The sequence below is a fragment of the Zalophus californianus genome, chromosome 2 (assembly GCF_009762305.2).
Source record: "Zalophus californianus isolate mZalCal1 chromosome 2, mZalCal1.pri.v2, whole genome shotgun sequence".
In the NCBI taxonomy this organism is placed as follows: Eukaryota; Metazoa; Chordata; class Mammalia; order Carnivora; family Otariidae; genus Zalophus; species Zalophus californianus.
This window is the reverse complement of record NC_045596.1, coordinates 71,292,089-71,355,972: the sequence shown is the minus strand read 5'-3', so window position 1 is coordinate 71,355,972 and position 63,884 is coordinate 71,292,089. Positions and strand designations below refer to the sequence as shown.

Here is a 63,884-nt window from a genome sequence, read left to right as displayed (position 1 = left end):
TCAGATCGCTGGTGCTCTGAGCTCGAGCTCATCCCCTCCCGTCCCCGCTGCCGCGGGCTCAGGCTCTGGCTTCCGAGTAACAGTCCCACGTCGGCCCCGGGGCCAGAACTTTATTCCCACTCTACGGTGAGCTCATCCAACTGGAGGATCTGCAATTGTCTCAGACTTAACCGATCCCAAATTAAATATCCATTCCCCTCCTCTTTTAAGCCTGCGTCACCTCCTGTTCCCCCAGTTGAAATTTGAGGCATGGCTGTCCTCCCTACTTCTCAAGCTATGCTTCTCCGTGATACCCTCTTCTGTCTGCTGTTCTCCTCCTACACCTCATCTCCCAAAATCTTGTTACTTTTGCCCCATAAATCTCTCTGATAGGACCTCTGTTTCTCATCCCTGTTGTCAGTGATTTCGCCCAGGGCCCTTGGTCTATGTTTTGTTTTATCCCTCATTGGAACAACTAACCTGTCAATTCCATCTCCATCCGCCACTCCAGGGTCCCCGCGTTCCCAAATTGTATTCAGAACCAAAACTGCTCCTGTCACATTGATGCTTAGATACTTCTGGGGGCTTCCTACAACTTAAAACATAAAATTTAATTTCCTTAGGTTAGGTTAGTAAATTTTCTTCATCTGCCCTTGTATTTATTTGTTTGCTAGGGCTGCCATAATGAAGTACCACAGACTGCGTGGCTTAAACAACAGAAATTTATTTTTTCACAATTCTAGAGGTTGAAAGTCAGATCAAGATGTTGGCAGGATTGGCTTCTCCTGAGGCTCCTTCCTTGGCTTGTAGATGGTGGTTTTCCGCTAGTGTCTTCACGTGGTGGGCTCTTTGGGGGTGTCTGTGTCCTAATCTCATTGGGACACCCGTCACATTGGATTAGGGCCTATTCTAGTGACCTCTCTTTAATTTAATTACCTTAAAAAACAAAACAAAACAACAACCCTGTCTCCAAATACAGTCACATTCTGTGTTGTTGGAGATTAGAACTTCAACAGATGAATTTTTGAGGGGGACACAACGTGCGCATAATATCCTGATTTTATTCAGGTAATCATGGCCACCTATCATCAATTCTACAGTTTACCTTGTTACTTACCTGTATCCTTTTCCTAACTTTGAGCTTCTTAAAGACAGGGTGTGTTTTTCTTATCTACTACCTCAGCCCAAATTCCACTTGGAATTCTTATTAATTAACGCTCTCAAACATCTGTTTTCTTTATGCCGGTCAATTCCTCACAAATTTATTGTCTCTTTGTCTAAAAAATATGAAAACTGCCTGCCTTGGTCATTTGTTTAGGCCTCAGTTTCATTATTAGGCCTCTGTGTGCACAAGAGAAAACTTTGGGGGTTTTTTCCCCTTTTTAATCTGTCTTGTGTAAATTTAATTCTAAGTTCAGCTAGAAGATCTCGAAGGGTAGAGGAACAACTTCACTTCCCTACAATACTGAATTATATTCTCCCATCTGCTGTTATTTAGCCTTAAGGCATATTATCTCACCAATGAGATAACTCCCTGCAGTTATGTCCCAAGAGTATTTTGTTTTATCTTGTACGTTTTATTAAAATAATAATGTTACTTACTATGCATAGTGAAAGTGCAGAACTTGAACCCAATAAATAAATAGTAATCGAATTAATTCTATTATTCTATTATTCCTTGGTATTATTGTTTTTCCATTCAGTATTCTCTTCCTTATATCTCTGGACTATAGACTCGCTAGCAAAAAAAAAAAAGTAAGAACAAAGAAGAAATGGATAAACTAAGGAGTAATCTGCTATGTTCTAAACCTTGAGCTGTGGAAAATCAAAACATCCTTGGGAAACAAGTATCACAAAACTGAAAATAGCATTTTGAATAGTGACTAAATAATGGCTTCATGTGGGGAAACTTGGGGGGCTCAGTCGGTCAAACATCTGCCTTCAGCTCAGGTCATGATCTCCAGGTCCTAAGATCGAGCCCCGAGTTACTGGGCAGGGAGTCTACTTCTCCCTCTCCCTCTGCACCACCCTCCTGCTCATGTTCTCTCTCTCAGATAAATAAATAAAATCTTAAAAAAAAAATTGTTTTCTGTGTGCATAAGCTATTCCAAGGCCCTTGCACCTCAGAGGAGAAATGGTAGCATGTGAAGTTTAAAAAGGGCTCTACGTGAAGAATTAGGAGACTCCAGTCTTAACCAAAGATCTAACAGTATGATTATGACGCCTGACTAGGCTCATGCAGTCCCTCAACAATTCCACAGGGAATGAAAACTCCTTAAGGGCTGGGCTTTTTGCCTGTTGCAGTGATTGTGTTCTTTCATAGTGTTGTGCCCAGCACATAGCAGGTGCTCAACAAGTATTTGTTGTAGAATCCTCTGTGCTAGGTGGGGAGTGTCTGACCTTAAGAAGCTCATAATCCAAAAATTAAAAAAAAAAAAAGAAGTAGAAGCTCATAATCCAGTTGTGACACTAAACAAAAACCACATAAGTTATTGTAATAGATGGAAATATTTAACATAATTAAGATAGAAGAGCATGGGGCACCTGGGTGGCTCAGTCAGTTAAGCATCCGACTCTTGATTTAAGCTCAGGTTATGATCTCAGGGTTTTTTTCTACAGCTTTTCTCAGCTTTAAAGTTCCTATCTCTGGTGATAAGGATATCTTTGTACTTCTTAGTATAGGAAGGGTACCTTTCATATGGGAAATTGATTTCTTGCTGGAGGGGGACGGAGGTGGTTCTGAGTATCCTTATACCAACTGTTTCTTAAGTAACTTTTATTTAAAATAATCAGTATGCTGAAGTGCACTTTTTGGGGTGGCTTGCCCTTGGCCTCTATGGCATCAAGTCAGTATGAAGTCTTTCAACACAAGAAGGGGTTGAGGAGAGAAACTACTCAGGCTGGCACGGGAGGAGAAGGTAGGGCTAGATCCTGGAAGCCCTGAGATGCACGTTAAAAAGTATAGCCTTTATTTAATAATAATAATAATAATAATGTACCTTCTTTGTCAATGATTTAAAACAAAATCTGAAGCATTCTTTTTAAGACTATACCATTGTCTCCAAAAGAATTTGGACTGACCAAAAATGTGTCCACACATACATAATTCAGAATTAAATGTGTGCTTACCCAAAGTTTTAATTACAAATCTTCACAGGTAATGTGATTTTTAAAAAATTCCGAGAAATATTTTTGTAACATTATGTGGATAGTATTTAATGCACCACATCCTAAATCTTACATTCCAAGAATTTCACTACCAGTTTCAATCTTAGTTTTCATAAACCCATCACCAGCCACGCAATATATTTCCTGTTCAAATACCTAGTCATTCTTTCTGGCTTCCTAATGTTCTCTCTTGTGCTTTTACCTTGGCATGTTTTCGCCTTGGGAGTGCCTCACTTTTCCTCAAGTAGGACTTGAAGCTGTAAATTTCTCTCCCTTCCCACAGAATTCCTTCCTTTAATATTCATCTTACAAACCTATTTCTCATAAGAAGTGTTCTCTTATTAAATAAATGAGATGCAAAATTCATATTCTTCTTCACCTGGTTGCCATAATCCTATGGCCATATTGCAAGTTTTGATAATCTACAGGGCCTGAAATACTGTGTGGGATAGATAACATAGCTGGATACTATTTGGTTTTATTTCATCTGTGTGGTTAGTTCTTCTGGAACATGCTACACAAACCCCACCTCTTTGTCTCAGTGCCATGGTGGATCCTCAGACAAGCCCTTCAAAAGGCAGCTTAAAAACAGTCCAGTCTGATTTAATACTTAGTATTCTCCACACTTCTGGCTTCTGTATTATTAGACTCGCCTGTTTGTTTCCTGTTTTGCTTTTATTTTCCCATGTGAACAGATGAAGCAGACACAAGCAGAAGGACCCATTGGTCCTGCAGATTCCACCTTCCGAAGGAATTCCAAAAGGGCTCTCTGGCTTGTGTGGTATTGCTTAGCAACCCACCCAAACAAACATGTTTCCCTCTCAATTTTTTCCCAGTCCTTATTTATTCAAGAACATTGTAAAATAAATTTTTACCACTTGACATCTGAAATCATTAGAAAAAGATTTGGTGTTTTGGGCTTTATAAGAACTGCTAACCATACTAAAATTTTTACTTGTTTTTATTTCTCAATTTACTGCACTAATAATGCAAGGCTAGGATTTGTGATATTCTACCTTATGTCTAGAATTTGGTTTGGATGTGTCCCTGCCTCTGTGGGAATTACCTTGGCACCATTGTTGGCTGGCATGTGATTTTGATGACCTAACCTCTGGATCTCAGTTTCCTTCTGTGAATAATGTGGTTAAATATCTACCTTATAAATTCCCACATAATTTTTGCTGAATATATGATGAAGGAATATTAACAAATTCATCAAACACTTACAGAGTGTCCACTAGACACCAGACTCCATGTTGGATTCCAGCGGGGCAAGAATAAGACACAATTCCTACCTGCAAGGGGATCAAATCTTGTAAGTCATCTCCAAGCCCTCTTCTACACCTCCTAAAGACTTAGAATCTTTCTAGACTCAGGCGTCATCTCCTTCTGGAAACTTACTTAGCTGCAATCCTGGCCCCTACCTTGAATTTACTTGCCTCTCTACCCTGTCAAATTTTATCACAACATTTATCTTTTTGTTCAAAAGGAAGGACATGTATTTATTTGAGAGAGAGTTTGTGAGTGAGTGGGAGGAGGGGCAGAGGGAGAGAATCTTAATCTTCAAGCAGACTCCCCACTGAGTGTAGAGCCCTATGAGGAGCTCGATCTCATGATCCATGAGATCGTGACCTGAGCCAAAAGCAAGAGTTGGGCGCTTAACCAACTGAGCCACCCAGGCGCCCCAACATTTATCATTTCATATTAAAAATATCTGTTAACAGAGTTGTCCTCCTGAGTAGAATGTAAGGCAGAGACCCTGGCTTATTTGGTTTGTTGTTTAGCAGTTCTGTAACCATTTCCCTTTCTTATCAAAACAATAATCAGATTTTCTTGGGGAACCCCCACCCCCACCGTTCTGAGTCCCTGTGTGCCTCAGATGTGGCTAACACCACCACTAGTTCCCAAGTGGTGAGAGTGGAACTCAGGCGTGGCCAACCAGAGCATCATGAACCCTTGGCTCCTGTGAGTGGTATTTACGAACAGGCATGGGATCTGGTTCTGTTCAATGGAAATGAGGACAGAACTTTTTTTAAGTTGTGGAAAAGAAAAACTTTTCTTCCTGCTAGATTTGGAGTCAAAGGATGTAAGTCTAGACAAGCTGGCAGCCAAAACGTTGATGCTCAGGGGGAAAAGGGAGCCAACAATATATATATAATGTGAGGACTGGAAGAATACCAAAATTGATCTGGTGGTAATGTTTGAGTGGCCATGCTATTCAAGAACATTGTGAAATACATTTTTATCATTTGACGTCTCCTGGTTTGGTCAATTGCAAATATGGTATTTATCATCTATATCTTTATTCAAGTTCAAAAGAATTTTGAACAATGCAGGGCCAAGAACAGAGGGCTTTGGAATACTGCTCTTTACTAACTCAAATTTATTCACTAATTCCATTTGGATGTAGTTGTTCAAAAACTCGAATCCAACTATATTTTCACTAGCTCAGATTTTCCAAAAGAATATCAGATTTTTTTTTCAAATGCCTTCTGATGCTTATAGCATTAAACTTACAGCATCCCTAGATCTACCAGACTTTCCAGAATACCTGTTTAATATCTATCGAGCACAATTTTAGATATGATTAGGGTGCAGAAGAAATTGTCCTTGCATGCAAGAAGCTTGTAATTAGCTTGCAAAGATAAGCTATACACAGATAAAGCAATTAACTGATGCTTTATGGCACTCATCTGGAAAGGGTTTTCTGTTGTTGGTTTTAAGATTCTGGAGTCTAACTCCTGGGGATTCTGACTTACTATACCTTAGGTGGGTCTTAGGAGATGAAGAAAGACTAGCTTCCGATGATATCATTTGAGCTCCCGAGCCAGCACTAATTGAAGGCAGATCTACCACTGTACTTCATTAGCCCTAACATTTCCTTTCTGGTTAATTTATTTTAGGTTAGGGTTTCTGTCCCTTGCAATTAAAATAGTACTAACAAATTTGAATAGAAGTGAATCCACAGACTGGTAAAAGTTGTGCTAGTTATGTGCATAAAATGCAATATGATCACAAGATCAGGTCCCCTTGTCTGGGCACATAGAGTGGCTGGTTTGGCCTCCCACTCTGCAAGAGTTAGGCGATTAGAGACTTTAGAGGACGCTGAACCTTACTTTTCTTTTCTCTTTTTTAAAGATTTTATTTATTTATTTATTTGTCGGAGACAGAGAGAGCATAAGCAGGGGAAGTGGGAGAGGGAGAAGCCAGCTTCCCGCTGAGCAGGAAGCCAGATGCAGGACTCCATCCCAGGACCCTGGGATCATGACCTGAACCAAGGTAGACGCTTAACCGACTGAGCCACACAGGCATCCCTGAATCTTACTTTTCTTTTTTTTACATAATTAAATTACAGCTTTGAAATCTTTGCTGTAATAATCCAGAAATCCTTTTGAAAATGGACTCTCAGTAATTTTTAATAGCAGTTCTGAATTTTGATAAAGTTCAATTTATGAATTGTACATTTGGTGTCATATTTGTAAAAATCTTTGCTTCACCCAAGGCCCTGAACATTTTCTCCTATATTTTCTTCTAGAAGCTTTATAATTTCAGGTTTTATGTTTAGGCATATAATCCATTTTGAGATAATTTTAACATATGGTGGGAGGTATGAATCAAGTTTTTTTTTCTTACATATGAGTATTCAAGTGTTCTAGTATCATTAGTCGAAAAGACAATCCTTTCTCTCTTGAATCATCTTTGCACTATTTTTGAAAATCAATTGACCATATGTGTGTGAGTTTATTTCTGCATGTTGTATTCTTTTTTTTCTTTTATTTTTTAACCTTTTACTAATACCGTCCTACTTCGGTTACAGTAGCTTCCTTCATACTCTTGCTCACTGAATACATATTTTAAATTCGTAAATTTTAATGGTTTAATTTTATTTAATGACTCTGTCTGGTTATAGTCCTTACTTTGGCCTGACCTCTAAAGGGTTTCTCATCAATTTATTAGAGAGGATTAGTGAGCTATGTTGGGTTTCTGTTTGAATGTTATTTAGAAATTATTTACAAATGTAATTTTTAATATCAACATCAATTTTTTAAATTAAGCAAGCAATTGTTTTTTTAATCTGTCAATTTTTTCAGTAGGCTTTGACTCTTCTGAAAAATAAGGTATTAACAAATATGTACTCTCTACCAACACTTTTAAAAATTAATAACTTTGACATTGTCAAAGTCTATAAACTTTTATTTTCTTCTAAAATAATAAATATAATATTTCATTTTGTATTTAGATATATTCAGTACTCATTACCAACACTTTTAAAACATAGGTTCCCCTTCTCTGAGTTCTCTTAATTCAATCCTTTTGGGATAGATTTTTTATTAAATTTTCTTTTTTTCTTTTTTTAAAAGAAGGACTCATTAATGCCTCATTACTCCCAGAGTGTGTACAAAATTGAGAGTGCCTTTCTGTTGCCATAAACATAAAACAAATGGGCATAATATTCTTGGCTCAATCTTGTCTTCCTTCTTTTCAAGATTCTGGACACATTCTTCCACCTTCCTCTGTCATTAAATGTTGCCATGGAGAAGGAGAGTTCAGATTAAACCCACTTTTTTCTCTCAGCTGTGGCAGATAAATTGATTTTTCTGCCCCAAAGTTCCCTGCTTAGTGAATTTTTTATTATCCTGCTCTAGAATACATCATTGTGTTGATTATTATGCATAATTATTTCTCTGGGAGAAATTTATGGGTTTAATCAGCAAATTCAATTTTTCATTTATTTTAGGAAAGTTTTCTTCTTTTGTAATTTTGGAATACTTTAAATTTTGCTTTCTTAATTCAGGAATACCAATTATGCATATGTTGGAGCTACTGTATTTCATTTCTATATTATCTTCTTTTTAATTATTTCTCTTTTTATCATTTTCTATTTTTTAACAGAATTTTTACAAATCCTGCCCTCCATGTTACTGTATCTTTCATTTTTTTTTAAAATGTACTTGGTGAGAAATAATGGAAATTAGCAACAGACTAAGTTGATGTTAATTATCCCTGGAAACAGAACATAGTGTTTCACAAGATCAGTGTAAAAAATCCATGCACATATTAATTTTTTAAATTATACATGCAAATATGGCCTTTAGAATCAGACTTTTTATTCTACAGGATGCTGCCTATATAAGGAAATGAGATTGGATGGGTGATAGAAATTAAATATATATAATTTTTAAATGCCTTAACTTAGGCACTCAAATGAATGTTATCTATGAAGCAAGGGTATACACTTACCTAAATGTTGTTATTGATTTGGAATATAGATATGGAATTCTTTTGGAATAAAAGTTATCTCTCCCACCCCTGAAAAAAAAAAAAGATTTTATTGCTTTATTTCAGAGGAGGGAGGGTAGAGCACAAGAACAGGGTGAGGAGGCGGAGGGGCAGAGGCAGAGGGAGAAGCAGGTAGCCCAATGCAGGGCTCATCCCAGGACCCCAAGAACATGACCTGAGCCACCTAAGGCAGAGGCTTAAACAACTGAGCCACCCAGGCACCCCTGTATCTTTTATTTTTATAGTTTTGAATGTGGCTTTTATTTCTCTAATTATTCATTTTAAATCCTTAATTCCTCCTGTGAATTTTGTCAGCTAACTTTTTATTTCTCTGTGGTCATATATTTTATTTGGTCTTTTTCATTATTTTTTTTTAAGATAACATTATTTTTAAAGGATTTCTGTTCCCAGCCCTGATGGAGCAACAGGGACAGATATACCCACTTACCCTCAATTAAAAAAAAAAAATACAGTCGAATTTTATAAAGAATGGTTTTCAAACATCAGACAACCAGCAGTGATGAACAGTAATCCTTGAAAGAAGATAAACAAATGATGAGATAAACAAAGGATGACAGTTCTATGGTTTCCCAATAATTCCCTAGAGAGGGCTCCCAGGCTATAGTGCAGTCCCTCAGGGTTGAGAAGACTAAGTTGAGAATTTGGGGAGGCCAGGGTGGTCAAGGAGACCAAGATGCAAGGGAGGCCAATGTGCAGACAGAGTACCAGAGAGGAGAGAACTGCAGAAAGAACTCCAGAGATCTCCAGAGTTGCCCTTAAGACTTCAGAGTGTGCCTGTGAGGAATCTGCCTGAGGACAGAACTCCCTGCTGGGAAATCTGCAGGGAAAGAACTACCTGAAAGGAGCAAGTGGGGAAATTTCTGATGCTCTCACAGAGCAGGAAAAGGTTCTAGTTCTCAACATTCCAAGTGGGGAAACTTTGTAATATATGGGGTGTTGAGTAGAAGACTCAGGAAGATAATGCTTCAGTTGTGGGGCCAAATTAGCCTAGAATAAAACCTGGTCTGTTCTATATAACTCCTAGGCAGATTGGCCAGTTGAATATGCCATCTCTTTCCTAATTGAATACAGGTGACCCTAAGTGGTATGCTACAATTTTTCACTACTGTTGTGGTTTTCTCCCCCCATATTTAAAGACTTTATTTTTTAAGAGCAGTTTTAGGTTCACACAAAATTGAGGGAAAGGTACAGAGGTTTTCCATGTGCCTTCTGCCCCCTTGCATGCATAGCTTTTCCCATTATCAACATTTCCCACCAGCGTGGGGGTGGGGGTACATTTGTTATATTTGATGAACCCACATGGACACAACATAATCACTCAAAGTCTACAGTTTACATTAGAGTTCACTCTTGGGGTTGCACCTCTGTGGGTTTGGACAAATGTGGACTGACATATACCCATTATTATAGTAACACTGGCCTTGTAAAATGAGTTTGGAAGTGTTCCCTTCTCTTCAATATTTTGGAAGAGTTTGAGAAAGATTGGCATTAATTTTTCTTTAAGTGTTTGGTAGAACTTGCCCATAGAGCCATCTGTGCCTGCTTTTTTTGTTTGTTTGTTTTTGTTTTTTTTGGGGGGTGGATTTTTGATTACTGATTCAATGTCCTTACTTGTCATCGAACTGTTCACATTTTCTATTTCTTCACAAGTCAGCCTTGGTAGGTTGCATGTTTCTAAGAATTTATCCATTTCTTCTAGTTTATCCAATTCATTGGCATATAATTGTTGGTAATAGTCTCTTATGATCTTTTACATTTATGTAGTTGTGATGTCCCCCTTCATTTATAATTTTATTTATTTGAGTCTTCTCTCTCTCTATCTCTCTCTCTCTGTCAGTCTAATGAAAGGTTTGTTGATTTTATCTTTTCAAAGAACCAATACAGTTTTGTTATCTTTTCTAGTGTCCACCTACTCATTATTTCATTTATTTCTGCTTTAATCTTTGTTGTTTCTTTTATTCAGCTAACTTTGGCTTAGTTTTTTCTAGTTCCTTGAGGTGTAAAGTTAGGTTGTTTATCTGAGAGCTTTCTTTTTTCTTAATCCAAGCATTTATTGTTATAAACTTCCTACTTAGAATTGCTTTCGTTGGATCCTATAAGTTTTGGCATGTTGTTATTCCTTTTCAAGATTCTTTCTGATTTCTCATTTAATTTCCTCTTTGACTCCTAAGTTGTGAGGAGTGTGATTTCCATATATTTGTAAATATTCCAACTTTCCTTCTGCTACTGATTTCTAGTTTTATACCGTTATGATCAGAAAAGTTTGATATAATTTCAGTCTTCCTAAATTTGTTAAGACTTGTATTGTGGCCCAACATACAAACCATCTAGAGAATGTGCTTGAAAAGAAGGTACATTCTGCTGCTGTTGAAAGTAATGTTCTATAATTGTCTGTTAGGTTCATTTCTATGGTGTTAGACAAGCCCACCGTTTTCCTTATTGATTTTCCGTCTGATGATGTATCCATTGTTGAACATGGAGTGTGAAGTCCTCTACTATTGTTTTATGCTGTTTATTTGTCCTTTCATTTCTGTTCATATTTGTTTTATATGTTTAGGTGCTCCAGTGATGAGCGAATATTTACAATTGTTATATCTTTCTGATGAATCGATAGTGATTTTGGATAAATCACTTCCTTATCCCAACTTCCTTTGAATAAATACTTAGAAGTGGAATTGCTGGGTCATATGGTAGCTCTGTTTTTAATTTTTTGAGGAGCCTCCATACTGTTTTCCCTAGTCACTGCACCAATTTACATTTTTACTAATAGTGCACAAGAGTTCCCTTTTCTCCATATTCTTGCCAGCACTTGGTATCTCTTGTCTTTTTAATAACAGCCATTCTAACAGGTATGAGGTAATATCTCTTTGTAGTTTTGATTAGAATCCCATTGATAATTAGTCATGTTGAGCACCTTTTCATGTACCAGTTGGCCATCTCTATGTCTTCTTTGGAAGAATGTCTATTTATTCTCCTGTCCATTTTTTAATTGGATGGTTTGGGGGTTCTTGTTATTGCATGGTGTGAATCCCCAAGTATTTGGGTCTTTTTTTGTGTGTTTTTTTATCAGCATTTTGTAACTTTTATCATACAGATCTTACACATATTTTCTTAGATTTATACCTAAACATTTCATTTTTTAGCAAGTATAAATGACATCATTTTAATTTTGGTTTTAACTTGTTCTTTTTCAGTGTATAAGAATTCAAGTGATTTTTGTATGTTGATCTTGAATCCTACGATGTTATTGGACTCATTGTTTAGTTCTAGGAATGTTTTGTAGGTTTCTTGGAATTCTCTACATAGAAAATCATGATGTCTGAAAATAGTTTTATTTTTTCTTTTCAAATTTGTGTGCTCTTTTTAAATTTAATTTAATTTATTATTTCCTTATTGTAATGACTAGAACTTCCAGTGCTATGTTGGATAAAAGTGGTGAAAAGGGACATGGGGTTTGTTTTGCTCTTGTACGTCTAGTTTCTTGAGGTAGATTAGATCATTGATTTGACACCTCCAAAGGGGCTCTGGAGGCACTGCCAAGTAGAGTCTGCCTGTGTTTTGGTCCATCTCCAAATGCTTTGAGGCTGGAGGGTAGGTGCTATAGACCAACAGTTTGTGTGTCCCCCATCCTGCCCAAATTCATATGTTGAAATCCTAACCCCAACGTGATGGTATTAAGAAGCGGGGCTTTGGGGACATGGTTAGATCAATAGGGCACAGCCCAGAATGACTTTATAAAAGAGGCTCCAGAGGGATCACCAGTCCCTTTCACCACATGAGGACACAGCAAACAGATGGCTGTCTATGAACCAGAAAGTGAGATCTTACCAGACACCAAATCTTCTGGAGCCATGATCTTGGATTTCCCAGCCTTCAGAACTGTGAGAAATAAATTTCTGTTGTTTATAAACCATCCCATTTGTGGTATTTTTGTTATAGCAGCCCGAACAGACTAAGACAATGGGGGCCTTCTTTAGAAGAACATGTCAGGTCAGCACTTAATCCCCTTCCTCTCCACTGTTAGTATCTGGAATGAGGAAGAAGGTGATGTGGGGAGGGGGGAAGTCAGGTATTTGAGCTTTACTAGGGGTAGGTCTCCTCTCACCCTTTCACACATTCAAGAAATTGGATGTATTATTTTCATGCAAAACTTCTGTTCTTTTACTGAATAATTTCTTTTTTTTTTTTAAAGATTTTATTTATTTTTTAACAGAGACAGAGACAGTGAGAGAGGGAACACAAGCAGGGAGAGTGGGAGAGGGAGAAGCAGGCTTCCCGCGGAGCAGGGAGCCCGATGCGGGGCTCGATCCCAGGACCCTGGGATCATGACCTGAGCTGCAGGCAGACGCTTAATGACTGAGCCACCCAGGCGCCCTACTGAATAATTTCTAAATAATAACTTCGAAGTATCACCTTGATGTTATAAACGATGTTGGTAATAGTTAGGGTAACTTTAGGACCCTTCTTTTGGATTTTTCCCTTAAGTCTGCCCCACATTCTTTTGGTGGTTCCTCAGAGGGAATTGATCTTTTGTCTTTTCAGTTGCCAATCTATGCTTTCAATTTGACTAGATGAGTATGTTCAGCCACATAGGTCTCCCGGATTTATTTGTTTGCGTCTTGGGGGTGGGGACATCTATTATTGGAGATTGGGACTTATATGCAATATGTAGCTGCACTTTGGATTAAAATAGCCACATTAGATTAGTCAGACATGAGTCTTTATGGTATTTGGAATAAAAGAGGTTAAGTCAAAGAGATTGCATAGGAACAATACTGCAGTTGGGCACGTAACATGCTAGCGTGAGCTTTGGGTCTGGGTGTTGTAAGTGGAGAACATAGTTCATAATGCTTCAATATGGGAATTCACTAAATTGAGGAAGCATAAAAAACTGCCTCATGAAACTGCAGTAGAAGATAGTTTTTTCTTCAATCTCCACAAATAGGGTTTTTAAGTCCTTTTCTGAATGCTCAGTACGGATCAAGAACAGAATTGCTTATTTTAGTTACTTGCCTCTGCCCTGCTGCACAGGCATCACTGACTCACGGGGAAGTTTTGTTGTTACCATTATAATTGCAATCAAACAGTCTTTGGAGCCACTGTTACTGGAAGCCTGAAATATCGCGTGTGGGAGAGAGGAAGAGGCAGTGCCAAGGACCAGTAAAAAAGGACTCCAAATCATGGTTAGGTCATACTAGTGACGTGGAAAAAGGATGAAAAGATTGTCAGATTGCAACTGAAGTGAGCGTCTAAGGGTCGTTAGGGATACATAGGAGATGGAACATAGTTTAAACACAGTTTTTTTTAGTTGTAAAATGTATTAATTCCTTTTCCTTGATTTTGTATAAGAAGTAAACCATGAAAGAATTGCTCTGAGACTTTTATATCAATGGATGAGACATTATTTTAAGACATATTTTAATTCATCATACATTTTTGTATTCTGCAGGTTCTTTCCTCCTACCCCCAATTTTGGGAACATTTCCGCACCTTGAGAAAAGTTGAAAGAATAATACATTTTTCCACATTGGTTTCTTTCTCCTCGTGTACCCGTGTGTGTTTTCTGAATCATCAGAAAGCAAATTATAAAAACCATGGCACATCACTCCTAAATATTTCATTATACATTTCTGAAGAATAAGGGCATTCATTTCATAAATATGATGCCATGTTCACACCTAAGAGAATTAACAGTAATTCTGCAATATCATCTAACATATGTGTATGTTCCAATTACCATAATTGTCCCTAAAATGTGTTTTATAGTCTTCTTTTTCAATCCAGGTGCCAATCAAAGTTCATGTTTTGCCCTTGGTTACACCTCTTTAGGCTTTTAATCTAGAATAGTATAACGCCCTTTTTTTTCTAGGGTTTAAAGATTTAGAAAATAAAAATATAGGATGCTCAGTTAATTTGAATGTCAGATAAACAATGACTCATCCTTTAGTATAATATATACTATGCTTACACTAAAAGATGATTTTGTTGTTCATCTGACATTCAAATATAACAGTGTCCTGTATTTCATCTGGAATCTTTACTTTTTGGAAAGTTCAGGTCAGTCGTATCATCAAGTAACTCAATGTCTGGGTTTGCTTGTTTTCCTATGATTTGATTCTGTTAAACATCTTTTCACAAAAACGTTTCATAGGGGATGTTGTGTGCTTCTTATTGTGTGACATTAGGAAGCAAACGTCTGGTTGTCCCACTTGTGAAACTAAGTTTCACTCCTGGATGAAGATGGTGACCACCAAAACTCTCTAGTTAGAAGCATCTTCTTCTTTTGGAATTAGTAATTTGTGGGGTGATCTTCTAGGACGAGGTGAATATCCTGTTGCTAATAACCTTTTGTACAATTATTTTAACACTCATTAGTGATCATTTCCTGAGTCAATATTACACTGTGGTTGCAAACTGATTTTCTAGTTTTATCATTCCTTCTACATTTACTATTAGCTGGCGTTCATCTGTAAAGAAGACCTTTCCTTCTTTTATGCTTTCTCTTATAGTATCGCTATGTACCAATGAAACAAAAAAAATTTCAATTTGTTATAATTCATTATATATATTATATAAATATATATATATATATTTGTTATAATTCATTATTGCCATTATTCTTTTTATTCTCAAATCACTCCAGTTTTGGCGAATGGCAATTCCCTTCAATTTTGGTCTTCGGTCCCTTGGTTATGATCCCATTTTGTCTTTGAGGGCTTCCTTGCATTCTATCTTTAAAGAGATTTCCCAGGCTAATTTTTTACTGGTTTTGCCCCAGGAGCGGGAATCAGCTTTTTTTCCCCAAAGAGCCTGGGACAGCTCTCAGTTTACCGCTGTCCGGCTTTGCGGTACTGGAATTGGACCCTGTACCTACGGCCGACTGGCACGATGGCAAGCTTTGTCAGTAGGGGGCACTGGAGGGACGCCGCAGGAAACGGGCTCTCTTGCTGGCTTGTGTGCTAGCTTTCTGCTCCTCCGACAGAGCCGCGGCCAGCGCCGCGCAGGAACACCCAGGGTGCCTCGCTCTCCGGTGAGCTTTCCTGGCGCCTTGGCCTGCAGGGTTTTGCTCTGCAGTCGTGGTCCATGGTTTCCTGCTTGCCAGCCTCAGCTTCCTGGTACTCCAGCGGGAAGTGTCCTGTTTGCCGGCTTCAGCCCTCGCCAGGTCCGGATCGGCTGTGGCCCACGATAACGCAGCAAACTTCTCCGCCATCCCCTGGGCTACAACTCCATTCTCTCTCATGAAGCCTGAACCTTAGTTTTGGGAATTAACTGGATTAATTTGCTATGTTCTTGGATTTGAGCCCACTGTGGAGCTGCTTGCCAGGAGGAAATGGGATGCTTGTACTCTTATGGCGGGCAGGGACAGCACTATTAATAAAGCTATCACCTGCGGTTGATGGTGATGATGTGGCAAATGAAGCAAGTACAGAAATACCAAAAAGACCCCGGGCCTTGTAAACAACAGACATTTACTTCTCACTTCTGGAGGCTGGGAAATTCAAGATCGAGGCATCTGTAGAGTTGGTGAGGGCCTGCTTCCTGCTTCGTAGACAGCCATTTTCTCACTGGGTCCTCCCCTGGTGAAAGGGGCCAGCGAGCTCTCGGGGTCTCTTTTCCAAGGACACTGGTCCCATTCATGAGCACTCCACTCTCATGACCTAGTCACCTCCCAGAGGCCCCGACTCTAATACCCTTGTGTTGAGGAAGACATTATTCAATGTGTTGAGGAACCTTGTGTTGAGGAAGACATTATTCAAAATTCAACGTGTGAATTTTGGAGGGACACGAACATTTAGTTTATAGCAAGTGATACGAGATTGCGTCTTCTCACAGTTAGGAAAGGTTTCCCCACACCCAAGTTATAAAGTAACTCCCTCACGTGTTTGTCTCATGTTTTTATAGTTTCCTTTTAAATTGACTTCTCTGGTCTATTTGGAGATTATTCTGATGTATAGTGTGAGATATGGATACAGTTTTATCTTTCTCCAAATGAATAGCCAGTCACTCAACACCACTTATTTAAAAGTCCATCTTTTCCCAGGTGATCTTAGATGCCCTCTAGTAATATCCGTCTGTACTTGGGCCTATTTTTGGATTTTCTATTCCCTTCCCACTCTGTTTGCCCATACCACAGTGTTTTTATTAGAGAGGCTTTATAATCTTATTTAGTACTTGTTAGGGCTAGCCCTCTCTTATTTTTATTTTTCAGGATTTTCCTTCCATTACTGTATGTTTATTTTTCCGTATGAACTTTAGAATTAGCTTGCATAACTCTAGGAAAAAGTTTACCTTTATTTTAATTGGAATCACATTTATACATAACTGGGGGGAGGATTGTCATCTTTATGGTGTTGAATTGTCCTCTATGAGAACAAATGATGTGTTTTGATCTCTTCAAGCCTTTTTTAGCTTGCAGAAGTGTTTTCCACCTCCTGAAGTTTTTCTAATATAGTTTTGGCACATTTCCTTAAGTATTTTATCCTTTTTTGGTTTCTATATTAAATGACATTGTATCTTTTAAATGGTTACTGCTTGCAGTTTTGTATATATGTTTCAGGTGAATTTTATATTATGGTACTTTACAGAAATTATTATCTTTAGTACTGATTCTTTGTTTTGTAGGTGTAATATTACATGATCTACATAGAGATATAATTTAATTCTTTCTCAAGGCTTAGGCACCTAAATGCTTATGATTATTAGCTTTTATCTCCAATACTTTGCTATATAGCAGCAGGGCAGAGGACATAACTGCTTTATCCTAATGAGAGTTGTTTCTCCATTAAGTGGGATGCTGGTTTTTGAGTTGAGGTATAAAATATTTCATCATATTAAGAAAATATATCTTAATTTTTATTTTATTTTTCTGAAATTAAGAATGAGTGTTGAAATTTGTCAAAGGCTATGCTACATTTTACTATGTATTCTCAATTATTTCTTTTTTCCCTTCTATCATGATTTATTGTTGGGAGAGAATACTTTACCTGTATACTGATTATGGTTTTTAGCTTGTGACTTGCTTTAAACAATGGAATTTGATCAACAGTAGTAGCGTGACAAGTTCAGAGTCTGAAGCATCATATGTTTCTGCTCACCCCACTTGTGTTTCTGCCTCTACCATCAGAAAGACATGCCCTGGGTAGTTGCTGATCCCAAATGGAGAAGCATATGGAGTAGACCTGAATCCATCCTGCAGCCTGACGCATAAGCATCCCTGCCAACCCACAGACTGGTGAGTGGGAAGAAGGAAAATATTTGACATTGTAAGCCACTGAGATAGCGGGAGTGTTTGTTACTCACTATTTTCACCCTAATAATAGCTTACTAACACAAAGTCCTTTTTGTCATCTATACATCTAATCATATAACATCTTTCTTCTTAGATCTAACTACATGATGAACCATAGGAATGAATTTACTAATATTGAAGCATCATTGTCCAGGAATAAACCCCTCTTGATTATGATGCACTCTTTAGACATGTTTTTAGATTCTGTTTGCTGACATTTTATTTAGGATTGTTCCATTGCTAGTCATGAGTGAGACTAATTTATAGTTTCCGTGTGTGTGTGTGTGTGTGTGTGTGTGTGTGTGTGTGTGTGTGTGTGTGTGTGTTTGTAATCTTACCAGGTTTGGGTGTCAGAATTATAGTTGTTTCACAGAAATCATTTGAGAGTTTTCCTTCTGTGCTACAACTTAAATGGGATTTGGCTTATCTGGTCTTTGAAGATTTGATAGAATTCCCCTGTAAAATCATTTGGATCTAGTTTTTATAGTTCGTTCCTTGATAACTTTTTCTCTTTCCTCTATGGAAATCTGTTTATGCTTTCCATGTATAGCAAGGCCAGTTTTGATAAGTTGTATTTTCTTAGAAAATAATTCAATTTATCTAGGTTTTTCATTTTATTTGTATTGGATTGTGTAAAGTAGTCTCTTTCAATATTTAAAAATTTACCAGTGTCATTGGCTATCTCCTTGCTTGTATTTCTTATTTGTTTTTTTCTGCCTTTCTTCCCTTATTGGGTGAGTTAATGGTTTATCTATTTTGTTGTTGTTGTTGTTGTTTTTACAAGAAGCCAGCATTTTGATTTATTAGTTTCTACTATTTTTCTGTTCTCTATCTCATTACTTTTGCTTTTAAATTTATTATTTCCTTCCTTCTGCTTTCTTTTGTTTTACTTTGCTGTTCTTTTCTAATTTTTAAGATGGGAGCTCAATTTATTTTCATTTTTTGATTTTTTTTTGCTGCAAGAATTTAAGGCTATGGCTTTTCTGTGATCACTGATTTAACTATATTCCATTGATTTTGTGTTTTCATTATAGTTCTTTTTTAGAAAAACTGCCCCTTTTGTCCTAAAAGTTACTTAATAGATAATTTTAAAATTTCCAAATGGCATTTCTAGTTTTAGAAAGAGCAGAACGAGCAAGACATGGAAGTAAAGATGCTTGCTCCACTTAAGGCTTCCAGAACTTTTAGTTTTGAATGAAATTGAAAATCTCAATTATTACCCGAAACTGCATTTAAAAATTTCCCAATACAGGGGGACTATTTATTATCTACAGGTGATCAAAATAGCTAGGGAAAAAAACTGCTATGGAACCTATCAGGTTTTCATCCGAGGGCAACAAAGCAATAAATTCACTGAACAAATTAATGGTGAGTGATGAGAAATAATAAAATTGATTTGTGATTACAGCTGGGCTTTCGTTAGCTTTTATATAAGCTTTGTGAAAATTAGAAAAAGGTGTCCCACTGGGTGTAAGAGTCCTGCATGGTTGGAGGATTTCTGGCTGAATAGCAACCCCAGCTTGAATTCTGTTTCTTTAACTAGGAACCTTAGCTCAACCAGAAGCTGTATGGTTGATCCAGAAGACCCTGGTTTGCTCTCTCCTAAGTGTAGCAGTTTCGTTAAAATAGCAACTGATTGCTAAGACAGTACATCTTGAATGCTCTCACCACAAAAAAGAAATGATGATTGTGTGATAGGATAGAGAAGGTGACAAGCTAGAGGTGTTAACTAATGCTATGGTGGTGATCATTTTGTAGTACAAGAGCAGATCAAATCATCATGTGGTACAACTCAACTTACACAATAGTATATGTCATATATAATTCAATAAAGCTGCGGGAAAAAAAAGAGAAGACAAAAAAGAAAAAGCTACCACCAAACTCATTATATTTGAGACATAAGATTTATTCACACACACAAAACAATCACAACCAAATATACACTAATTTAAAAAACAAAAGATTATAGTGACATAAAATTTTATATTCTCTTTTGTAAGTGTGTAAAAGTATTTGTTTGCTTCTACATAATTTCTATTCATAAAAGAATAGCAAACATTACAATGCAGTGATAGCTTGCATTTCTTATATGAAAAGAACATAGACCAAACCCTGAAGCTTTTAGTTTACAAGGGTGTTACCATGAAGCCACACACTAAACTAATGATCAAAACCAGTATCTATTTCCAGATCCATATACATATACATTCACCAACTAAGCTGAGAAATAAGCATTTCATATTCTCTCCCATCCTGCTACAATGTATTTTTTCTTTTTACTAAAAGCAGAGTAAGAAATTGCCTTTTCTCCTTTTAATTGACCTCAGAAGATGCACTATCTAATTCATGAGAAATGCGAAATTTCAGGTGTTTATCTTCTTCCACACTCTTGGAGTCTAGGACTCGTTCCTTTTCATGGCTTTGAACTATTTGGCTGACGAGTTCACTGCTGACCTCAGAATTTTCCTGACTACCGATCTCATGGGAATGCTTATTGCTCTCATCACTTGCTCTCAGCTTATACTCTCTGGTGTGCTTGTGGCTCTTTGTTTCTATACTGTGGTCATCCAGCTGACTTGTTTCCTGACTGTCTTTCGCGTGGCTGTCCCCGTCAGAAGTCCCCCGCACAGTCTGGGAAAGAAGGACGGCATTGAAATCATCTTCCGTACTCTCACTTTTCACAAGTGATGTCAAGTCCTCCTCTGTAGAATCAGGATACTGAATCACAGAACAAACGGAAGAAGAATTAAATGAAGAGCCAGGGATGGGAACATTGTAATTCTGCTTTCTAAATTTTAGGCCAATTTATACTGAAAATTGTCTAAATTTGGCTGAAGCAAAAAACAGGACTAGCTTGTTACTTTGTTTTTTTACCGAACCTTTTCACATATTCATCTCCTTTTGTTTAATAGATACATCAATTATGCAAATGATAAAGACGATGATGTAGATCTCATGATCTCTGTTTTACATAAAGGGAAAGTGAATTGAAAGTTAAAAAGTAAAATGATTAGTAAGTGGCAAGGCTATGTGTCAAATTCAGATCCTTTGACTACAGATTAAGCATAATTTGCAACTCTACAATTCATCTTGGGTATTTAACTTTAAAACATGACCATTATATTGTGAAAATCATTGCTGTTTTCCAAAGTTTTTTTCTTTAATCTAAAAAAGTAAATAGAATAAATGCTTTATAGCCAGGATTTGGAAAAAGATCATTGTGATTGAGAGACAAAAGTAGGGAGAAATTGCATGGACTTAAACATATAATCACCAAGTGAAAAAAGGTTTTGTGTTCAATAGTCATAAGTTAGGGGCACCTGGGTGGCTCAGTTGGTTGAGCGCCAGACTCTTGATTTTGGCTCAGGCCATGAGCTCAGGGTCGTGAGCTCAGCATGGAGTCTGCTTGTCCTTCCCCCTCTACCATTCCCCCTGTTCTTTCTCTCTCTAAAATAAATTTAAAAAATCTTAAAAAGTCATAAATTAATAATGTTTACTGAATGAATGAATGAATGAATGAATGAAGAAGTGAATGTGAATAGACACACTCTGGTTTCCTAGAATTGGGCTCTAATCATAAATGTCTCATGTGTCTGTTTAAGGATTTACCTGGACTTCGTATCCGTGGGACTTCTTAGATCTGGACCTCAGTCCATGAGCCACACTGTCACCTCGGCCATCATTTGAGTCTCTTGTGGGGACAGCTGGAGTGAAAAACTGGGTTGCTGGAATGTCAGTGGGAAAATCAGTGACCAGTTCATCAGATTCATCAGACTGGTTAGAGTCGTCATCTACGTCATTGGAATCAATGGAATCCTGGCTATCCACATCGTCTCCGTCATCTTCATCCACATCCTCATGGCTTTCATTGGACTTGCTTGAGAGGGTCTAAAAAACAAGATGGCCAGAAAAATTTGGATAAGGGTTTTTATTTTCCCTTAGTCTTTACAGTGCATTAGTCTTTCAGACTAATTTGGTTTCAGAATCTTTGCATTCACAACAATGTATTCAGTGGCTTCTAGGAGTAAAAGTGAGTATCTTCCAATCTCTTTTTTAACACCAGGATAAATGGAATCATAATCTGAGGTATTTTTCTTCCTTCTCCATAAGTAATTACTTTCATAGACATTTTCAAGCCATATATGTGAGTATAACATTTCTATGGATAACATTGCTTTTCCTTGTTCATATTAGACATTATTTCATTTACCAAATTCAATGATGAAATAAATACAGATACATAATTGTGAGATTGCTTTTTATTTGAAATGAGAATTCTCAGGAGATTGGAACATCCATATATTAATGCAGGCACCAAAACGTAAGCCCCCGCCCATCGGCATGCATAAGCCAAAGGTGACTCCATTATGCTTGTGTATAAACTGCAGCTCACATCTGTCAACCAGATTAACCACTGAATGTCTGATTAAACTTCTGATTAGCAAATATACTCGATTATTTATCTAACTTTCCCAGTTAGAGTTTCTTAACGCATTCAAACAGATCTTAAGGAGAACAAATTTATCTCTTTGTTTAGCAAATATAACAATGCTCCTAATAAAATAAATCATTATGTTAGGAATAGAACTGTTACCCTGAGACAAAGTCTTGGCTTTTGTAGGCATTATTAGATGCTTATCAGATATTAGATAAGACATCTACAAAATACCTTAAATAAAATGTTAAGAGGCTCAGTATTTCAAATAACAGACATTAGTAAACATTTCCTGCCACACTAAACTTATCTGAAGAAACCTGGTATTTCTGACATTTAGTAAATACATGTTTTCTTCCTGAGCAAGTTTTAAATTGGCAATTTACTATAAAATTTGCTGATAGAATATTGTCAGAATCGAAGCCAGGCCATGTCATTAGGAGAAAGAGTGGCTTCTTTCATCTCTCCAAGGCATGGTCAGCTTCTGATTCATGGTGAGAACTCACCTTCTGTTGGAAGTCATCATTTTCTTGAGAGAGCACGGTATTCTGAAGAAGGAGGGACACATATCAGTTTACATCAAATATGTCTCATATTTTATTTCAAAAGTTAGCCTTTTCTATCCAAAGCAGCTCTTATTTTTCAGCCTCATAAGTGGGTGGCTTAAAGTGGGGAAAAGCCAACATAACCAGATCAATTGCTATCCTAAGCTCAAGTTTACCAACAGGCAGGAAGGATCCATTTAATTGGCCTGACTGGCCTCCGTGATGGCTACTTTTTGTTGTTGTTCTCTAAATGTGAGAAATTTAATTCTTAAAATTAGTTAACATTAAAAATACCTGTAGTGCTAGGAAAGTCTGCTTCTGGGATGGGTCAGGCTTTAGCCATGTAGCTACAGCACCTGGGTATTTGTTGTAAAGCTACAAAAAATGTTGCATATTTATCATTATTAAAAAAAGAAACATAAGGATCTCTAAGTGATAAACTGAAAAAACAACTATACTTCACTGATCTTGATGGATAAGCATACTATGCCTCTGCATGGTCAGCCAGAGCCTTACATACCTCTTTTATCATTTCCTTTTTGTTGCAGATTCATTTAATATACTCTTACATAGCACTTACTTAGGTCAGGCATCCTTTCAAAGTGATTTACAAATATTTATTCATTTAATCCTCTCAACCCCCTGTGAGATAGGTATCATTATTATTCCCATTTTACAGACCAAGAGAAGCTGAGCCACAAAGAAGTTAAGTGGTAGTAAGTGGCAGAGCCAGGGTTCAAATTCAGGCAGACAGTGATGCATTCTGTGCATGCTGAATACTGTGCATTCCTGTCCTATGCGTACAAGCTGAAATTTCCCCTCAGATAAAGCACGTCTAAAGCAGAGGTGCCCTTAGTTAGTGGTGATCTTCATTGTTTCCTCTATGGAAAGAGGAAGAACTCTCTAAGGCTGCATTGTCTGATACAATATCCTCTGGCCATATAACATGTGGTTACTTAATTTAATTAAAATGAAATATAATAAAAAATTGAGTTCTTCAATCGTACTAGCTACACTGTGAGCTCAGTAGCCACATGTGCCTAGTTGCTTTCTGGGTGGACCATGCAGAAATATAATATTATTATAATATTAACATCATCACACAAATGTTCTGTTGCTCCAAGGTGCCAGAGATGTGAATAGAACAGTCTTTCCTTTAGCCAAGTCATTTATCTGGAAAATGATTATCCTAGTGCAGAGGAGTGGAAATTGCTCTGAATAAGTGTCATCTGATGGGCTGTATCACCCAGAGCCAATCGCTTCCCTTCCCTGTCATTGAGAATGAGAACCCTGGCCGTTCCACGGGTCCCTTTCACAGCCAGCCACCGGGTGGGGGAAGGGCAGGGAGGCAACAAGTCAGTAGCACGTGGGGTTTCCCCCCAGAGCTGACTCAACCAGAGCAACTTCATATAGGGCTACTCTGAAAGCTTTTGCTGAAGGAAAGGGTTCCTTGCCTGAAAAAGATGTGAAACTACTGTTCTAGAGGAGTTCCAAGTTTCCCTACTTTTTTTAATTTAAAAATATATAAAGATATGTAAATATGTTATAATTTATATATATTTAATATATATATTTCCTGCTGCTACATGTAATATGGGCTCAGAGAGAAGGCATTTATAAGTTAAATTTATGATTTAAAATAAGGTAACGTGAAGACAATATAGATGAACAAAACAAACGGATTAAAACCTCCCTAATAGTCATAACACTCACAGATAACGAATGTTCATCTGCAGAGGGAAAGCCTTATGACTTTCACATATTTCCGACTAGCTCTAAATTTCTAGGATTCTGGAAGGTTGAGCTCTTCACTTATCTCCTAAATATAACTGAATATACTGTCATAGCTTTATGTGCCATATTTATTCATGAAAAAGTCACCAATTCTTGCCCAAATAGTGTGACCTCCATCTTTTCTGGAAGTGTTAATTTTTCTGGCCTATTATTGTGCTTCAATACTTGTTTTCTCAAATCAGTTGGAAAACAGATATGCCTATACCCACCTACTTGCGCACCCAAACACATGCAGCAAATACTTCTCCTAATGTCTTCATTAAGCAATCTATTTTCAGCGACCCCAGGCAGCTCTATACAGGCCTTTATTCTGTTCATCTGGGATTGAACTCTGTGTGCCTTCTAGTCTGAGCTCTCAGGACAATGCCCATTTGTTGTTTGGCTGGCACAGTTTCACGTATTTTGGAGGGGCATGTACATCTATGGTGCTGGTTAAAGAGTTATAATAAAGGGTTTGATTTGGTCTTATGTTTGGTTAGAAAGTTGTTATCTAAAGTCAGCTGACAAGCGTGATAGATCCAAACAGCTTAAGAACCTTTCTTTTTATAATGGGTTTCTTAGCAAGTATCTTAGGAGATATTATGAATATTACGGTCATGCAAACTGTCCAGTGTGTGAGACAAATTTTAAACTTAGTAAAGCAAAGGATGGGATTTTCTAGGTCTAGTACAGTATGTTGACTCATGGAAAGAAAAAGTCACATGACTTCATAGAATTTCTTTTACATAAATGATCATGGCCCAGAGCATTATTTTATTATATAAAAGAACTAGTTTGGTGTTAAGAGAATATATTTACTGAAGACTATACAACTCTTCTTCAACTTGCAATGGGTTACGTCCCAATAAACCCATTGAACGTTAAAAATACGGTAGGTCAAAGGTGCATTTAATACACCTGACCTACTGAGCATCATAGTATAGCTTAGCCTACCTTAAACATGCTCAGAATGCTTACATTAGCCTGCAGTTGGGCAAAAGCATCTAACACAAAGCCCATTTTATAATAAAGTGATGAATATCTCACTTAAAGTATTGAATACTATACTGAAAATGAAAAACAGAATGGTTGTATGGGTCTAGAATGGTTGAAAGCATATCGGTGTTGACCGTCGGGATGGCGTGGCTGAGTGGGTCTGTGACTCACTACCGCTGCCCAGCAGAGAGTATTGTGCCATGCGTCGCTAGCCCAGGAAAAGATCAAAATTCAAAATTTGAAGTATGGTTTCTATTAAATGCACATGGCTTTCCCACCACCGTAAAGTTGAAAAATTGTAAATGGAACCATTGTAAGTCAGAGACCATCTGTAACTGTACTTAGCACTGGCCTAGGCTGAAAGCCGGCAGTCGATAAATACTTATCAATCAACAGCTTGACTATGATAATAAGTAAAATGGCAACAAATATGTTTGTGGTGACTCTCATACAGCTGCATAAATAATTTAACTACATGATAAACCTAAAAGATGCTTACCTGCTTTTCCTCAGAGCTCCCAGAATCGGCCTGCTTAATCTTTGAAACAGAAAAGATGAAGCAAGATTACAATGTGAATGTGTTCCTAGCACAGGGGAGCACACAATTCATTTATTTTGAGAAATTTCCTTTAAGATTCAGCTGTACTCACCGGAATGGCGTAGGCAATGCCCAAAAGGCAAAAGCAAATCACTGCAAGTCTCATGGTGACTTTTCCTGCAAAATATTTTATAAGGAATATTTGATTTCTTTGTAGGGTAAAACAGTGATACCTCTTTATGTTACCACATTACAAAATATTTACAAATAAATATATTTTCTGTAGAATATTTTCTACCTTTTGGAGAAAACTTTTGTTTCAATCACTATGGTCTTTTGAGTTACTATTTGTAATGCCGCCTCTCTACTCCATCTCTCACTATTAGGCAAGGGAGAGAGGAATTTCATGACTATATTCAACTTCAAAATTTAGCGTTCCAGGGGTTATATCATGACTACCTGATAGCTCCAGTTATCTCAACCTAAAAACAGATCATTAGTAATTTAATTAAAATAATAAGCTACTGTTGGAATATTTATTTCTCAGGGAAGAAAAACACAAAGAGAAAGAGAGAAAATAAAACTATAGAAAGAAGCTTGCTTTCTTCATTTTTCCAGCATGCATTTTAAGTGTGATTTTTAACTAAATTATTAAAAAGGTACTACTTAGGCAAAATGAGGCTGTCTCAAAACTCAAATTCTTTAAGAAAGGCTTCTAGAAATTTGAAACAAAACCCAAAACGTTGAAAATAGTCAACAGCTTTTCTATTCATGATAATAAGTCTGCATAGTGTCATACAGGTATCTTGGTGAAGAATTTAACAGCTAAATACAGAAGTGAAATATTCAGAAAGTTTTTTTTCCCTTGAAAATAGGATATTTACCTTAAATCATTAAAACATAGCATAACTATTAACTTACATTACCACTAAAGATCCTTTTCCACTTAAATGCTTCCACAGCCATCTACCCATTAAAAATAATGTATATATAGTCATTTGAAAGGGGCATAGAATTTTTCTTTTTTTTTATGATTGGAAGAAATAGATTCAGTTCTTTTGAGGACTCCAAGAATTTTTGAGTTCTATAAATGACTGGCTTTCAAAATAACCAGTTACCTTTCTTCCAGAAAATCTGCAATGTATCTGACATGCTCAATTAAAAGACTAGAACAGTGTAAGTCTGCTTAACAGCTTTACAGTTCAACTCTTTTCCTTACAACTTGCCCTTCCCCCCGCGATGAAGCCGAATGCCTAGGACAGCAATGAAGTTGAACGCACAGGACAGCGAAGCGGGCTTACCTTGCTCTGGGCTGTCTGAGAAGAGAGCCCCGTCCTGGATGGGGCTGCACTGCTCGCCTTCTCTTCCTGCTGCTGACAATCAGGACCTCCCAGAATTTAAATGATGCTCCAGACAGTCTCCACCAACACAGGGAGGCGGAGAAATGTGTCATGAGGTTTTTTGCCACTGCCCAACCCACTTGCTCCCACACTTCCCCCTCTGGTTTTTGTGGTTAAAAAACAAAGAAACAAACTCACAAAAACTACAGTTAAAACGTTACTGATGTACAATATCATTAACTAGCTTTTTCATTTATGGGACTGGCATTCAGCATCATGGAAGGGCATCTAGGGGTCCTGTAAAAAGTGGGGAGGAATGACTGGTTCTTTTAGAGAATTGATAATATCTGAATTAGAAGAAAAAATATAAATCCATCTTAAATAAAATGAAATGGAATAGATTTTTGTTTCTTTCGGGTTAAATAACAGATTAAGGTAATATATGCAACCAAATTTGCCTCACAGTTAGACTTGTTTAACAGCTGCGAGGCTATTGTTCAGGTGTAGGAAGAGGCTCCCTCCATCCTTTGCTACTCAGGCTCAGTGCTGTGATTTCAAGTATGTAGCAGCTTGTCATTTAGACAAAGGACCTTACTAACACTAAATTCCATGTTTATGCCCCTTACGTTTATGCCCCTTACATAGGACTCACTATGGTTTACAATGACCATTCAAGGACACGAATTTTTGTTGCACCATTTAAATTGTTTGGAGGTGGTGAATCAGATAATCTGCTATATAAGACAGAAGAATGGTAATTTACTCTATATGCTGCAGAAGTAAAGCAGCTTCTGACTGGGAGAGTTACTGCTTGAGAAGGCTGCTTCTGGGGCCAGAGTGTGGCTCTGAGTCCCACACTGACATCCATTTGCTGTGTGCCCTCGGGCAGATCACTTAGCCTGCCTGTATTTGTTTCTTCATCTGTCAAATGCACATGCTATTACCTAGTTCATGGGGCTTGTGAGAAGTTTTAAATGAATTAGTATGTATAAAACTAACAATGCTTGGCACATATTATGTGTATATTTTAAGCACTGTGTGTCTTGACTGTTCCTGAAATTTTTAGGAAGAGCATGTAGTCATCATTTGTAATGTCTTTAAGTGGAAGAGGTTATTAGAATGAGGCTAGGTGTAAGATCTTTAAACTGCATACATCAAGAGGGTAATTTGCACATCTCTACAGGAATGGATTGATTTCTGAATCATCTTTTTTCTAGTTTTTCTCACAGGATATATAAAGTTTGTTACTTAAAATTGAAAACATTTTTCTATATTAAAAAAATGGTATTTAAAAGGCATTTAAATGAAAGAAAATTACAGATGAATTTTGAATATTGGAACAGAAATTAGGGCTAACAAAGCTCTGAGTCCATTTTAAATATTTAATATTGTTTTGAGATTACTTAACTTCTTCATCTACTTTACTCAGTTGTGAAATGGGGGTTGCACTATTCATTTACCTCACATCTCCATTGTAAGACTTATGTGTGAGATTAAAGGTAAATGATCTTATTTATTGTTAGTTCTATCTAAGGTGTCGGCTCCTATTTACTAAACACTGCTTTTAATAGAAATATGGATTAAATAATTTCTTGCAGTGTTATTCTATAACGATAATCCATAGGTTTTGTGGACATTTGGTGGTGGGGGGGTATGTCTATTTTGGATGCATTCCAAATGAGTTGATATTATTGATTTGTGGGATCTAATCACACATTTTAATAATACAGATGGCAGCTATCTCTGTAAAACATAAAGCACACAGGCTATAAAGTTTCAAAATGGATTTCTTCTGCTTTTAAAAATTGTTTTTTCCCTTTAAACATATTACCCACATAAATTTGTCATGTTGTCCATTTAGTGGGGGGGATGTTCACAAATTCTAAAAACAAGATTTCCACAGGACTCACTATGGTTTACTCTGTGCCCACGGGAATGATTTAATACAAACTTAGAGAGTTAGAGGAATAGGTTTCGCTGGAGTGCAGCCATGTTGAGATGAACCGTATGACCCACCACAGGACTCTTCCGGTCATAGCTCCGAAGTGCCACACGATGGCAGCATTTCTGAAAGGGATTTCGGACCACAAATCTGGTTTCTCTTTTCTCACTCGGGCAGGGTAGGACATTTCACGTATTTAATGACAGAACTGGTTTCTCTTTTCTCACTCGGGCAGGGTAGGACATTTCACGTATTTAATGACAGAACTGTGGGGCCTTCCATTTCTTGGAATGCCAGGTGAGAAAATATTTCCCAACAATGCTCCGCTACACAATAACAAGGAACACAGAGCCCAAGAGAACTATAAAGCATTCCTGTTCTGCTCTGTCATAGCTTTCAGCAGTCCCAGGTAGACGCTACCGTCTCCTTCCCCACTTCCCACATTCGCTCAAAAGGTTACTGATTCCGAGATCTCGCTCAGAGGAAAGACTTGTGAATTCACAGTTAAAGAATGTGTCTGGGATGCTTCAGAGATGAGAAGATAAAGTGATTTGTAATGGAGGTAGCTGTGCAAAGTATGAAATGGATAGAGTGTTCGTGCTGACTTTTGAAGAGGCTCATTCTTCTTGCTTTTTGTAATTAAACATGATGCTGACACTTTTCTTTTTCTGAATAAGATTTTTCAACTGTCAGAATTAACGTGTTAAATGATTTAGGTCAGAGAGGCTTGATCTGTTTCCATTCTTGTTTAGGCTAATGCTGGGTTGTTGGAGTCAAAATGTCAGATCGATCAAATTCCTTGTAAATCTTGTATGTGGAAAGGAAAAAGTTTAGTTGTTAAGCTGGAAAGCAAAGAGGGATTTGTGATTGTAAAATATAGACACTATACGAGGACATATGGGGATATATAGAAAGCATTGTATTTTTTTCTTGAATGATATAAAAATTCTCATATAATGGAAAAATTGAAGCGTCCAGATGTCCCTGTTTTGTGGAGTTTTTTAATACCAACTTCCAGTTTATTTGGATATTTTTAATTATACTCTTATTAAGGTACAATCAACTACTTAAACTTTTTCAGCTCTGCATATAATTATTTTTTCCCCTGAAACAATGTTCAGATAAAAATCTGATATCTTGGTACTATCACTAATCTGTCATAGAGAAGTTGGAACTGTAACTAAGCAGAAACCTATCGCAATATTGATCATTTGTAGCCTAAGGAAGAGGGGCATTATTGATTAGAGGAAAGGAAACAAGGGTGGAAGATAAGAGGGTACTATTTTTAAGTTCAGACACGAAATTAGAACATTTCAGAAATAGAAAAAAGAAACACCATAAAACTTTTATCCTATTGCTCAATAACTTAAATAATGAAATTCAGCTCCTGAAGAAAGTGGCCTTACTATTGGTAAACATTACTTTCACTTAAAAGAAAAAAGAAAAGTTTCATTTTAGACACATAGAATTTTTATAGAGTATATAAATATTCAATCAGTTGTTAGTGATTAACCATTCAACTCTCCATCCTTAACAAATTTTGAGCACATAGTTTGTGCTTATCAATTCAATGCACTAGGCTTGAATTCATAGTATGTCATATGTGGATATCTAATATTTGCTGGTACTCAAGAATCAGATAGTGTTTTTCTATTAAAAAATTATTACCAATTCTGAGGGCATTCTAACACTCTTCAAGTGATAGATTCTTTAAAGTGGACTTAACTTATTAATTTTTTTTCTTAAAAGGACACTGTTCTTACCCTCATGGAGTCTCATGGAGACTTTTATTCATGAAAATCAACTAAGAAATTTGGAACTTGTATAGCCAATGAGGTTAAGGGGGTGCAGTTAAATAGTAAACTCAGTGGGACTGTGGATAGGGAGAGGCATATGGTGGAAAGCCTGTGTCTACACTGGAGTAGGGTGGGTATTTTGGGACTGGGCTCAGACAGGAAGTCTCTTTTTCCACCCAACATCAATCACAGCAGCACAGAACCCTATACCTGCAGCAATATGGGGAACAATACAGAAGCTTGTCATCAGAGGACCCGAAGGGGGTTGGGGGGAGCAAAGCTGCAGAAATGTACAAATAGAAAGTCTAGCAGCTCAGGCCCCTGTCAGTACAGAAAAGGCATTTTGCCACAATAAGCAATCAGTGATCAGCATTCTGCAGAATGTATTTGAGGGGAGAAAAGCATTCTTCGAAATTGGATTATGAGAATTCTTATTTAAAATCTGATGTTTGAAGGACGCCTGGGTGGCTCAGTTGGTTGAGCGTCTGCCTTCAGCTTGGGTCATGATCGGGATTGAGCCCCCGCATTGGGCTCCCTGCTCAGCAGGGAGTCTGCTTCTCTCCCTCTTACTCTCCCTCTGTGTTCTCTCTCTCAAATAAATAAATAAAATCTTTTTAAAAAAATCTGATGTTTGAATAATTTTTGGTAGAAAATCCATTATAAGGTTAATATGAAAAGGTGACCACTTCAATATAGAACAGAAGAAAATCTGAAGAAAGGGGACAAAAACTGGAGAACAAAAGGGGCAGCTAAATCCATTATTTTTCTAGCCACATTTGGCTAAGGTTTTTTTGTTTTGTTTGTTTTGCCAGTTCCTATTAAGGAAGAACTCACATTAATGTCTCTATTCCATGGAATAACATTTATGTTTTAAAAACTATAATTAAATAATTAGTAATTAAAATTTGAGTCCTTTAATGTTTGAATTTTTTAATAAAACGAAAGCCCATGATATGCTCATCCCGTAGTTGATGTGTCAACAAATATTTATGCAGTGAATGAAAAAAATTAACTCTATTGCAAAATGTATATAATTCTTATGTAAATTGAGTCATTTCCGATTATTTTCTGGTGCTTTCTTAAAGTCTCAAATTGACCATCTCTCTGGTTTCTATCAGAAGTCACTATCAGGCAGAATGGATTACACCTGAGAACTTTAGGCAAGACTCCTGTGTCCAGAGAGGACTGGCCAGGTGAATGCTATTTTTTACCGAACATGAGGTCCTCTGAGGTCTGACATTCTCCTGTCTCTACAGCCTTATCTTTCACTGATTTCCTTTCTTGTAGTTCCTGCAACAAGCACACGGAGCCACTTGAAGCTCCCCAAAGTGCCATGCTGGTTTAAGTCTCCACGCCTTTGCTCACACTGCGTGACCCTTGTGCCTAGAACATCCCTCCAGTCCCATCCACACCTGCCTGTGAAATATTTTCATGTGAAATATTTTCTTTCCAGACTTAATTCACATTAAGCCTTTTTTGACCTAAATAGAAATAGCCATTTCCACTTTTTGTAGGCCTAATGCACCCTGCCCATGATCTAGCACGACACCTATGATATTTTATTGCCATTACATACTTGTCTTCTTAGACTAACAAGTAAACTCCCTCCAGGCAGGGACTTGGTCTTAACCATTTCCTGTTAGCAAATCAGTAAATGTTTGAGGAACAAGTGAGTGAAGGGGCACACCTTTATTAATGCTTACTCCTATGGATGCTACATATAACACTAGCATTTAGCATCAGCTCCAGGGAGTGAGAACAACTAACTGCTGGGTTCTCAGAATAATTTGAACAGTAATCCCCTGTTTTATCTGCAGTTTCGCTTTCCGCAGTTTCAGTTACTGGCTAACAGTTGCGTCTGAAAGCAGATAATCCTCCTTTTGCCGAATCGTCAGAAGGTCAATAGTAGCCTAACTCTACGTCATAATGCTACGTCATTCTCCTCACTTCATCTCCTCACATAGGCGTTTTATCATTTCACATTATAAGAAGGGTGAGTACAGTACAAGATGCTTTGAGAGAGACCAATTCATATAGCTTTTATTTGTTATAATTGTTCTATTTTATTGTTATAACTTTCCCACAATGCCTAATTTATAAATTAAACTTTGTCATAGGTATGTAAGTATAGGAAAAAAATAGAATGTATATAGGGTTCAGTACTATCCGAAGTTTTTGGCATCCCCTGGGGGTCTTGGAGTGTATTCCTTCAGATAAGGGAGGGACTGTATATACATTTTAAAAAATGCCATTGCAGAATCTGAAGAGCCAGCATGTTTCCCCCTTATCTATGGGGTTCTGGCAAGCCCTTTAGCTTGTCTGGGTCTCATGTTTCTTTTTTTTAAATTTATTTTTATTTTTATTTTTTTTAAAGATTTTATTTATTTATTTGAGAGAGAGAGAATGAGAGAGAGCACAAGAGGGAAGAGGGTCAGAGGGAGAAGCAGACTCCCCGCTGAGCAGGGAGCCCAGTGTGGGACTCCATCCCGGGACTCCATCCCGGGACTCCGGGATCATGACCTGAGCTGAAGGCAGTCGCTTAACCAACTGAGCCACTCAGGTGCCCTGGGTCTCATGTTTCTTAATAGAGTTAATCTGGATTATTTTTTAAGGTCAATTTTGGCTCTAAAATTCTGTGATTTTATGTTTCTTTTTAAAATTCATGAGGAGTAAAATATTGACATTGCAATAAGAAGAGCAAGCAAGTTATAGAAATAGAGATGGCACTGAGATTGTAAGAGAAAAGAGAAGTTCAGATTCAAAACGAGAAAGGGAAGATTTTGATGCAAAAATTCTCTAATAGGCTGGCGGGTAAGAGTTGAAGAGTCTTTAAGATGTTTCAAAGTAAACTATCATGCGGGTTTTTTTTTCTATATTTTAAATCATAGATAAAAATGAATGAATATTATAATAATATTAGTAAAAATAAAACTTTTTTTTTAAGAGGCCAATCACTTCCAACATAAAACTCTAATGAGTCAATCTTTAAGGTTCTGAGAATTTTTTATCCTTACCTACCCAAACATGGGTTTTCTAGAGGTGTTTTCTCACCCTGGGTCACATGAATTTCTTTTGGATTCTGTTACACCAAGGGTGGGAGATTGAAGAGAAAGTGACTGAAGAGGTTGGCTTGTTTCTTTCCTGGAAAATGCTGCCTGTGGTTTTTAGGAGGCAATTTTGTTGCCAAAGAGATCGAGAATATCAGGCTTCTCCATAATCTGGAGATGTTTTTAGATTTTCCTTTCCCGTATTCACATCCTCTTCATTTCCAAGCATCTGCAGATGTGACTGGTCTAGACAACCTATTAATTTCACTTTGTATGAGATGAAATCATTCAAGAGTTATCTAAAATCAAAGTTTGTGATAAAATTCTGTTCTCTTTTTACCCATTCATGTGTAACAAATTTCTACTGCCTGTTTTTTCCCCTAAGAAACACTTCTTCAGGGGGCAGCTGGGTGGCTCAGTCAGTTAAGCGTCTGCCTTTGGCTCAGATCATGATCCTGGAGTCCTGGGATCGAGCCCTACACTGGACTCCCCGCTGAGTGAGGAGCCTGCTTCTCCCTCTGCCCCTCACCCCGCTCTCATGCCCTCTCTCTCTCTCAAATAAATAAATAAAATCTTAAAAAAAAAAAAACTTCCTCATAACCATTATGACCTCTGCATTTACCTTTTCTATGGTAACAAAGAGTGAGCCCAGAAATTTTGCCTTTACTGTTAAAAGGAGAGATATTCAAAATAATAACAATAGTAATACATTTTCATGGAAAACCTATAATATTCTAGATTTTAAAATATACATTATGTCTAATATTCCTAACAACTACATTAATTCAGTATTAGGATCTCAATTTTTCAGGTAATTAAATGGAAGCCATTTACTGTGCAGTCATATCTGTACACATGATTTTATTCACTCCTTGCACAAACCTTTGAGTATATATTTACAGGATCAGTAGAGGCCCAGAGAAGGGAGTGACTGGTTCTACCCGTCTAGAAAAACTTTCTAAATGCAACACAGAGGAGGAACTGGTTTTTAGATACTAACCTCTAAGATGTGAATCAAAAGAATAAGCATCCGGGGCGCCTGGGTGGCTCAGATGGTTAAGCGTCTGCCTTCGGCTCGGGTCATGATCCCAGGGTCCTGGGATCGAGTCCCGCATCGGGCTCCCTGCTCCTTGGGAGCCTGCTTCTCCCTCTGCTTCTCTCTCTCTCTCTCTCACTCTCTCTGTCTCTCATGAATGGATAAATAAAATCTTTAAAAAAAAAAAAAAGAATAAGCATCCAACTTTGACCAAACCTGGTTGAAAACAAACAAGCATACAAAAAAAAAAAAAAAAAAGCTGTAAGTGACAAGGAAATTGGTGAGAAATTTTGTTGAGAGTGAAGAGTTTTGTTTCTCATAGGCTCAAATCTAATCAAAATGCAGAGCTTTATTTATCCACATGCCACACAGGTAATGTCATGCTGTGATTATGAGCCACACAGTGTCAGAGAGTGTTAATACATCTCTGATCTTATGCTGCTATAAATCACCAATTCAAAATACACAGATTAGTGATTGTGGGTTAATATTAGCTTCATGCTTAATACATACAGTGACCTAAAATATTAGTTGCTTGATTAGTTGAACTTTGAGTGGATTGCTTGTCATATTTTAAGTCATCGTATACCTAGACAAAAGAACAATTCAAAGGCACAAATTCATAGTTAGCCTTATGTCTTGCTACATTTAGATTCATCACAACACCTACCATAATAATTGTGACAGGCATTGCTAGCTGAAACTACATTTTCCAGCTTTTTTTTTTTTTTTTTACATCTGGGCACGGCTATGTGACTAGTTCTTGCCAACAGAATATAAACAAAGTGATGTGTTTTACTTCCAGGCGATAGTGCCTAAAACGTTAATTGCGCCTCCTCCATAGTCTTCTTTCTCATCCGTTGGCTGAATGGAGAGGACTATGAAGCATTTTTGGAGGGCAAAGACCCAAGGAGGAGAGTTTGAGCTGTCTGCTGACTAGGAACCCTGGTATTAAATATTATATGAACCAGAGATGTGCTCTGTGGCTTCAAGTCCCTGCTGTTACCTTAATGAATGCAACCCCTGACATTACATTACATGTTCAATCCATAATTTTTGAATGTTAGCAAGTAGGCTCCAGATTCTAAACTCATGAGACTGGATTTACATTATGGTGCCATAACTTATAATTTCTGTATTATAATTTCTACTTAGATAGAGAATTTTCTATTCATTTTTGCTTCCTCATTCCTAAAACCCTGAATTAGTCCATGTGAGATTACTAATACGTTAAAATTGGAGTTGATTGTTTTATACAATAAGTATGACTCATTTAACTCCAAAAGGAGATGGTGTATCATCTCATTTAATTCCAAAAGGAGTAGCAGTAGGTATTTTAAATAATTAGGATAGCAGGTTACTCTTGGTCCTCTGTTTTTGTTTTTCTCACTTATACCAGAAGAGAATTAACCTTGGTACAGGTTTTCGTGGACAGTGTCTAATGCTGGAAATCAGGGAGCCTGACTTTATCTTGACTCTACTACAAACTCCACTAAATATTGTCAAGTTAGCTTGCCTCTGAGAAGAGAGAGGCTAAGCTATCTCCCAATAAATAATAAACTCATCTTGCAACTTCTCATTATTCACACAGCATCATTTACTTTATCTCTTAATTAGGCCACTTTTTTTTGGAGCACCTTTTGCTTTTCACCAGGGGCCAGACAGGGGAAGGTAGAGATGAAGTTAAAATCAACCTATCTTGTTACATCTGCATACTTAAAGTTATGTTCTCTGCAGGTTTTGGATGACTTCTGTTTCCTGGAAGGAATGTGTTTATAGATTAATTTTACTCTCAGGTGACTTTTACCAGCTCAAATGTCGAGGGTGGTAAATTCTAAGGCACTTGAAGAATTTTTAAGCTCTCTACCATGGTTCCTAATATGGAGATGACCATAATTAGAGGAAAGGTAGATTGCATTACAAACTGTTTATGGTGGGGAGCTGGAGTTTTGACCCTGTCTTGCGTATTTCACTATCAGTGAAATCCTGTATATTTCACTTACCCCAACCTGTGGTGGTCTTTTGGTCTGTGGGTCATACCTTGGCCAAGGGGTGAGCAGAGTTCTTAGTGAAGTAAAGAGGTCACGTATGACATATCAGCAGAACTGGTCCACCCACTTGTCTGGGTTGGGGAGGAAGTGGAGGCTGGGGTCAGGCAAGGGACCTTTTTCTGCTTTTAGACCGTGGCAAAGCATCTCAGACTGGGGTTTCATTTTATTTTTGTTTATGTGGAGTTGGTTCAGACACAAGTAAAATCGCAGTGTCTTAACCTCTAGTAAGGTTTCAAACACATCTTGCTTCATCAAGGTTGGTCTTTTAAGAATGAAATTTGTATCTCAGAGATGATGGTAGTCTGAATTTAGAAGGATAAAAGTGACAAACTTTCATTTAAATCTCCCAATCTGACTGGGGGTGTAAATAACTGAAAAATGTTTTATTTTTCTTTTTAAGAAGAAGGATAAGAATCCCATACACAGGAAATTAATTTTCCTAAAACATTTTATTTTCATAGTATTTGTATAAAATTGGGCAATTGATTTATTTCTTGGGATTCTGTCTTCTATCCCAAGTTTTATCCATGGGGCCAGATAAGAACTGGGACATAAAATCCATTAAACTTTTTTTTTTAAAGATTTTATTTATTTATTCATGAGAGACAGAGAGAGAGAGAGAGAGAGAAGCAGAGGGAGAAGCAGGCTCCCCACTGAGCAGGGAGCCCGATGCGGGACTCGATCTCAGGACTCTGGGATCATGACCTGAGCCGAAGGCAGATGCTTAACCATCTGAGCCACCCAGGCGCCCATAAAATCCATTAAACTTTTATCCCATCATGCCAGGTTATGTGTGAACACATGGCTAGCTGTATGTAGATCTTTTTCTCACACAAAGATTTGAAGCTTTTTTTTTTTTTTAACAAAAATCCATGAAACACAAAGGCATATAATAAATAGTTGAGAGACTTGGGGAAGAATGCTAAGAAATCAATAAAATTTATAAGTGTTGGGATAAATTTAGTATAAAATATAAAATGCCTAGTTCTATACATTGGCTTATAAATGTTAATTTTGTTACTTTGAAACAACATAATTTAGTATCAAATGCTTAAAAACATTAATTTCAGTCAATATAATTAAAAATACAGATTGTATATATCTGGTTGGCTATTAAGGATGACATTTCGCAATTTGGTACTATTGTTTTAGTTCTAGAATGTCCCAAGAACCTGGAGGAGAGATAGTAAGAAGGCAGGCAGGGAGAAAAGGAGGGGTGTTCTTGAACTGGGTTTTATTTCAGCTCTAAGGCAACTCAGGGCAGAAAATCAGTAAGACTGGAGATCAGAGCAGAAGTTTTGGTTCAAATAAAAATCAATGTCTTCAGGATGGGTTAGCCCGGTGATGTGTATTAAGGAGGGCACGTTCTGCATGGAGCACTGGGTGTTATACGCAAACAATGAATCATGGAACACTACGTCAAACACTAAAGATGTAATGTATGGTGATTAACATAATGTAATAAAAAAATCAATGTCTTCAATAGTAGTCAAATCAGTGTATTCAGAAAGCAGCACTGGAATTGGCATTATGAGCTAGGGGATTTCTTCTTGGGTCTTTTAATTGAGTGCCAAACTGCTGTCTTGGATATCCTTTGTTTTAATTTTCTAGACAAGGGGTCAGTAAGCTCTTGGACCAAATCCATCCAAAGTTTATTTTTGTAAATAAAGTCTTATTAGAACATGGCCTTGGGGTGCCTGGGTGGCTCAGTCAGTTTAGTGTCTGCCTTCGGCTCAGGTCCTGATCCCGGGGTCCTGGGATCGAGCCCTACATCGGGCTCCCTGCTCCGTAGGAGCCTGCTTCTCCCTCCCTCCTCTTCCTCTGCCTGTTCCTCTCCTTGCTTTTGCTCTCTCTCTCTCTCTCTGTGTGTCATATAAATAAATAAGTAAAATCTTAAAAAAAAAAAAAAAAAGAACATGGCCTTGCCCATTTATTTATATAGTGCTACAACACTAGAGTTGAGTTGTTGGGTCAGAGGCCATATAACCTGAAAAGCCTAGAATATTTATTATTTGGCCCATTTACAGAAAAGGGCCCACACCTGTTCCAGATGAAAGATCTTTCTTATTTTGGTCTATTCTTTAACTCAAGCATATGAGTCAGACTCTCACCCTAGTTTCCACTCTGTCATTTCTGGCTATATCAAGTCATTTGTGCAGTGTGATGAACAGTATTCCATGTATGGACCTGGCTTTGAACCATGCAATACAATGCTTTCTGTTTTGTTTTCATTCATCCTGATGATTCTCTGCTTTACGGTCAGCATAGGACACTGAATCAATGATATTAAGGATAAGTGGTTAATGACTCAGGGATCTCTTTCTGGTTATGAGCAATAGCTCATTAGATGCAGTTTTGTAAATGTACTTGGAATTTCTGCCAGATATAAATATCCCTTTTTATATGGGCTCATCTGACATTTATCTGTCACTTTTTCTGCTGTTTCCGTTTGGTCCCCTGTGAGAGAATTCTTTAATTATTCCTGTTGTTCTCACCTTCCTCAAAGATCTTTGGAGGAGTCATTTGTAAATCTGGGAATTTTAGTATGAATAGTGATACTAATACCTTTTATTTATATCTTTTAAGCATTTAAAGTGCTTTGAGATTGATGATCTTAATTGATACTTGTAACACTGTTTTCCTCTGGGAAAGGGATCTGATTGGCTAGAGATAAGGATGGGAAGGCGACTTAAATTTATTGGCTTTTAAATTTTGCATCATGTATGCATTTGTTATCTATTACTGTAGAGCAGAGTTACCAAAAACTTTAGCAGCCTAAAACAACACACATTTGTTGACTCAGTTTCTGTGGGTCGGGGATCCAGGCATGGTTGGCTGGGTCCTCTGCATCAGAATCTTCATACGGCTGTAAGTGAGGTGTTGGCCAAGGCAGGAGTCTCCCCTAAAGGCTTGATTGGGGAAGAATCTGCTTCCAAGCTACATGGTTATTGTCAGGATTCAGTTCCTGGAGGACCGTTGGGCTGAGAGCCTCAGTTCCTAGTTGTTTGTTGGCTGGAGGGCTCCCCAGTTCCTCTCCAATATGACAGCTAGCTTCATCAAAGCCAGAAAGCCGAAAAGGCAATAAAAGTCTGCTAGCAAAATGGAAGTCAAATTTTACGTAACCTCATCATGAAAGTGACATCATATCACTTTTGTCCTATTCTGTTTGTTAGAACGAGTCTTTAGGCCATCCCACAGTTCAAGGGAGGGTATTACACAAGGGCATGTGTATCAGGAGTTGGAGATCATAGCAGGTACATTTTAGAGTCTGCCTGCCACAATGTGCATGTGTACTACCTATTTAGTGAAATTAAACAAATAAAAGTGTTTGTAGACATCCAAGACTAAAAATGAAAACGAAAGTCTCAGTGTAATAGGTGAAATGTGATTCATTTTTGTAAATAAGAAATAGCATGTGCATATATACATATATATGTGTGTATAAATGCATACAAAATGATAGGAATGATACAGATCAAGTGGTTAGTGTCTTTATCCATTCAGGCTGCTGTAATAGAATACCATAGAGTGGATGGTTGGTTTATGAGTAATAAATATTTTTTAAAGTTTTAATTTAAATTCCAGTTTGTTAACATATACAGTGTAATATTAGTTTTGGGTATACAATTTAGTGATTCAACACTTACACACAACACCTGGTGCTCATCAAAACAAGCACACTCCATGAATAACAAATATTTATTTCTCACAGTTCTGGATGCTGGGAAGTCCAAGATCAAGGCATTGACAAGTTTGATGTCCGGTGAGCACCCACTTCCTATTTCATGGACAGCCATTTTCTTGCTATGTCCTCACATGGTGACAGGGGTGATGGAGCTCTCTGGGATCTCTTACAAAGGCACTAATCCCATTCATGAGGGCTCCACCCTTATGACCTAAGCACCTCCCCAAAGGCCCTAACTCCTAATGCCATAACTTTGGGGATTTTGTTTCAACACATGAATTTTGAAGGGACACAAACGTTCAAACTGTAGCAGTTAACAATGATTACTTCTGTGAGAAATGAGAAGAAATGGATATAAAGGAACTTTCATAGTTTAATCTAGTTCTTTGTTTTCTTCTCAACATGACAGGAAAGTAATTAGAATCATTTTATAAAGTTGAAGTGGATAACTGGCTTTCCAATGGTGTATGGTAACTTAATTGCAGGATCAGGATTCAAAATAGTTCTGAACATCAAAGTTTTTTTCCCTATTTATTTATTGGATTATTTATTTACTTCAAAACTAATCTTTTTTGCTTAGAAAAATTATTTAAAATTTTATTTTATTTTATTTTTTTTAAAGATTTTATTTATTTATTCATGAGAGACAGAGAGAGAGAGAGAGAGAGAGGCAGAGGGAGAAGCAGGCTCCCAAGGAGCAGGGAGCCCGATGTGGGACTCGATCCTAGGACCCTGGGATCATGACCTGAGCCGAAGGCAGACGCTTAACCATCTGAGCCACCCAGGCGCCCTATTTAAAATTTTAAAAACTACTTATAAGAATTATGAGTATTTGTTCCTTTGGTGATGCCTGGCTAACTGCATTGGGTGGTCATCTCTACTAAATATTTCTGGTAATTAAGCCATTTGTAAACCATGATAAAATAGAAATTTGTATTTAATTTTATGGTAGGGTTGCCAGATTTAGCAAATGAAAATATAGGATGCCCAATTAAATTTGAATTTCAGATACACAATGAAGAGTGTTTTAGTATAAGTCTCAAATATGCACATATTTTTAAATGTACAATATTTGGACATACACTACAAAATTGCTCATTGTTTATCTGAAATTCACATTTAGCTAGATGTCCTGTATTCTGTCTGGAACTCTATGCTATGGGCAATGAAAAAAGCAGTGTAGGTTCTTGAGCAGAAGGATTATATAGTAAAATAGAATTTTAAAAGGATCACTCCCTACTTCATTAGTGTCTATGATACCCCAAGATCCTTATTCTTCTCTTTCTGACCCAAGGACTAATCCATTCAACAAACATTTATGAACCCCTGCGAGGTATGAGACACTGCACTAGCTACCGGGGACACAAAATCAAACAAACTTCCATTCTCGCCCTCAAGAAACTCAGAGCCTTTTTTTGACTGATACTTGTTACAGGATATTTCCCGGGGGGGTGGGGGTGGGGTGGGGTGGGGGGAGATTACTGAAGATAAGAATACACCAAATCTGATAAAAGCAGATCAATACGTTGTGTCTCTTAACTCTCAAAATTTAGTATTTTTTGGATGGTTTTAACACATCTTAAGGCTTTTAAAATTATACACTATAATGGGTGCTTATGGCAAGAATATTTTTGAAAATTGAGAAATTAAAAAATAGTTTTAAAGGGTTTTGTTTTCTTTGAGTCTTCATCACCATTTTTATTCTTCTGAAATAGTCACTGAAATATCTCTGTGGAAGTATAAAGAAGTAATATAATTTTGGAGAATGTGATTTACCAATATAAGTTTGCTAAATTTGAATTTATGACTATATTCCAGGAAAATAGAAAAGCAAAACTCAATAAGGAAATAATCTGCAACTAAATTTTAGTGAATGTCCCAGAGATAGAGCTTTGTGTCAAGTCCTTTGTACGTTGATTTGGTAGATTTTTTTTTTTGCTGTTTTAAGCACATTATTCCCTGAAGTTTATCCCAGTGATGTAACATAGTTGGATGACTGACTGGTTAGTTACTGCATGAGTTCTAAAGTTCCATATTTTTAGATTGAGTAACAGCCTCTGGTGGGGGAAGGATGACTGTGTAGCCACAGAAAAGTGGAAGAGAGAATTGGAGTATGCCGTCCAAGGCCTGACTGCTGTCAGATTCAGTCCTCACGTCCTCCTTCAGATCAGAGGGAATGGCCCTGTAGGCTGCATTACCAAGCCCTCATGTCAGCTCACCTTTGGCTAGTTTTAGTCAGTGGATGGCAGTGACAGGATAAAGGCAGGCAGGAAGAAGGGAGAAGCCAGGGTTGTTTGTTTGTTTGTTTGTTTGTTTTTCTCCCATTCTCCATCTGCATCTAGCAGCCTCTCTGACAATGCCTGTGCCTTCCCCAGGACACCAGCTTCCACCTGGTGCCCCCAGGCCCTGTCCTCTGCCATTCCCTTTCCCTCCCCTGGTCTAGGGAAGGCGGTGGCTAGCAGATGTTGTTGTCTCTTGGAGCCTATTCGGTTTCTCAAGTCCTCCATCTTCCATGGTACCAATTCCCTGAGTTAAACTCTTTCTGTTATATGCTTGAAATGGTTTCTAGTTTTCCAGGTAGATTTTGGGAACATGGGAGTTTTTAAGAGAATATCCTGAAATCAAGGATACATATTTCTCACTCCTTGACATCATCTTCAGGGAGTTTCAAATAAACAAATGAACAGCTGTTCCTTTACCACTAATGCTTTCTGTGTTTCAAGGATCAGAGATTGCTCAGGGTCTTCTGGGGCTGAGGATTCCTGAGAACTTTTAGCGAGTAGAGCATGCATCTGTGCTTTGCCTTCAACCAAGTTCTTCTTTATTTTGTGAACACATACAGTTTCCTTTTTTTTTTTAATAGAAGGAAGTTGGTATCATTTCTAGATCAAGAATTCTTAAAATGAATGTGTAAGGGAAAAGGAAGCTAAAGGAAGGAAGAATGAAATGGAACAAAAAAAGGAGTTCTGAGATAAGGGAAAGCAAATAGGAAGATGATATGGAATCAGGTAATACAACTATTTTCTTGGAGAAGATCAATACCTTGATTAAAAGGGGATTAAGAAATCTATTTTCTCAAAAATGTTACTCTGAGCCCTGAAACTCATTAACACATTGCAGATGTTTGTGTGAACTCATAAACCATAGCAAATATAGGAAATGACGTTGACTATCTACATTGTAAATAGCAGTAATCTCAGCCTCTCAGTGAACTTTGTTGGCCAGCAAAGGAAAGGAAAATATTTCATGGTGAAAGCAGTGCGCTTGACAAATGGGCAGCAGTAGCAGAAACCCGATGGAGGGGAGGAGGCAATCACATGGCCTTGCTTTATTATATAGGTGTAAAATGCCTTGCTCCAGACTATTTGCTTATAATCGGGTGAGCGAAGGGCCTTGTTAGCTGACTTGTTAAAAAAGACCAAACCATGAAGTAGGATTTGTGTAAATCATAGGTCTCACTGTTTTCTGGCATCAACTATAAAGAAGACAAGGCCTTTCTTAAATATTCCAAAGCATTACTGCTGTGCAGGGTAACATCACCCTTCAGAGCAAGGGCTTTGCAGTCAGGCTGCCTCAGTTCAAATGCTGCCTTGCTCATTTCCTAACTGAGGCGTCTTGAGCTAGTTAACCTCTCTGGGCCTCTTTTGTAAATTACGGACAGAAAGAGCACCTCCCAGGGCGCCTGGGTGGCTCAGATGGTTAAGCGTCTGCCTTCGGCTCAGGTCATGATCCCAGGGTCCTGGGATCGAGTCCCGCATCGGGCTCCCTGCTCCTTGGGAGCCTGCTTCTCCCTCTGCTTCTCTCTCTCTCTCTCCCTCTCTCATGAATAAATAAATAAAATCTTTAAAAAAAAAAAAAAGAAAGAGCACCTCCTACATAATGTTGTTGTGAGGATTCGACTCACTCGTAAAACTTAGACCAGTACCTGGAACTTAGGAAGCCCTCGATAAAGGTGAAATATTATTATTGCCAGAGGTGGTACCTGTGATTTTAGAGCTTGTGTTAAATTCAAAGTATGGGAAATACATTTTAGAGAAATGCATAAAGTCATCTACCATATTAAATGTAAGAAATCCTGTTGGTTTATAACTTGTTCCATCTTACAAGAAGACTAAAAAACAAAAAATGCAAAACAAAGACCAAAAACAGAACCCGCGGTGACAGCAGGGAGATTTGACAAACAGGAAGCAATAGTAAAATATTTAACATTGAAATTTCTTTCTTCAGGCACATTCTGCACATACATGTTGAAGAGATATGTGACTGTGTGTTATAGTAGCAAAAAAAAGCAGAATAGTTGGGATTGGGAAATCTGCAGCAGAATAAAGTCCCTGCATTTAGATGGACAGTATATTATGAAATAGGTCCGAAACTGTTACCATTCAGCTTATGTACCCTTTGTTTCCTGACGGTTTTTAGCTTACTGAAGTCAATGACATTTTTTGACAGATGGAAATTTATGAAATTTCCCTTATTTATAGGGAAATAAGCACATGTCTTAATGGGCAACATCACCTTTTCCATAAATGTAAATGAAACTTTAAAAACAGTTTAGGTAGAAAACAACTGATAGAAACTTTTTCTCTCCCACTCTGTCCTGCTCTCTTTCTCCCTTCCTTTCTCTTTCTCCCTTCCTTACTTCCGATCGATAATGGTCCCAATCTTCATATTAACAAATATCAACCCAGCAATAAAGACTACCAGCTGCATTTTTGAATGGACATCCATTTTGTCACTATCGCTGTTGGGACACCAGTTTTATAGCAGGCTCTGACCAAGTCCTGCTATAATGACTTTAATGGTTGATAGGGTCCGTGTAGGATTTTCCGAATGAGAACTCTGGAAAAAAAAAAGACTTAAGTAGCGCTACTTATAAATGCAGTCAGGTTTAGGAGAGTGTAAATGATCATGCACATACTTTCAGGGAACTTATGATCATACTCTTCCCCTCCAGAGCAAAGTTAACATTTGTTGACTCAGATAAGTTGGTGTTCCACTTCACCCAACTCATTTGGCTGGAACAAGTTTACATGCCAGTGTGGGGATGGCCACATGATTCTTTTAGGAAATGACAGGAGCATATCGGTGTGATTTTGAGTTCATCAGCATTGAGCAAGTCTTCTTCATAGTGAATCCATTGACCCACCTGTGGCAGTTTGTGTTAAACATATGCTGTGTTTTGACACCAATCCCTCCTCTTTAGAATTTGGAAACATCTATGGGTTTTGAAGGGTTTAATGTCCTCACCTACTCAAGCGTGCAATGGTAGCTCAGAACATTTATTAAAGATGACCTTACAGCAACATTTACAGAACTAGAAATAAGAGCACATGGTTGTGAGTGAGAGAATAGTTACTGTGTGCCGAGTCCTGAAGGAAGATGAGAGAGAGGCTCCAAAGCCCAGTTTGCCATCTCTCTCCTGGTTTTATTTGTATATTCTGTGGAATTGCTACCATATCAATGCCGCAGGACTCCCTCCTGGCATGAGACTCTCTACCATTTTGGAAACACTCAGGAGGATGAAGGGCCCAGAGCAGCTGAGGCAAATATGATTGACCACAACTTCTTAATCACTAGTTTATGGGGGCACCTGCCTGGTTCAGTTGGTGGAGCATACAACTCTTGATCTCAGGGTTGTGAGTTTGAGCCCCATATTGGGTGTAGAGATTACTTAAAAGTAAAATCTTTAAAAAAAAAAATCGCTAGTTTATGAGCAGAGGAGAGGCAAAACAAACATAGTAAAAGCAGTGAAGTTTGACAAATGGGCAGCAAATAGCACAAAGCTTATAAAGGATAGGAAGTTGGACTCAAATGGGACAACTATTCCTTTTTTCCTGAACGTTCCAGTCGCATGAGCTGCCTATACAAGAAAGAATGCCATCTCTTCTACTATAATGGGAGGAACAGCATCTTTTCTACAAAATTTTCCCAGGTCATCCCAAAAGAAGTATGACCTCTCTTTTCCAAATTACCTTAGAACTTTAAATGTGTTCCTTTGCATGGTAATTAATATCTCATCTCCCTCTCAGTTGGATGAGACTGGAAGAAAAGGAAAAAAATAATACAAAAATGAATCTAGATAAGCAGATTTGATAATAACAAATAAATTATTTTGATGGTGTGGTCAAGGAAAGGCTCTTTGAGGAGGTGATAGATAAGCTGAGACCTAAAGAATGAGCAGGAACTAGATATAACAGCAGGGAAAAGAATATTCCAGAGAGACAGAACAACATGTGCAAAGGCCCCAAGAAAAGAAAGGACCTGGGGTGTGTACTGAGGAAGCTGAATGTAGGCCAGTTTGACTGGAACTCAGTGAACGTTCTATAGCAGAAGACAGCCTTAGAGAAGGCAAATCCATATGCAGAGTGTCTATTCCAGTAAGGGAAAAACACTGCCCTTTCCATGATGGAAGTGGTATCAAATGTAATAAACTGGCCACAGTATTGGTCTCTGCTGCTGGTAGATCAGGCACTCAGCAGTGGCCATAGTCACATTGGCCTTGCTGAGCCCATGCATGACCTCCATCCCCACCACCATGGTCATTTTATTCATGAGCCCGTTGGGCAATGACAAGCATGGTTGGGGAATGAGGCTGACTAACACAGAACAGGTCATCCTATCCACTTAATTATTAGGATTCTCTTCTTCTGGCATTGCCCTTTGGTAAGCATTTACATGGGACATAAACATCTTCACAGTTTTTGCCCATTCAGATAGATCTGTCCACAAACCTGTTCCCCAAATATCTTTGTCTCCAATTTTCCAATCATGTTTCTTCTAAGTCCCTGACTATCCAACAAAACCATTGGCCGCCATACCCCCTCCCCCCAAAAAAGAAAAGAATAAAAGAGAGCCCGACTAGTGCATCTAATTTCATTGGTCAAAGTGATTTTTAAAAACCATTTTTTTGTGGACTATATTGCTAGATCAGACACAGTAGATTTACCCATATAATTTGGCATACTCTGTCCAATGCACAAAATGTAGTAATTATTTTTTACTTAATTACTGGAAAGCTTGAATCATAAAAGGTAATTGTTTACTAAAGATATTTCTACTTAAACTTTGGTTTTGTTCATAATATGTATGAAAATTTATGAGTGCATTTACATTTAAAACATACTTAAAACCCAATATAAGACAATCACTTTTTTTGAAAAATGCATCTTTTTGCTATCCCATCACTTTGAGGGAAATATGATCTTGCCAAGCATCTTTATTACTGTGCCTTCCATATTTCACTCTTGTAACTGAAAATCATGGAAAACCAAAGCTAGAGAGAAAAGTAGTAAGTAATGTACTACCCAAAGTAGTCACAAAATATTTTTTTATTAACTCTGCTAAGGTTTTCAATTATGAAGTGGCAGAAATATTTTATTTTGTATCTTAGTATCATGGTGCAATTAATTTGATTCTTTTTCTAGAACAAAACAAATATGATACAAAAGCATGTGCTGGTAACTATCTGGAATTTATTCAATTAACAAAACTGCAGTGAACCAAACAAAGCTCCTGCCTTCAAGGGGTTTGAATTCCAATGGCAAGGCTAACTGTAAATAAATTAACAAATAAATATATAATATAACACCATATAATGACAAATGTATTAAAATAATAGGTTATGTTCATAGCATTGATTACCAAAATACTTACATTCAAATTTGCCTATTAGGAAATCTTTTAGTTTTGCCTCTTCAGGAAATCATGGAACGTGCTCCTTTGTAAATACAATCAACAGAGTTTGCTTCCTATTATAAGGAATAATTTGGAAGGTAACTTGGAGCTAAAAAAGAAGGTATCATGCAGTTATTTTTGGTTTTAGTTTCTGCAATTTCTTTCCAATATGCAAAGTTGGGTTTGTGAAGAAAGCTCTCGTCTCTTTAACTTCCTGTTTAAGTAGTAAAACAGAAGTCTAGGAAAGTCGACTATGACCAAGCGATAATGACAGTTTATTCATTGGAGAACTTTGTTTTTCTCCTGCCATAAGCATAGCCTTAGGAAGATGAAACCCTCACCACAGCACATGTGTACATTTTGCTGAGTTGACCAAAAGTTGCGCAATCCAAATCCTAGTCTAAAAGTTGGGAATTACACTGGAAAACCTAACTGAAACTGACAAAAGACTGTAATTATAAAAAAGATTAGTATTTGAGACTCCAAAAGTCAATTGTTTAGAATAGTACTTGCTAGAAACAAAATTCAATAATATTTTTTAAAAATTTATTCTTCAAAAACTGGTCACCAGATGGAAAATTCTATTGCTGTTACATAGAAATCCTTCTTTAGCTAGCTGGAAAAGTAAAGTATTAAAATAAGTAGCCCTGTTCCATAGTAGTTTGTTTTTTATGTTAGGTAAGGTCTTTAGAGGTACTGAGGTATTTAGAATATCCAAGAAAAAACTTTTCTGTCTACTTTCATTCTTTCTAGTATCTTTCACATTAATTTCCCAGGGTATTTATTCTTGGTTATTTGGCAATCTATCAAGACAAAGATGAGTATTTTTTTTTAAAGATTTTATTTATTTATTTGACAGAGAGAGACATAGCGAGAGAAGGAACATAAGCAGGGGGAGTGGGAGGGGGAGAAGCAGGCTTCCCGCTGAGCAGAGAGCCCGATGTGGGGCTCCATCCCAGGACCCTGGGACCATGATCTGAGCTGAAGGCAGATGCTTAACGACTGAGCCACCCAGGCGCCCCAAGACAAAGATGAGTATTGAGACACTAGTCTAATCAGGATTACTTGCCATTAAATTTAGGAGCACAGGTGCAACACATACTACCCAAGCTCCTGTTTTCTGCTAATGTTAAATCAGCACAATATTGAGTATTTCCTTCATCGGACTTTTCAGAAGGAATCTGTGCTCAGTCTTGGTGGGTCTATGTAACTGTCTTGCCTTAATGTGAGATTCAGTGTAAACTAATACGATAACTAGCTATTAAAAATTTTCCTTTTCTTCTATCTATTTAAGATTCACTCTCCAGGAACTTCCAAAAATCTCTCTGGGCCCTTAAAGGCAGACACCACACCACACAAGGCAATGGTTTAAGGCTGTCTGCTTACATTAGGTGCCACTCTTTGGATACCTTCAAGTCTCCAAAGTTTCCTCTTGCTCTGGTATCTGTATCTATTGAATTTTTAGTTTTTACCTCCCTCTTGATTCTTGCAACTGCTATCCTTTTTCTAAATCACTCTGCTCTACTGTGAACACTGCCCTGACTTGTCTTCATTGACCAAAAACACAAGGCATTTGTATTTAGCAAACTATGCTGAAGTTTGGAGTTGTACAGTGGCGTTACATGCAATATTATTGATGACAAGCCGAAAGTTAAATTTTAATAGTGGTTATCAAGGTTCTACCATGGCCTCCATTGGCCATTCATCCTGGTTTTCCTTTTTGTTACTGGTTGTCTCTCCTTAGGCTTGTTGTCTTCACTTCTGGTTAGAGTCTCACCCTCTCTCCTGCCCTTTCCCTGAAATCTGTTGGATTAGTTTGCTTGGGCCGCCATAACAAAATACCACAGACCAGGGAGCTTAAATAATAGAAATTTATTGTCTCCCAGTTCTGGAGGCTGGAAGTCTAAGACTAAAGTGCTGGCCAGTTTGATTTCTCCTGAGGCCTCACTCCTTGGCTTGCAGATGGCTGTGTCCCCACATGGCCTTTCCTCTATGCATGCTTGGCAGCCCTGGTACCTCTCCTGTGTCTGAATTTCCTCTTATATTGACACCAGTCAGAATACATTAAGGCCCACCCTAACAGCTTCATTTTAACTTAATTACCTCTTCAAAGGTCGTATCTTGAGTGCAATCACATTCTGAGATACTAGGGTTTAAGGTTTCAACACAGGAATTTCAGGGAGGACACAATGCAGTGCATAACATCTCCCAAGTACTTTTTCTTCTTCTGTTTCATTGCCAGCCTCCAGTCCTCAAATTTCAGTTCCATTTCTTTTTTTCTTTTTTTTAAGAGAGAGAGAGAGAGAACAGAGGGGGAGGGGCAGAGGGAGAGGGTGAGAATATTAAGCAAACTCCATGCCCAGTGCAGAGCCCAACATGGGTCTTGATCTCATGACCCTGAGATCATGACCTGAGCCAAAATCAAGAGTCAGATGCTTAACTGACTGAGCCGCCCAGGTGCCCCTCAGTTCCATTTCTAAAGCAAAGCAAACTTGTTTTCTCTTAAATACTCTGTATGTTCCAAACAAAATGTTATCTACTTTTGGACTTCATATTAGACAAGTTCCATGGTCTGATTCCATCGAAATTTGTGCATACGAGGGACAAATACCATGATTTATTTCCCTTGTCTTGAAGTTCCCTCAGGGCCACTGGATGGGTGGAGTTGGCTGAGATGCCTGGTTTTCCTTTTTGAACTCACGTATTTTCTCTTGAGTTTACTCACTTGACTTACAGTAAGAACTTGTAGATATATTAATTCAGAGGAAATATCTTGTCAGCTGCTAATATATCAGCCTCAAGACTTTTTTCAAACAAAAGGTATCCAGTGCATAACTGTTAACCTTACATTAATAAGCCACATTAATAAGCCAAAGGAATGGACCTGACTCTCCATACCTCTCCTTCCCCAGTCTCTCCTGTCCTGACAACGCCTCCTTCAATTCCATCATTTTGAGGACTACTTTTTCAATTCAAGCACACTCTCAGCACTCATTCATTCTAAGAAATCTTTATAAGCAATTGGTCTATATGGTCTTTAATCTTTTAGATATTTTTGTAAGGTAGCCATTTTAAACGTATTAAATAGATGAGAGGTTATAGGTCAAGGCCTCATGCAGCATCTTAGTTTCATGCTATTTATTGACAGAATATGAATTTGACCTATGCCTGCCAAGTCCTAATGTCCCTGCTCTTTTTACTGCACAAGAAGAGCAGATACAAGAAACTTCTGTTTCTGAAACTGTCATAAGATTTTGGAATTCTCAACATTCATAGTCCTGTCTTTGAATATTTGGATACTGTAAGGCCTATCCCTGTTTATAGTCCTCTTTCTCCCTTTTAAAAATTAAAGAAATTTTTGGGGGGAGATTTACCCTAATTTCATAATCCCCTAAGATTATTCTCATTAATTTTACATTTTACCTTCCTATCCTGGTTGACATCAATTAACATATTGGCAAGTCTCCTCAGCCAGCCCTTCCTGGTTTAGGCAAGGAGAGAATTGTTTTATTTATTTATTTTTTTATTATGTTATGTTAATCACCATACATCACATCATTAGTTTTTTGGTGTAGTGTTCCATGATTCATTGCTTGCGTATAACACCCAGTGCTCCACGCAGAACGTGCCCTCCTTAATACCCATCACCAGGCTAACCCATCCCCCACCCCCCTCCCCTCTAGAACCCTCAGTTTGTTTCTCAGAGTCCATAGTCTCTCATGGTTCATCTCCCCCTCCGATTTACCCCCCTTCATTCTTCCCTTCCTGCTATCTTCTTCTTTTATTTATTTATTTATTTATTTACTTAAACATAAAATGTATTAGTTGTTTCAGAGGTACAGGTCTGTGATTCCACAGTCTTACACAATTCACAGCACATACCCTCCCCAATGTCCATCACGCAGGCACCCCATCCCTCCCACACCCCCACCACTCCAGCAACCCTCAGTTTGTTTCCTGAGATTAAAAATTCCTCCTATCAGTGAGGTCATATGATACAAGGCAAGGAGAGAATTGAGTCATGCCACTCAAGGTCATACACAGCAGGAGGAGGTACATATCAGTTGGTGGGAGGCACTGAAGGGAAGGAGTCCTGGGTCAAGGCCAAAAGAGAGTAAATTATTGAGACATTGTTCCAGGAAGCAGAAAGCTGGTGAAAGTTTTGGGAAATAAATGCAACTGCATGAACCAAGAAATAGTTCAAAAGGTGAATCAAGAAGAAAAACCCAGGAGAGGCAAGAAACTAAAACAAGATGGCAAAGGGCCAAAGGAAATAAACATAGGTTGAAGGGTGGTTCAGGAACAAAACCTTTGATTGTGTTGATATTATCCTATATGCATTTCTTAGCTATATCATTAAGGCCAGTTAAAATGGGACTGGGACTGGAATTTTAGATCTACCTCTCTGTAATAAAAAATTATTGTGTTATAGATATTTAAGGTAACTGCTTGGTGAGTATTCTGTGGTTCTTCTGAATTCCTTTTTTTCTAAAGTCATCATGATGGGGAAGAGAGACACAGACATAGTCAGTAATAAATTTTTATTGCATGCTTAAATCATCCTAACACCTCTATGACAGAAACGTATTATTTTCATTGCACAGATGAGACAATGGAGGCAAAGGAATGCTGAGTAATCTTCTCATGTTTACACAATGAGTAAGTGGCATAGCAAGGATTTGAATTGATTACTATGCAGTGTGTTAAGAGATAAAATAACGATATAGTATAAACAAATGAGGATCCAATGATCTCTTCTTGGATGAAGATCAGGGAGAGTTCTGTTAATGGGATGCTGTATCTTCTATGAGTCATCCCACAACTTGGTGCCTGTGTAAACATTACCTCTGTGCACTCACATTAATATTACCCTTGATACTGTTCTCATTACCCAGACACTAAAAGTAATACATGAAAAAGGATTCATCCTGATTTTTCTTTTACCAAAACCCCCCAAGTTTTAAAGACATTCTCACTCCACAGGGCTGGGGTGTTCCATTCAAGTTAATTTTTTTTAAGTCTGTATTTAAATTCTAGTTAGTTAACATATAGTGTAATATTTGTTTTAGGAGTAGAATTTAGTGATTCATCCCTTACATATAACACACAGTGCTCATCACAACAAGTGATCTCCTTAATGCCCAACACCCATTTAGCCCATTCCTCACCCACCTCCTCTCCAGCAACCCTCAGTTTGTTCTCTATAGTTAAGAGTCTCTTGGGGCGTCTGGGTGGCTCAGTCGTTAAGCATCTGCCTTTGGCTCAGGTCATGATCCCAGGGTCCTGGGATGGAACCCTGCACTGGGCTCCCTGCTCAGTGGGAAGCCTGCTTCTCCCTCTCCCACTCCCCTTGCTTGTGTTCCCTCTCTCGCTGTCTCTCTCTGTCTGTCAAGTAAATAAAAATCTTTTTTAAAAAAGTCTCTTATGGTTTGCCTCCCTCTCTTTTTTTCTCCCTTCCCCTATGTTCATCTGTTTTGTTTCTTAAATTCCACATATGAGTGAAATTATATGGTATTTTTCTTTCTCTGACTGACTTATTTCGCTTAGTATAATATACTCTAGCTCTAGCCACATTGTTGCAAATGGCAAGATTTCATTCTTTTTGATGGCTGAATAATATTCCGTTGTATATATAAACCACAACTTCTTTATCCATTCATCAGTCAATGGACGTTTGGGCTCTTTCCATAATTTGGCTATTGTTGATAATGCTGCTATAAACATCGGGGTGCGTGTGCCCCTTTGAATAAGTATTTTTGTATCATTTGGGTAAATACTTAGTAGTTTAATTGCTGGGTTGTACGGTAGTTCTATTTTTAACTTAGTTTTGTCAATTGTTTCCTTCACTGTGAAGATTTTTATCTTGATGAAGTACCAATAGTTCATTTCTGCTTTTGTTTCTCTTGTCTCCAGAGATGTATCTAGTAAGAAGTTTCTATGGCCAAGGTCAAAGAGATTCCCACCTGTGTTCTCCTGTAGGATTTTGATGGTTTCAAGTCTGACATTTAGGTCTTTCATCCATTTAGAATTTATTTTTGTGTCTGGTGTAAGAAAGTGGTCCAGTTTCATTGTTTTGCATGTAGCTGTCCAGTTTTCCCAACACCATTTGTTGAAGAGACTGTCTTTTTTCCATTGGATAGTCTTTTCTGCTTTGTTGAAGATTAGTTGACCGTATAGTTGTGGGTCCATTTCTGGGTTTTCAATGTTCCATTGATCTGTGTGTCTGTTTTTGTGCCAGTATCATACTGACTTGATGACTACAGCTTTGTAATATAACTTGCAAGTCCGGAATTGTGATGCCTCCGGGTTTGCTTTTTTTTTTTCCACCAGGATTGGTTTGGCTATTTGGGGTCTTTTGTGGTTCCATTCAAATTTTAGGATTGTTTGTTCTAGTTCTGTGAAAAATACTGATGGTATTTTGATAGAGATTGCATTAAGTGTATGGGTTGCTTTGGGTAGTATAGACATTTTAACAATATTTGTTCTTTCAATCCATGAGCATGGAATGTTTTTCCATTTCTTTCTGTCCTCTTCAATTTCTTTCATCAGCGTTCTATAGTTTTTAGAGTACATAACTTTTACCTCTTTGGTTAGGTTTATTCCTAGGTATCTTATGGTTCTTGGTGTAATTGTAAATGGGATCAATTCCTTTATTTCTCTTTCTGCTGCTTCATTATTAGTGTACAGAAATGCAACAGATGTCTATACATTGATTTTGTATCCTGTGACTTTCCTAAATTCATGTATCAGTTCTAGTAGTTTTTGGTGGAGTCTTTGGGTTTCCTATATAGAATATCATGTCATCTGTGAAGAGTGAAAGTTTGACTTCTTCCTTGCTGATTTGGATGACTTTTATTTCTTTTTGTTGTCTGATTGCTGAGGCTAGCGCTTCCAGTACTATGTTGAATAACAATGGTGAGAGTGGACATCACTGTCTTTTTCCTGACCTAAGGGGGAAAGCTCTCAGTTCTTTCCCACTGAGGATTATTTTAGCTATGGGTCTTTCTTATATGGCCTTTATGATGTTGAGGCATGTTCCCTCTATCCCTACTTTGTTGAGGGTTTTTTATCAAGAATGGATGCTGTACTTTATCAAATGCTTTTTCTGCATCTATTGAGAGGATAATACGGTTCTTATCCTTTATTTCATTAATGTGGTATATCATGTTGATTGATTTACAAATATTGATATTTGCATTATATTCTCTTTTAATTGTTTGTATTTCTGTGGTGTTGGTTGTTATTTCTTCTCTCTCGTTTGTGATTTTACTTATCTGGGTCCTTTTTTCTTTTCTTTTTTGATATGCTTGGCTATTTCTTTCAAAGAGCCAGCTCCTGGTTTCGTTGATCGGTTCTACTGATCTTTTTATTTGTTTGTTTTTTTCTATATCAATTATTTCTGCTCTAATCTTTATTATTTCCCTTCTTCTGCTGGCTTTAGACTTCATTTGCTTTTTCTTTTCTAGCTCCTTTAGGGGTAAGGTTAGGTTGTGTATTTGAGACTTTTCTTTCTTCTTGACATAGGCCTATATTGCTATGTTCTTCTCTCTTATCACCACTTTTGCTGCATCCCAGAGATTTTGGACTGTTGTGTTTTCATTTTCATTTGCTTCCATGTATTGTTTTACTTCTTCCTTAATTTCCTGGTTAACCCACTCTTTCTTTAGTGGGATGTTCTTTAGCCTCCATGTATTTGTGGTCTTTCCAAATTTTTTCTTGTGATTGACTTCAAGTTTCAGAGTGTTGTGGTCTGAAAATATGCACAGTATGATCTCAATCTTTTTGTACTTATTGAGGGCTGATTTGTGACCCAGTATGTGATTTATTTTGGAGAATGTTCCATGTGCATTAAAAATGAATGTGTATTCTGCTGCTTTAGAATGAAGTGTTCTGAATATATCTATAAGTCCATCTGGTCCGGCGTGTCATTCAAAGCCATTGCTTTCTTGTTGATTTTCTGCTTAGACGAGCTGTTCATTGCTGTAGTGGGGTGTTCAAGTCCCCTACTATTATTGTATTATTACCAATGAGATTCTTTATATTTGTTATTATTTGATTTTTACATCTGGGTGCTCCCACGTTGGGGGCATAAATATTTGCTTGTTAGATCTTCTTGTTGGGTAGACCTTTTAATTATGATGTAATACTCTTCTTTATCTCTTGTTGCAGTCTTTTGTCTAAAATCTAGTTTTTCTGATATAAGTACGACTACTCGTTCTTTTGATGTCCATTAGCAGATAAATGGTTCTCCATCCCCTCACTTTCAATCTGCAGGTGTCTTTAGGTCTAAAATGAATCTCTTGTAGGCAGCGTATGGATGGGCCTTGTTTTGTTTTGTTTTGTTTTTAATCCATTCCGATATCCTATGTCTTTTGGTTGTAGTGTTTAGTCCATTTATATTCAGAGTGATTATTGATAGATATGAATTTAGTGCCATTGTATTACCTGTAAAGTTGGTGTTTCTGGAGATTTTCTCTGTTCCTTTCTAGTCTTTGTTGCTTTTGGTCTTGCTTTCCCACTCAAAGAGTCCCTTTTAATATTTCTTGCGGGGGTGGTTTGGTGGTCACAAACTCCTTTAGTTTTTGTTTGTCTTGGGAACTCTTTATCTCTCCTATTCTGAATGAGGGCTTTGCTGGTTAGAGTGTTCTTGGCTGCATATTTTCCCCATTCATTACATTGAATATATCATGCCACTCCCTCTGACCTGCCAAGTGTCTGTGGAGAGATCCGCTGCTGACTTACTTGTCTTCCCTTGTAAGTTAGAGTTTTCTTTTCCTTTGCTGCTTTCAGGACTTTTTCCTTCTCTCTGTATTTGCCAATTTGACTATGATATGTCTTCATGTTAGCCTGCTTTTATTAATTTTGTTGGGAGTTCTCTGTGCCTCCTGCATTTGGATATCTGTTTCCTTCCCCAGATTAGGGAAGTTTTCAGCTATAATTTGCTCAAATAAACCTTCTTCCCCTTTTTCCCTCTCTTCTTCTGGGACTCCTATGATATGAATGCTATTATGCTTTGTGGAGTTGCTGAATTCCCTAAGTCTATATTTATAACCCAATGTTTTTCTTTCCCTCTTCTTTTCAGCTTCATTATTTTCCATAATTTTATCTTCTATCTCACTAATTTGTCCCTCTGCTTCTTCCATCCTGTGGTCATTACATCCAGTTGGTTTTGCATCTTAGTTATAGCATTTTTTATTTCAGTTTTTAGGTCTTTTATCTCTGTGGTGAGGGAGTCCCTGGTGTCTTCTATGCTTTTCTCAAGCCCAGCTAGTATCCTTAGTATCCTTACGATTGTTGTTTTAAATTCTGGTTCAGACATATTACTTATATCTGTTTGATGAGATCCCTGGCCATGACCTCTCCTTGCTCTTTCTTTTGGTATGAATTCCTCTATCTTGGCAATCTTGGCATTTTATCTAGGTCTCTGTCTTCTGTGTGTTATGAAAGCCTGTTATATTTCCTGCTCCTGAGTGTAATGGCTATATTAAGAAGAGGTCCTATATGGTCCAGGGCCTGGTGCTTCAGGAAGTGTTTCTGGTGTATGCTGTGTACATTCTGCTGTTGTGTTTTGTCTGCTCTTTCCCTCAGGTCAGTCTTCTGCAGAGTTTCTCCTTGCTTGCAGTAGGGAGTATTTGGGCCTTATCGACAGTGTGTGGTGAATTTCAACTAGGTGCATTTTGGTCTACTTATTAAAAGAGGCTAGATCCTCTTTCCATAGAGCTTACGCTTGCAGCACTCTATGGTCAGTAGACTTGGTGTGTGTGAGCGGTGGGCGGGGGGATGTATGTGCTCATCTTCTGGGGGAGGGGTCTACTGCTGCTCTGACTCTCAGACACGTTCGCCGTAGTTCAGAAGCACCTGCAGAGTACAGGGGGGTGAGGCTTGATCTAAGTGGCTCAAGCCTCCACTGAGGGGTGCTGTGCTGCTCAGTGGAGTTGGAAGGTGCTGATGGGTGGGGGGCGGGGAATGGCATCAGCCTGCTTTCTCATCCCTAGGGAGGGGAGTTGACACCCACCACTTCAGGAAGCCCTCACAGAAGAGTGAATAGTTTCCCCTCATTTGTCCCAGGCATCCCTCAGATCCCTGCCTTCACCCCGTCTACGTCTGACGCACAGTGGTGCAGTGTTGGTGTTTCATCTCAGGTCTGCCAGCTGGGTTTCAAAACCCCAGATTTTAGGGACCTGGCATGGTGTGGACCTGTGCTGATCCTTTGGGGGAGGGTCTTGCTGCACTGTGGCTGGTACTGGTTTTTCCCAGAAGAGCGTCACATGAAAGAGCAGGGGCTTGGAGTTTATGGTAAAGCACAGCATAAAGCAGGTGTCCAGGTTAGCTGCCTTCAGCAGGCATCTCTGCTCATATGCTAATGAACGGGACAGCTTGATGGTGTCCACTGGCTCTTTTGTCCCTGGAGAGGCAATGCCATCTCTCCCAAATGCACGCCAAGAAGGAGAACTGTCTCTCCCAGTGGAATTCAGGGGATCCTTAAACCACATTGTCTGCTCCTGGGCCTCTGCCCTCCTTCTCCACAGCAGCACCTCCGTCTCCACCAGGCTCCACCTGGTGATGGTGTGGATTTCTAAAACTTCAGACTTTCAGATCTGCTGCTTGTAAAAACTTAACAATAATCAACCCCTCTTGTTTTCCCCATCAGTGGTTTTGGGGAAGTGCTGTTTTGTTTTGTGCAATGTCCTGTGCTCTGTTCTCCCTCACTCTCTCTCTTCTCTCCCCGATCAGGGCTCCCTTCCCTCTGCAGCACTGGCAATTCTCTTCTTCCCCAAATCACGTCTCTGTATCTCCTGCCTTCTACAATGTGGCCTCTTTTCTCCCTCTAATTGTGCAGTCTGTTTTCTCAGTCCTCAGATTAATTTCCTAGGTGATCAGACTGATCTAGCTGTCTTACAGGGATGGGGCAAGCAGAGTCCTCCTACTACTCTGCCATCTTAACTCCTCTCCTCAAGTTAATTTCAGAAATTCTAGATATCAAGTGCTATAATTATTCATTGCTTGTACTGAACATTTTGTAAGAAACAGTAAAGTCAGATAACATGTTAAAATCCACATGACAATTTTGATGCTTTAAGCAGTTTGGATAGAAGAAGTTACTCAACAAAATGTTTTCCTGTGAATAGTTCTTCCTGTAATTATTATCCTAAGCACAAGAGTAGACTGGCCTAGAAATATTAAATTCCCTTTTCATTGTCATGGTTCTTTAACAGAACTTCCCATAAGAAAAGTTCAACAGAGCAAGGAAAACTATTTCCCAAACATTTATCAGTTAGTGTGAAAAGTCTAGTTTCTCCATATTTTCCACTTATTTTTGTATGATCATAGGAGTAAAAAATATCTACACTAATGTCCACAGCAAATGAAGTTAAGGGGAAATCATAGCTAATGCCAGTACTCAGGACATGGAGGTTTTTGAAAAATGACTTTGTCATTTTGAATAATTCTGTAATTATCATTACACCTGCCTATAGTTGTAGAAAGTAATGACATTTAAGGGATTAATTAATAATACATCATATTTCTAGACTGGATTTTATTAAAACAAAACAATAAATATATAAAAAATAGACTTCTGGGGAAGGTGGCAGAATAAGAGAATCCTAAACTCACCTCATCCCATGGATATGCATAGATAGCACCCACATCATATAAACACCCACCACTGTAAATAACCCAGAAAATGACCCAAAGATTGGCAGAACAGACTCCACAGCTACATGTAGAGAAGAGGCCACATTGAAGAGGGTAGGAGGAAGGGTGGAGACACGGTGGGAAACCAAAGTGACCCTTGAGACTGTCCGCTGGAGGGAGGGACACCATAAGCACCAAGAAGGAAAAGGAGCAGACCCCACACCAGGCACCCTAGGCATGGGGGACTTGCACTGGGAAGACGGATCCCCACAACATTTGGCTTTGAAAACCATAGGGCTTAACTTTGTAAGGTTTTTGCAATTAGTGGGACTTAATAACTGGAACTGTAAAAAATCAGTGGCTCAGCTCTGGGAGAGCTGGAGGGTGATTGGAAAATGCCTGGGGTATGAGGGAAGATATACTTACTAATCTCAGAATGTGTACTGAAAGGGCAGGGATGTTTGGGAGACTTCTCCAAAAACAAGAGCTAGTGGGCATCATTTCCCTCCCCCACACCCCAGACTAGATATGCAGACACCTGCCGGAAACAGCGAAGTATGAACACTCTACATCTAGCTTGCTAACAGCGTGCTCTGACCCCACATTCTCATAGGGGCCTGTCCCCTCCACCTCGGCCTCTACAGGAGTCCATCCAAAGTGACACCACACTCATGGCAGTGTGCAAGCAGTCCCAACAGGGGTCAGGAACAAAGTAACAAAAAGACAACCTACTGAATGGGAGAAGATATTTGCAAATGATATATCAAGTAAGGGGTTAATATCCAACATATATAAAGAACTTACACAAATCAACACCATAAAAACAAATAATCCAAGTGAAAATGGGCAGTACATGAACAGACATTTCTGCAAAGAAGACATACAGATGGCCAATGGACACATAAAAAGATGCTCCACATCACTCATCATCAGGGAAATGCAAATCAAAACCTCAACGAGATATCACCTCACACCTGCCAGAATGGCTAAAATAAAAAATACAAGAAATAACAAGTGTTGACGAGGAGGTGGAGAAAAAAGAACCCTCATGCACTATTGGCAGGAATGCAAACTAGTGCAGCCACTGTGGAAAACAGTATGGAGGTTCCTCAAAAAATTAGAATTACCATATGATCCAGTAATTCCACTACTGGGTATTTACCCAAAGAATGGGAAAACACTAATTAGAAAAGATATATGCATTCCTATGTTCATTGTAGCATTATTTACAATAGTCAAGGTATGGAAGCAACCCAAGTATCCATCAATAGATGAATGGATAAAGAAGCTCGGAGGCCATATATATATGTTGCCTATTGAGTCTCTACCTCAAAGAAGTTTTGTTGTTCTGTGTTGCAGATTGTATTTTCCAGAGATGGCAACAATATCTTATATCCTGTGTGTTCTTTTTACGTATGACCTTGACATACCTCCCATCAAAAGGGGGATCTAAGTTCCCTTTCCTCAAAGCTGGAGGACCTCTGCAACTACTTTGATCAAGAGAGTATGAGAGAAGTGATGCTCTGTGACCAGTGAGACTAGGTCATAGAAATGCCTCATACTTCTGTCATATCGTCTTGGCAGATTTGCTCTTAAGGAAGTCAGCTGACATATAAACAGTGCCTCTGGCCTCCGGCACCATATTGTAAAGAAGCCCAAACTAGCTCAGGTAAAGAAAACATGAAGAGACTTTGAAACCTAATGAAGAGAGAGGAAGAGTGAGAAAGAGAAGGAGGAAGGAAGAGAGGGGAGGAAGGGTCGTAGAAAGAGAGAGAGAAGCCCAACCATCACCCAGCTGCTCCACTTCCCAATAATTACACCAGCTCCAGCCACTATTTGCCTGCTACTACCTAAGAGCCCCCAAGCCAGAGCTACCCATTGAGCCCTTTCTGAATTCATTACACAGAAATTCTAGTTTTAATAGTAATTAGTTTTACTAGTAATTATTTGTTTTTCAGTAATTATTTGTATTTAATGGTAATTATTTTTTTTCATTCATAGTAATGAAACATTCTGCTTTTATCGCTTGGGCCTTCCTAATGGAAGAGAGGGCTTCTCATAAAGTATGAAATAATAGAGTAAATAACTTCATACTGAGCAAAGCTTAAGTTTGCTTACCCATAAAAACACTAAAATGTGAAATGTTTTTAGTTTTGGAAGGAGTTAGTGCTCTCAAAAGCATGTGTCTTCCACTGAACACCCATATCACCCATATATCAAGGTATAATTACTCATGGTTTGACACTGTTCTTCAGCTAACTTTTCTCTTCAGAAGGGAATGATTATTTATTTTATCTCTATAATATGGAGAAGTTTGAAGTCTATGGGCTAACTACTACTGAACACTTAAAAATCTTCAAAAATTAATAACTTAACACTAAAGGAGAATTTATTTTTAAAGATTTATGTATTTGAGAGAGAGTGTGCTCACACGCACACACTTGAAAGTGCTAGTGGGGGGAGGGGCAGAGGGAGAGACTCTCACGCACACTCCCCGCTGAGTGCAGAGTAGATGTAGGGCTCCATCCAATGACCCGTGAGATCATGACCTGAGCTGAAATCACCAGCCAGGCGCTTAACCAACTGAGTCACCCAGCTGCCCCACTAAATGAGAATTTAAAATATAAGTCTGGGCATGTCACCACCTGGCTCAATATCCTTCTAAGGCTTTCTATACAATTTACCACTTATATTTAGAGGTGGATGAGTGTTATATGTCCTCTTTCCCATAGCCTCCCTCTCTAGTAGTATATTGGGAATGTTCAGAAGAATTCTGCCACATGTATAAACAATTATTAGCAAACAGGTATAAAAGCAGTTATTTAATCTCATTTAGTTTTTATCCTTGTGTCACATCGTAAGAGTCACTTTAAGGCAGCCATGTCACTATTCCAATGTAGGATGAGCCAAACTACTAATAGGATCAGGCAACAGAATTCTTTGTTAGGTTTCTGTGTGTACATGGGTACCCATGGCAGTGGGGCATGGAAGGGGATGGGGAGACACAGGACCTTATGGAACTCTAGGTCAAGATCAGATGTCTTGGGCTTGCCAGATTTTTACACTTTTTTAATGCAAGGACAATAGTGCTTATACAGATTTTCTAGCTAAATACATTTATTAGATATTACCAATCATGCAATGAACAGCATCCTTAATGCTGTTCTAGCACACTTTTGGTGGAGATTTAAATAGTGATATTTGAAGCACTGGCTGAAACAACTCTGGAATGTGGACTCCTGATTATGGTCTTCCAAAAACTTAGAGTGCCTGAGTGTGAATTACTGCTCGGGGTATTATAAATATTAACTAACTGCCCTTAGGGTGTGGATTAAAGTTAAAATACACACACACACACACACACACACACACATTCTGTTCAGGTAAAGTATTTTAAAGTGTATTCTTTTTTTTTTTAAGATTTTATTTATTTCTTTGACAGAGAGAGAGACAGGAGAGAGGGAACACAAGCAGGGGGAGTGGGCGAGGGAGAAGCAGGCTTCCCGCCGAGCAGGGAGCCCGATGCGGGCTCGATCCCAGGACCCTGGGATCATGACCTGAGCAGAAGGCCTAATGACTGAGGCCCGCAGGTGCCCCTTAAAGTGTAGTCCTGACCACTGAATGGCATCCTATGCATAATGTAATACCAAAT

General features: G+C 38.1%; 1 protein-coding gene across 2 annotated transcripts; it reads right to left on the bottom strand.

Annotated features, from left to right (window-relative positions):
• Positions 1-19,622: 19,622 nt before the first annotated feature.
• On the bottom strand, positions 19,623-27,452 carry SPP1 (secreted phosphoprotein 1). Of its 2 annotated transcripts, XM_027599934.2 has the most exons (7): positions 27,326-27,452; positions 26,137-26,201; positions 25,986-26,024; positions 23,012-23,092; positions 22,679-22,720; positions 21,347-21,625; positions 19,623-20,455 (listed from the first exon to the last, which is right to left on the bottom strand). In XM_027599934.2, the coding sequence occupies exons 2-7, from the start codon at positions 26,188-26,190 to the stop codon at positions 20,051-20,053; spliced, it is 900 nt and encodes a 299-aa protein (XP_027455735.2). In that variant the 5' UTR covers positions 26,191-26,201; positions 27,326-27,452; the 3' UTR covers positions 19,623-20,050. The 2 variants fall into 2 exon arrangements, with proteins under 2 accessions (XP_027455735.2, XP_027455736.2); XM_027599935.2 differs by lacking the exon at positions 23,012-23,092 and having other exon boundaries at positions 27,326-27,448.
• Positions 27,453-63,884: the final 36,432 nt, after the last annotated feature.

Bases quoted from the DNA above. Each gene is read 5' to 3' on its own strand.
- SPP1 (XM_027599934.2), bottom strand. From the start codon at position 26,190: ATGAGACTTGCAGTGATTTGCTTTTGCCTTTTGGGCATTGCCTACGCC. The intron at 22,721-23,011 runs GTATTTTTAATG...CTCCTTCTTCAG, and splicing joins AGACTTTCCTAGCACTACAG to AATACCGTGCTCTCTCAAGA. The intron at 20,456-21,346 runs GTAAATCCTTAA...TCTGTGATTCAG, and splicing joins CCCACGGATACGAAGTCCAG to TATCCTGATTCTACAGAGGA.